Source organism: Cucumis melo, chromosome 9, assembly GCF_025177605.1.
Source record: "Cucumis melo cultivar AY chromosome 9, USDA_Cmelo_AY_1.0, whole genome shotgun sequence".
In the NCBI taxonomy this organism is placed as follows: Eukaryota; Viridiplantae; Streptophyta; class Magnoliopsida; order Cucurbitales; family Cucurbitaceae; genus Cucumis; species Cucumis melo.
Window position 1 is genome coordinate 7,895,269 of NC_066865.1, and position 72,089 is coordinate 7,967,357.

At 34.3% G+C, this 72,089-nt stretch overlaps 1 protein-coding gene, 1 non-coding gene and 1 pseudogene across 13 annotated transcripts; 1 reads left to right on the forward strand and 2 right to left on the reverse strand.

The window, feature by feature from the left end:
- Positions 1–2,673: 2,673 nt before the first annotated feature.
- On the reverse strand, positions 2,674–39,902 carry LOC103503319 (kinetochore protein NUF2 homolog). Of its 12 annotated transcripts, XR_007823778.1 has the most exons (18): positions 39,560–39,901; positions 39,392–39,459; positions 39,226–39,290; positions 36,458–36,645; positions 34,472–34,690; positions 31,771–31,861; positions 31,489–31,668; positions 22,506–22,595; positions 10,266–10,373; positions 7,854–7,907; positions 7,659–7,773; positions 7,128–7,285; positions 6,925–7,020; positions 6,503–6,612; positions 4,744–4,918; positions 4,104–4,177; positions 3,722–3,946; positions 2,674–3,092 (listed from the first exon to the last, which is right to left on the reverse strand). XR_007823778.1 is itself a non-coding variant. In XM_008467473.3 (15 exons), the coding sequence occupies exons 4-14, from the start codon at positions 36,619–36,621 to the stop codon at positions 6,547–6,549; spliced, it is 1,341 nt and encodes a 446-aa protein (XP_008465695.1). In that variant the 5' UTR covers positions 36,622–36,645; positions 39,226–39,290; positions 39,392–39,459; positions 39,560–39,901; the 3' UTR covers positions 6,162–6,333; positions 6,503–6,546. The 12 variants fall into 12 exon arrangements, 5 of the variants coding, with proteins under 5 accessions (XP_008465695.1, XP_008465694.1, XP_008465693.1 ...); XR_001764712.2 differs by lacking the exon at positions 4,104–4,177; XR_007823776.1 differs by having other exon boundaries at positions 2,674–3,946; positions 4,053–4,177.
- Positions 39,903–51,108: 11,206 nt separating this feature from the next.
- Positions 51,109–51,199, reverse strand: MIR395D (microRNA MIR395d). The gene has a single exon (NR_120760.1). It is a non-coding gene; the product is annotated as a microRNA MIR395d (primary transcript).
- Positions 51,200–56,774: 5,575 nt separating this feature from the next.
- On the forward strand, positions 56,775–63,027 carry LOC103503420 (disease resistance protein Roq1-like; annotated as a pseudogene).
- The last annotated feature ends 9,062 nt before the right edge of the window (positions 63,028–72,089 follow it).

A 72,089-nucleotide genomic window follows, 5' to 3' on the forward strand; every position in this document is an offset into this window, starting at 1 on the left:
AAAGAAGTTTTGTTATGCCAAATGAAACTTTAAAAAAATGTCATCTATCACGCACAACAATTTTGCTACGCACAGTGCCAAAACAATTTAAAGAACTTAGAGATAAATGAAGAAAACTAAAGCAAGAATCCGAATATTGGGAGATTAGTAATCGAGTTTGTTGAAATACCATCGTAGAGTTTGTTGAAATACCATCTACGATTGGAAGATGGTGCAAGGTACTCAAGAAAGATAACTTCACTCCTATAAGATGGGGAATTGGATGAAATGGTAAATTTGTGAGTTTCGAATTTTTGGCAACAAAACATGAACAATAATAAGTTTTATGGAAAATCATATGCGCACATGTCTGATATTTTCAATATGCTAGATATGACCTTCATATAGTTGGTTGGATGACTTTCTGAATACTTTGTACTTTATTCATATATATTTTGAATAGACTACCATGTTGGTTATATCTTTATAGTTCTAACTGATTTGAGAGAAATGTGGCTGATTAACGATGAATTTGAATTTTGAATTTGTAATTTTTATTAGTTTTGATTTGATTTAACATAACAAATTTAACTTAATTTGATTTCTTGAATATAGAAAAACATTTACACTGTTTTAATTTTTTTACAATCTTCAAATATATTTGTTTATGAATCGAAAATTAATTTCATTTGGTTTAACCGGAAATATTACTACCAACTTGAACATTTTTTTAAAAAAATATAAAGATATCTCATTAATAAGCTTTTACAAGAAAAAAAAAACAGTAAAGATTTGGTTTTCCAATTTAAGAAAATCTTAAAATGTTAGGTTTTTTCTATTTTTAGATTTAATTTGTTTTATTTTTTAAAATATCAAAATATCTCATTATGAACTTTTATTTGTTTGTTTTCTTCAACATTACAGAGTAATTGTATCATGTATTTAATACTCTAAACGTAATTCTCTGAAATTTTCAATAATATTAGATTGTTTTTAACAAGAATTTTTTTAATAAAGTTGTTAAGATTTGAAATATATTTTTAAATAAGGTATTTTTATATATTTATAGATTTTTCAAATCTCAACAAAGTGATGAAACTCACTCTTTCAAATGTCTTCCATCCATTGAGTGACATTTGTCTCTAATAATGGCTTACATAATAAGATTTTCATTTTTTTTTCTCTCCCATGTTTTAATTTACATTATTTTTGTGGTAATAACTCTCTCATGTTTTGTGTATATTATTTTTTATAACATTACAAAATATTTTTTAGATAGTAGGTTTGTATATCATAGGTTTAAGAAAATAGTCTTTTTTAAACCATTTGTAATTACTTTAAAAAGAAAAAAGAAAAAAGAGAACAAAAACCCTAGCTTTTAAACCATACACATAATCTAATGGCCATCAGAAGTACTTTGGAGATTCTATCATTTATTTTCAAGAGTTTGTTTCTCCTTCACGGCTTTTTATGGTTTCATGGACTTCGACCGAACGATGTTACTTTTCCTTCGTGAGGATTTCGAACAAATGGACATTTCGAAATGGACAGTAAAAAACTTCACGACTTCATGAATTTCGATCGGAGAATTTTTTTTTTCTCCAGCACAAGAATTTCTAATGAATAGGCATTGAAAACCTTCACGTCTTCAAAGATTTTCGATCTTCATGCACGATTTTTTTTTTTTTTTTTTTTTTTTTGTGTGGAATAGGTTGAAGGTGGAGAGAAGCTAAAGAGAAAAAAGAAGACACGCGAGTTGTCTATTAGGATCCTAATCTATTAATTAGGGTTGATTTGAGTCTTGACAGATACATTAATCACTTATCGTGGTATCTATTTCATTATAGTTTATTTGAGTGAGTTTTTAACTTTTGTGAAGCTTTATTTGAATGTTGGGTTTTTAGTCAAAGTGAGGTTAGTTTTATCCATTCATATTATTCGCTTTTAATTAATTCTTGAATTTTTCCATTTGTATAATTATTTATTTAATTTGCTATTTATCCAAATTAAAGTATTTAAATTTATATTTATGTACCCCATATAAGTTCAATCAAGCCCAAAATCCAATTAATTGTGCTTAGGTCCATGAACCAACAAAAGACATGTCAAGCACCGTTAGCATTACATAATCTATTCATATATGAATTTCTTAGCACGAAGTTCTAGAGAAACATCGTGGTTTGTGGAGGTTGATTTACGTAGATGTGGTTTGCGATCTCAAGTATTTGATCTCTTTATTCTCTTTTTTAAATTATATGTATGCTTGATTTAAGGTGGAACTCCTCGATATTCCTAAAGTAGAAATTTTGGAAGATGGTTTGTTTAGAGTGTTAAATTTCTAAATATTTTGAAATGAAGGAGATCTCCTCTCTACTTAAAGAGTTGGAATAGTTGCAAATATAACAATTAAATTCAAAATAATTAAGCATATAGCAATATTTTAAAACATGTGCAAATATAGTAAAATCATAAAATCTTTATAATAATTTTGTTGTATTTGCAATTTCTTAAAATATTGTTATATACTTAATTAATTCATTAAGTAGAGAGGAGATTTTCTTCCTTCAAAATATTTAAAAAATTTATACTCTAAACAAACAATCTACCAAAATTTCTATTTTGAGAGTATCAAGGAGTTCTACCTTAAATCAAGCGTACACATAATTCAAAAAAGAGAATAAGGAGATCAAATACTTGAGATCGTAAACCACATCCACATAAATCAACCTCCACAAACCACGATGTTTCTAAAACCTCGTGCTAAGAAATTCATATTCGAATAGATTATGTAATGCTAACAGAACACATTTCAAAAATTTTATAATAATTTGAGGAGAGGAATTGATGGTAGCTTCAGATGAGACCGTTCTAGTTTCCCAATGGCATTAATCCATCGCTAGAGATGGACGTTACACCACGTTGTTTACCAATCACCAATCATCAATCATCCAACCACCTGCATTAATCTCCCAGCCTATTAATCTTCTTCATCTGTTTCCTTAGTTGATTTCCCTTTGTTCTGTTTTTACATTGCTACCTTGTCTTCTTACTTTACCTTTCTCAGCCTGTCTGCTTTCGATTCCCATGACATTCTCCAAACAATTCCCACGTTACTGTCAAAACCAGATTTCTCATTAATGAATTCAGCCACCATAAGACTTACTCCATCACTGTTTATTCTGAAGAAATTGACTCGTTAGAAAAAGCCTTCTGGGCCTCTGATCAAAACCCCAAAAACAAACAGGTTCTTTCAGAAAAAAAGAGGAAACGGACACTGTTTATGGTTGAGCAAGACTCAAAACAAGAAAGGGAACCTAGCGGAAATATTCAAAGTGGATGACAGAGGTAGGAAAGGATGCACCCTTGTTTCTGAGAGTGTTTATTACACAGGTTGACATCTTTCTTGAACATGCTGTCATACAAGACAACTATAGCAAGGGTTTTCCACCCAGGGCAATCAAGCAAAGAGGCTTATTACTCTTCTACTTCAGATTCAATGTCAGATTACAAAAACAAAAGAACTTATGTTGAGGTGATTTTTTCTGATAGTTCAAGTTATGTTAGTTCTACTGAAAGTGATTCTTCGAAATTATCTTTGTTTGATGATAGTGGTAAAACTAAAAAGTCTGGGGATGAAGAAGTTTATATTGATTGGAAAAAGGTATTAGTGATTACAAGAAGATAAATGCATGATGATTGGGAAAAAATAATTGAAAAGCTTAAGGGACAGACAAAAACCCACCTCACATTCCAACCTTTTCATGTTGAGAAAACTCTGATTTTTCTCAAAGATAAGGAACAAGCAAGGCTTCTCTGCAGCAGCAACAAAGATTGGAATAGTAGGCAAGTTCTATGTAAAGTTTGAAAAATGGACTGAAGAGATCCACGCCTATCCTAAACTTGTTCCAAGTTAAGGTGGGTGGACTAGCTTTAGAGGTCTTCCTCTCCATGCTTGGAATATGAACTCCTAAAAACAGATTGGAGATGCATGTGGTGGATTAATTGAAGTATCAAAGACAACTTGGAGAAAAACGAATCTCACTGAAATCAGACTGAAAATCAAGAATAATTACATAGGGTTCATTCCAGTGCACAAGTCGTTAGAGATGATAGGCAACACATACTCTGTTCAAACAATATCTTATTCTGAAGGAAGTTGATTCAAAGAAAGGAATGCAAGTATACACGGGACATTCACCTGGCAAGCGGCAAACGAATTTGATGAGTGTAATCTATAAGCTAAACAGTACAATTTAAATGGCTTCTCGGCCATTCCACCGGAATTGAAGCCAACAAGAACGAAGAAGACGGTTAGACCTTGCCGGAACCAGAAGCCTAGACCAAAAAATTCAAATTTGGAAAGCACATAAAACAAAGCAATCATTATCTTTGACAACTCAGATGGGAGGTTGGAGCCATGATAGAAGGCTAAAATCAATCATTTTAGGGGGTATTGACAATGACAAGGGCATCATGATCTATGGGGAGAATCAACCTAGTCGACCGTTTAGTCCAAATCCTAAGAGGAAAGTGAGTTTTCCTTCCCAAAAAACAAAACTTTTTACTACAATCCCGAGAATGTCCCTGCTAAACCAATTCGGATCAAAATGCCCCATCCAAATCTAATAGCCCACTAAAACCAATTCAAATCAACCCTCCGTTGACTAAAAATCCACAAAGAAGAAAGAAGAGCCCTAAGTATGTTTACAGGGCAAAATCCAAAAGCCAACTTAATTCTGTGATTGAATCAAAAGCCCAACCTACCTTTACCACTCTGGACAACAAAGAAGGAATTGACCTCACGATTGACATTGGAAACATTTCTACTCTGTCTAATGATACGGATATTGAATACATATCAAGTCCGGAATCGATCATGACCACTCTAATGCAGCAAGCTTCCACTCAATCTGAGATCATCCGTGACAGTTTGGTGGCCCTGGTCAATAGTGAAGAAGAAAATGAAGGAAGTGAAAATTGGTTGGGAAAAAATGATATTAGTGAAGAAGACTTCAAAAAACAACTTGTGATTTGGCTGAAAATCAACAACCCGTAGCTCACTCCTTCATATGGCAACTTGGCAAGCACCTTAGGGACCCACATCAATGTAGAAAGCAAAGATGATGAGGGGATCAAATAGTCACCCATGAAAATCCTCAGTTGGAATGTAAGAAAGCTTAGCTCGACCCAGAAAAGAGCTCAAATAAAATTAGTTATTTTCTCCCATGTCCCCGATTTTGTTTATCTTGCTGAAACTAAATTAGCTCATATTAACACTTTCCATGGAGAATAATTTACTATATTCTAAAAGAATGGAGCTATAATACTTGTGTTGGGAACGAGGGTTTCTAAACTTATGTTTCTCCTTCTCTCATATAATATTTGGATTGTTAAGATGAGTTGAAGAAGCTAAACAAATACCTATTTCATGAGAGTTTAGACAAATTGGTAGAGGAAACAACATCGACTGGAAGAGCTCAAATTATAATTTATACTTATAGCATTGATCCACCATCGGCCCTTTTACTTTCACAATGAGAGCATATAGGTCATTTATTTTAATTATTCTTCTTAGAGATAGGGGAAGGTTTCTACTCAATGTTCTAAATTCTTCTTAAGAAGGCCCCACTGTTGTATTATCTCTTTGCATCTAAAGATTCGTTGGAGGAATTTGAATGCCAACCGATCGCTGATGTTCCAGTATGAGAAGAGTTGAAATACAATAGCAAAAGAAGAGAGAGGCTTTCATAAAAGGGTTGTGCGTCCTAACCGTAACAAAATATTTATTTATCAGTCCCATTACTAAATTCACGACATATTTACCTTCGATGAATGAGGAGAAATGACGAAACTGTGGCCACAGGGAATTAAAAGAAAAGCTTGAAATCCCAACAATACAACAGTTGTAATCTAATAACCAATAGTTAATAAAATAACTAAATATTATATTAATCATAATACTTTGCAACATTATATTGTTAATTAATTTCCATAACATAACATTTGTTTGCAGTGTTGCATGCTCTTCTCAATGATAGAAACCAGAAATTGTTGGTGAGAAAATGGAAGCTCAGATAGAATTTGCTAAATTCTTTGCAGACAGTGATTGTGCACGAGTATGTAGAGTGCACATCATCGACAATCCAGGCTCTGGTATTGCTCAAGTAACTACACCCAGGATGTAAGACAAAGGAGAATGACAACTTCATACAAAATGCTGTACCCTACCTTCAAGATATACAAATGCCAGAGTTCTTGGTATGGCAACTGGGGAGTTGGCTTTACATATGGTAGCAGTCCTCTCATGTATTTCATTTTGATAAAAGATTTGAGATCTTGGTTCTTGGAGAATAACTACATGAGGCCACATGACACATAGTACTTACACAAGCTGATTTACTATCGTTAAGGGTACATGCTGAACATATAAAAGATGAAAGAAGGGATTACAGATACGGATTGATGCAAAAGCTCAAATTCTAAATAAAAAATGGTAGTAGACTACATACTGCTAGAAATTCACCTTAACAATAAGCAATAAATGAACATATATCTGAAACGTGCCCGCTATTCCTCTTCTTCTTTTGTCTTCACTTCCATCAGTGCCCCAACTAAGTTTGTATACTGGTGAAACTGCAATAATTATAATATACAAGACCATTTAACTGCACATTCAACTCAGTAAATATAAAAGAAAAAATGCACAAGCAATTACTAGTAGTTATCATTTCTCTTTTTATTATTCATTGTTTTCAATTTCTGAGAAACATATACGGTTTGTAATTATTTCATATAACTTATTCCTAAGAAATAATTAGGTTCCTATATGATACATAGTTTTTCAACAAAAGAAGAAATAAAACATCTGATTTCCTGTTTTCCATTTTCTAAAAATATAAATAAGAATAGGCAGAATCATTAAACAAATGAAATTGAGGCTTTCACCTCTTTTATAATACTCTCGCATTTGTTAAGTAGTTCTTGTTGCTTCAGAACACTAGATTGTTTAATGGAATTTGTTTTTGAAGTCAGAACGTCAACCTGCCACCAACATCAACATGAAGAGAAAAACAAGCAAAAGAGAATTCTTGTCATGAGTAAGTTGACTAGACTGGATTTGTTATAAAAGCTAGGACGGAAGAAGAAACCTCCATGAACACTGCTTCAACATTTCTTTGCCTTTGCTCTAGATCATGCCTCAAAGATTCAACCTGAGACCTCACGGCAATCAAATCTTTTGTAGCTTCCTCACATGTCACATCTCTCTCCTTCTCTGTCTGTGTTACTAAATCTTTCAATTGGTGAACTGAAGCAGAATAGAAAAACAGAGAAAAGAATCAGCACATAAAAAGCGGTACAATAATGAAGTAAAAGACTCCATTCGGCACTAACAATAAATTAAAATTAGCTACTTCGATAACAATTTTTGGTTTTTTTCTAGAAATTAGATTTATTTACTTACTTTCTTCGATCTTTCCTCTACACTCTTACTATAGCCAACATGTCAGAACTAAATAATAAAATTATTTTAAAAAAATGGCGTTTCCGTAAGATTTTAAGAGTACTAAAGTGATAAAGACAAAAAATTTGTAGGTATTTGTAGATTTTATAAGCTTCATCTTTTAAAATATGGAGTCAAATGATAGTTAGATAGTTATAAACGAAATAGAGCTAACCACCTTTTGCTTGAAGTTCAACCAATTTGACCTGGAGCGATTTATCTTGGACTTCCTCATCACTTAGCTTAACTTTTAAGGCCTTGAATTCTCTTTCAACTGACTTGGCAGAGTTCACCTATTAGAAAAGGTGTCCATGTCTTAGCCATTAAAAGTTTGTAATGACACCACAATAGCATTATTGGCACATATTCAAACCTGTTCGTGTATAGTCTGCATCAGAGAAAGGTGCTTCAACATTTTCTTGGAAACCTGAAAATGTTCTGTCAATAACTCATCAAGCTATCAACTGAATTTTCTTCTAAACTACCTACGATTTCATATCAATGTTCAGACTCGTATCCCTGATCTCTAAACATGTATACAGAGTCTACAGATTTTCTACCTTGATATTAGTACAAAATGTAGAAAAAGACTTAAGTACAAAGCAAATTTAGCTTTCATAAACAGCAAAAGCACCACTGTCAGAAAAACTTGTAAGAGATTTGAGAAAATCAACAATGCCTAAATGTGCTTTAAAAAATCTAAGAAAATTAGAGAGAAATTAAACTCAGGAGTTGGGACTCATGTTTGTTTAGATCAATGGCTAAATCTTACAACAATAAGAGCTTATTCCCCTTTTTATTTTTAAGATTTAGAGTGTGAGTGTCTGGACAACTTGTGTGGACTTCAGCTATTCTTTTGAGACAATCACTTGATTCTACTACATTCAGTTGTCAGGGCCATTGTTAGGATATTAAATTCTAAGGCAAAATACACCTTTGGTCTCCAAGGTTTGAGCTTAGTGTGTAAATTCCATGAAGTTTCAAAATGACACTTTAATCCTTGAAGTTTGAAAATAACTCTAGATGGTTCTCAAGTTATAGTAGGTCATTAGTTAACTAAACAAAAATAACATGGTGAGGTGATGTGGGTAATTTTAAATAACTAGGCAATTTTTATTGATTTTATATTATTTTATCTTTTCCCCCTTTGTCCTCTCTTTTTGGTCTTCCCCTTCCATTCTCCTCCACCTCTCTCCTTTCTTCTCTGCCTCTTTTCAAATACCTACAAAAGAAACTCCAAAACCCAAAAATACAAAACAATAACAATAAAAAATAACCAATCAAACAACTTTTGATTCTCAATGAACACACACACACATAACAAAACAAGAAAAAATAAGATTTAAATGCCAAACAAATTGGTTTAATTTGAATCTATTTATCCCTTTTTTCCCTTGTTCAATCAATACTACTGGACATGTTGCAAATGTATTCTTTTTAATCTTTTTTTTATTTTTTTTATTATTAAGTTTCGAATTTTGATTAACCAAACAAAATGACAAAATTTTCTTTCAACTCTTTTAGATGTGGGTATTAAATGTAATGGGAGAGTTCTGGAGGAAGAAAAATCAAGACGAAGAAAAACAAAAACAAAAAAGGATTTTGAGAATGTTACCGAAATAGGAAGATTTAGAGGGAATGGAGGAGGAGAAAAATAAGGGTAACTACCTAGCATCGGCTTCAGAGGAGAAAAGAATGGAGAGAGAAAGAAGGAAAGAGAGAACTGATGAATGAACAGGAATAGGAAAAAAATTCATGTTGCCCAGATAGATACTAAACTCAAACCTCGGGAACCTCGGGTTTTAAAACTTTTGGGTCAATTGATGATTTAAGTACATTTTAAAACTTCAGTGACCAAATAGATACTAAACTCAAACCTCGGGAACCAAAACTGTATTTTCCATAAATTCTATGAGATGAGTTACAATGATATGATATTATTACACTAGATAACCATAAAAAGTCGTAACCAACTCTTAGTCTTTAAAAAAAAAAAAAAACTATAACTCTTGGATCTTACTGTTGAGGAATATTGAACTTAATCGATATAAAATTGGGATCTTATTTTCACAGATGAGTAATTACTAAATGCTGAAAACTGGTAGTAAATACGGTCAAATAATGCAAAAAGTTACATTTCACTATTCTGCGTTTGTTTGCAATTGGCTTTCTTGAATCTTCACTTGTTGCTTCTTCGGAGCTTCATGTTTAAGTTCTACATATTTGAAAACAGAATTGGTTTCAATTTCAGTTTTCAATGTTTCCAAGTTCACGGAGCCCCTCGTGGAGAGATGTGTGCATTTTTGATGTTGAGGTTCTTATTTAACTTGCTTAAAGGGTTGATCAATTGGTCTTTACCCAAGCCCTTTAATCATGACTTTTTTCAATCTCCTAGTTGTATTTCTATTGAATAAGATATATGTAAGGAACCGAACTGGCTGGTGGGACACTGAGTTAAGTTCTGAAGTTTGTATTCTAATAATGTAAGTTGTTCGTAACATCTATCATAATTTTTCACTTTAGCAACTGTTTTTTTTTTTTTTCATTTGTTAAATTTCATTGAGCGATGTTGTGATTTGAAATTCAATTTAACAAAAACAAGTGGTCATCAAATCCAACAATGAATTATTCATAACTAAAATCACACTTGAAAACCTCAGTTGGTGCAAGAATTGGACAAACCATGAATAGACAGAAAGTATGTTGTTTCTAGCACAAATATAATCTGTTTATATAAAAAGAAATAACACAAGGATACCAAATGAACATAATCCCGAATGGTTACCTTTGAATAAACCTCAACAATCCCGGTTTTTTCCTGACATGCTTGCATAGCCAATTTTTCAGCATTCTTGGCCTCCTCCCTAGCTAATTTTTTCTCCTCCAAAGCCCTCTTTAAGCAGAAAAGACAAGAGAACACATAATTCATTAAGAACAACTGGTGCACAATGATTAACTTGCACAAACTACCTCTAAACAATATATATATACGAGGTAATTACAAGTACACTACAGTAGTTAAGTTATAATTACAAAAGAAGGCTGTAGCTTGCTCAATGATAAAGCTAAGAGTGTGATGAAATCATGTCATGCTTCTTTTCATTGGAGATCCTTTTCTTTCTTTTGAAACGAAACAAATTTTTCATTAATATAATGAAAAGAAACTAATGTTCAGAGTACCAAGGCTTCCTTCAAATAACACGTATGAAGCTAAGTCCCAATTCACTAGGTGATTCATCTTGCCGCCTTTTTGCCCCTACCAGATGTTGCACATAATTCACTACGTGATTCATCTTGCTGCCTACTAGGCTTTTTCAGGTGGTGAATGCATCTATTAAATCAACCCATTTGGGGTGAAAACTCATAAAAGTAAGAATGCTTTCAAGAAAACTTCATCTATCAAAGGCTTCTTTTATATCCAATTTGAGGATCCAATACTTCTTTTTCTTCGCCTGATAATCCCCCACTGCCTCATTTGCAATGAGCACCAGACCTAAGATTTGTTGACATCCTATGAAGGCCCTTTGAGTGTTGGGAATCAAGGATGGCATAACCTTCTTCAATCTCTCTGCTAAGACTTTAGTAATTATTTTGTAGAAAGATGTAATGAGCCTATCGAATTAAATCTTTAACATATAATGAATCCTCCTTTGGAAAAAAGCATATGAAATTCCCCTTGATGCAAGTGTAAAGCTTCCCGTCTAAATGAAATTCAATGAACATTTTTGGAAAAAATGTCCTGCATGTTAAGCCAATATTCCAATAAAACTCCACTATAAATGGGGGATTTATTTTTACCAAGAGCTTTTACGGCTTCCAATATTTCTTCACCTCAAAATGGTGTTATTAGGAAGGAGTTTTAAGGGGTTGAAACTTGCTTCCAACTGGTGTTTGAGGGAATGAATCTTGGTCCTGAGATTCTCTTGTATAGAGAAGCAAAATAGTTCAAGATCTCATCTTCAATGACACGGAATGAATGAATAGAAGCTAGAAGCTCCATCGGGTGAAAGCAACTCAGTAATCAAATTCCCTTTTTTCTTTCTTGCTGAGAGAAATTGATAAAAGGCGGTATTCTCATCCCCTTTTAGCCAATGCAGCTTGGTTTCTCGGACTAAATTCCTTTCTAGCATAGAATATAAATTAAGAGGATCCTCTTGATTGCTAACCGAATGTCTTTCCCCAAGGGTGGAAGAGTTTCCTGCTAAACATTTAAATTGAATAACTCCAACTATATGAGATAATGTCCTCCTTTCTTTTCCTCTACCCTCCATAATTAGCAAACCAAGTTTTTAAGCTTTCCTTCACCCTGCACAGCTTTGGATTAATGGCAAACCCAACCCAACCGTTGGATTGATCATCTTCCAATGTTTTCTTAATAAGATTTGAGCAAACATCTTTTTATAATAACATATGTATTACAAAATCAACAATTAAACAATAGAAGAACGTAAAGATCGACACACAAGTATACGTGGTTCACTAATAGTGTGTTAGCTACGTCCACGGGTCAGAGTACAAATATTATTAGAGAGAATGTTATAGAATATAATACGACGTCACTAGGTAAGAGAGTTTATATATGCACTTCTCTAAGCCCTAAGGTCAAAGATCATAAATAACTACATGTGAACAATTACGAAAATCGACCCTGTACTCAGTTGTTCATAGCGCCCATTAAGAATTCAAAGGCATTCCAACAATTGAATAATTTCATTGATGGTATGAAATTACAAAAGGGGAACATATACCATGAGAGATTACAACATACTATTCCATTGTGTTATAAGAGAAGTAAGATTGTAATCACGAAAGTGTGGGTTGAATTTACTCCATGTGAAGGTTGTCTACAAAAGATGGTCGAAAAAGTGAGTGAAGTCGGATTCCTTATCTTTGAAAGTATGATGGTTGCATTCATTCCAGATGAGCCTAAAGAAAGCCTTGATGATGAAGCACCCAAAGATCTCTTTTTTATTTTTGCAAGGATGGCCAATAAGAGCACATTCACAAGAGTAAGAGGATCATTTGGGAAGACAACGTGGTAGTTGAAAAGTGATTTTCGTCGAGAAGGATTGTGCATATTTACAATAAAACAAAAGATGCATAATAGTCTCCCCACTGTGATGGCATAAGACAAATCAATTAGGAACAGACATCATCCACAGCAGTCTGTTTAATACGAACATCGACAGTGTTGATGCCACCATGACTAGATAGAAGATTCGAACTTTCTTTGGGATAGGGCCTTTCCAAAATATGTTTGTAAAGGGCAGCATTGCCATCGTCACCATGAGTGTTAATTATTTCCTTTATTGTATTATATTTTATTATATCGGTTGTATTATATTTGCCAAAATTATTTTTCCTTCTTTGTAATGTATTGTTCTTCTATTTAAGAAAACCCTTCTCTCTCTGCGAAGTACAAAGAAATATATTATTTAGGCATGTTATCAGAGAGGTTTTTTGAAAAGCCCTTAACACTTCGAAAAACCGAAAAAGCCCAAATCTCTTGCACCCCGCCATTGCCACCAACATATATCTGCCAATGGTCGCTCTACTTTGACCGATCACTGCATCCAGCAGCCGATTATTGCGTTTTTTTGCTGTAAGTTGGTGGTTCTTTGTAGGTTTTTTTTGTCTTCATCGATCGCCCTCATTTGAGACGTCCGCCGCCAATTTCACCACTGTCAGCTGTCAGTAACAAGTTTGGTTTGGTTTTTTAGATTTGTTCGATCCGTTTTCTAACCTTTGTTGCTTCAGCCATGTTAGATACTAAGACCTATGGCTAACGTGGATAGTCGTATCCATTCCAATAGCCCCACTATACAAATAATTACGATACGACTTAATAAAGACAACTTTCTTCATTGGTCATAAAGTGTTAAGTTGTATATCCGTGGACGGGAAAATTGGCTACATTACCGGGGAGGAAACTACCCCAAAACTAGGCGATTCTTTGTTTGCTACGTGGGATGCTAAAAACTCCATGGCTATTTCCTTCTGGTGAAAAGATTCCATGGTCCCATTTCGCAAATTCGACTTGGAATCCCCCAATATTTTTTCATCGATAGTAGTGATGTTATCTGCACAGTTGAGGATAGGTCAATCAACTTGAAGGGAACTGATGGTGCAAAAATCCCTGTTGTTCTGTTTGAGGACTTTTGTTAAGTCGTGCTAGTCGTCATAGAAGCATGATCTATAAGTAGTGATAACCTTCGACTGGTACAATCTCGCAAGGAAAAATCGGGATGAGTTGGTTAACAGGTCATGGTGGGTTCGTTCTGGCCGTGCAAATTTTCACACCTCGCTCCGCACACGCCCTTGCTTGGTATGCAAGACGCGGTGCAACTTGAGCATCTTTGACGTGTCTAAACGCCAAAGACACTCAGCCTTGAATTCCTTAAGCTTTGTGATAGAACACTGATATAATATTTCATCTTTATTGATATCTAAAAAGAAATTACAATATTAAATAATTAGAACAAAAGCATTGGCCTTCTGCTTCCCCTCTCTCAAGGAGTATAGCAATCCCTTGACTTCACAAAAATCTTTATGCCCTCTCTTTACTCCCCAACATCCTATTTATAACCATCTAACTGCCACCTATCTAATTACTTTTATACCCCTACTCTATACTAATCTAGGTATTTAACACTAACCGGCCCTTCAAAAACACCTTGTCCTCAAGGTGAGTTTACAACTTTCTTCTTCTTTCCTTTTTTTTTTTTTTTTTTTTGTTTACCAACAATTTTTAGTAATCTGCCCTTCAAAAAAGAAATTCCTCTATCAGCTTCTTTTTTTTTTCTTAATTATTTTTCTCCAGTGGGCTAGGCCCATAATCAATTAGTTTTGTCAAATGCCACTCCACCTACCTACTTAATGATGGGCCTACAATGTATTATTTAAGATAAGTTGTAGCCCATTTGAACAGATTTTAGGGTTTAGTGTACTTCCTCTAACCTCCTTTTCTATCCCTTTCTGTCACGTCATTGGCAACATCACGGCAACTTCTTCCTCTCCACGCAACTCTCTTGTTTTCCAAATCGCCTTCTCGAACAATCGTGGATCACCATTTGCCAGCATTTTCTTCCTCCTTCGCATCCACACGATTGATGTCGTCTCCTTTTTCCATCAGAACCAGTCAACTTTCGGCGTCTTCCTTCTCCATCGCAGCCAATCAATTTCAGCTTCTTCGAACAGTAACTTTTTCTTCACTCAGATCTTCGTTTCGGGTCTCGCCGATCTTCCATAATTTTCGGCTTGTTTGCTAAGAATCGTTCGTGGTTAAGTTCTTTCCTTACTGATCGGAAACTAAACATCAGCCTTTGTTTTAATTCCAACCAGCTCTTGAATGGATCGTGTTCTAATTCCAACCAGTTCTTGAATGGATCGTGTTCCTCCAATGATCGATAACAACCTAAAGCGATTCCAACAGAAATACTTACGCTAAACACTGACCATCCGAATTTGTTTCGATCGATCACCCTCTCTTTAATCTCTATTTTCTTTGTTCGTTCTTCATTCTCGGTTCTTTTCATCAATGTCCTTCCTCCAGTCACCTTCTCTTCAACTTCAATTTTTATTTCTTTCTTTCGTTCTTCTTTCTCGATTCTTTTCGTTTATATTCTTCCTCCTTGAACTATACTCCTCATCATTGGTATTTGATTCGCCGATGCTGTGATTTTTTCCCTCACTATCGATTTTTCCTTCACCATGGTTTCAACGCACTTTAAAAACAACTAATAATTTTACTCGACTTGAATTCTTAACCGTTGGAGGCTCTTTGTTAAGGATCTCAGATTTTCTTTCATTACTGGAATTTTGCTTAATTCTTTCTTGATCACAATCACTTCTTGTTCAAAGGCTTCCAGTTTTTCTTCAATCTACGTTTGCTCCATTGTTGATTTCCTTCCCAAGATTCACCGCTCTGATACCAATTTGATAGAACACTAATATAATATTTCTTCTTTATTGATATTTAAAAGGAAATTACAATATGAAATAACTAGAACAAAAGCACTGGCCTTCTACTTCCCCTCTCTCTCAAGGAGTATAGCAGTCCCTTGATTTCACTAAAATCTTTTTGCCCTCTCTCAAATACCCAACTTCCTATTTATAACCATCGAATTACCTTTATACCCCTACCCTATACTAATCTAGGTATCTAACACTTTGCTTAGTCGCCTCATGACCTTTCTTAATCTTAACTTATACCTTAATAAAAACCTTTAGGCGATATGCAAACATAACACAAAGAAGTAACCAAACTAAACTTCATTAAGTGTTTTACAATAACTTTACAACAAATACGTACACACAGCTCTTAAATCTTTAAAGGGTAAAACGCTTGGCAGCCTTCTTGCCCACCAACCACTCCAAACTCCTCTTACTTAGCCTTAATGCCTGACTCCTAAAAGATGAGTTTTAAAAACGTAAGTCTAAAAGACTCAGTGAGGTTTTAAGGAATACCTTTTCGCAATACCTTTGCAAATGTCCTTTCGTCAAACATCAAAACATTTTACGTAAACAACTTTTCTATAATAACATATAAAAACACATTTTAAGCATAAACATATCTTTCCACAGTAATAAATCATTTCGCATAAAGTCAATATTTCACATATCACATATTAGTCAAGTCATTCCTTTCGCCAAGAATACCTAATCATTCTCTATGCAAGGACTCATCCTCCCGTATTTAGACTACTGAGATGGCCTTTACATCATCAGCATCCGAGAATATCCCGATTCATTCTTGTTTCTCAGGCTGATAAACACAATGCAATCCTTTTCTATATTGGCTAGTTTCACTCCACCATGTAGTCCTTATGGCTGTCTTTACTCCTTATGTGCACATAACAGTTAGTTCATTGAAAGGAAATAGACTAATGGTTTAAACGTCATTTCATAATCATTGAAATCGTATAAAACATGCTTTCAACATAACATAAACTTTTCATGGAAATATCTTTAAAACATACATATTGAAATCATTATTTCAAATCAGTAAATACTTCATAAAGAAAGCTTCAAATCATTTAAATACTTTGAAAAAAACACTCACACCACTTAGCTACTTAAACTTCAAATGCTTCTCTTCTCCTTCTTGCATAGTCTTCTCGCGTAGACACTTCGGCAGCAATTCAACACTTAAACTTTTCCCTTCAACACTCAGTCTAACGTTGGCGTCTATACTTGTTGGGGACAAATTTGTGGTAAAAAACAGATCAGAAGTCACTCAAGTTTCTCTTGGAACAGAGAACAATTCAACCACAATACCAGAAGTGGGTGGCCAAGTTGCTTGGATATTCTTTTGAAGCGGTCTACAAGTCGGGTCTGGAAAATAAGGCAGTTGATGCCTTGTCAAGGAAACCAATGGAGGTGTTGAATTTTGGGATATCTGCTCCCATCTTAGTAGATCTCACTACTATTAAGGAAGAGGTTGAGAAGGATGAGAAGCTGCAGAAAGTGATCGCTGAAGAAAAAGCAGATGGTAGTGGGAAGAGAACTAAATTCACAGAGAAAAATGGCATGTGGAATTATAAGAATCGGCAAGTTTTGTCCAAGACTTCAACATTAATTCCAGCCATGTTATCCACCTATCATGACTCAGTGGTGGGAGGACATTCGAGATTTTTGCGTACGTACAAAAGGTTGGCGAGCGAATTATATTGGCCAGGGATGAAAACGGATGTCAAGAAACATTGTGAAGAGTGTGTAGTTTGTCAGCGAAATAAAACCTTGGCATTGTCTCCGACTGGATTGTTGACTCCTTTGGAAATTCCGCAGCAAGTTTGGAACGACATTTCTATGGACTTTATTGAAGGTCTGCCAAAGGCAAAGGGGTTCGAAGTGGTGTTTGTAGTAGTTGATCGACTGAGTAAATACAGTCATTTTATACCACTTAAACATCCCTATATAGCCAAATCAATGGCGGATGTGTTTGTTAAAGAGGTAGTTCGTCTACACGGGTTCCCTTCATCCATTGTATCTAATAGAGATAAAGTTTTTCTCAATAATTTTTGGAAGGAATTGTTCCGATTAGCTGGCACGAAGTTGAATAAGAGTACAGCCTATCATCCGCGATCTGAAGGCCAAACAGAAGTAGTTAACAAGGGGCTAGAGACCTACCTACGTTGTTTTTGCGGTGAGCGACCGAAGGAGTGGGTGTCGTGGCTACTGTGGGTAGAATATTGGTACAACACCACTATTCATTGGCACTAGGTGTTTCGTCTTTCCAGGTGCTGTATGGCAGGAAACCTCCATCGTTGATATCGTATGGGGAGGGTACCACAACTAATTCCACGTTGGCAGAACAGTTGAGTGAAAGAGATACAGTCTTGGCTGCTCTTCGGAATCAGCTGTTACTGGCACAACAGCAAATGAAACAATATGCTAATAAGAAGAGGAGACATGTTGAATATGACATTGGTGAATGGGTCTTTTTGAATATTAGGCCTTATCGACAGCTTTCGTTAAGGAAGAAACGAAATGAGAAATTATCCCCCAAATATTTTGGGCCTTGTGAGACTTTGGAGAAGGTGGGTCTAGTGGCATATAAGTTAGACTTACCAGCCACTACATCTATTCATCCAGTTTTTCATGTTTCCCAGTTGAAAAAGTTTGTTGGGGATCAAACTAGAGTACAACCGACTATTCAATTTGTCAATGAGAACTTAGAATGGCAAGCTCAGCCGGAAGAAGCTTTGAAGTATCAAAAGAACAGTGCTGGTGGTTGGAAGGTTTTAATCCGTTGGAAAGATTTGCTAGAACATGAAGCTTCGTGGGAATGTTATAACGAAATCCAGCGGTTGTGCCCCACTTTTCACCTTGAGGACAAGGTGAATTTAGAAGGGGAAGGTAATGTTAGATCTCCTCCTATTAAGTTTGTATATAGAAGAAGAAATAAGTCACACGCCTTGCATGTGTGAAATGGGAGGGAGTAAGCCGGTTAGTAGGTACTATAAATACGGGTAGTTAGGCGGGAAAGGGAATTATGAATTTCCATTGTAATAGATAGGCAGTTGAATCTTGAGAGGAGATCAACAGAAGGTTGTAATACCGATTGATTTGTTTACTATGTTCATATTGAAATAAAGAGAGATTTCATACCAAAGGTGGAGTTCCGACACAACCACCATTGTTTTCTAACTTTGCAATCTCTACACAATGTCCTCTATTGTTCAATATCTTCTTAACCCATAAAGCCTGGCCATCTGTTCATTCTTTCTTCAAAAACTTATGGTTGAATGGTGATTCAATAAGTTGTCAAATGGTCGAGGTTAGCCATTTAAGGGTATGGGGTAGAATGGTGAAGGAGAAAGAACGATCCCACTGAAGTTTTGTAATACGCAATGCACATCTTTGTGTTCGATTGTCAGATACTATGGTGAAGGTTTTCCAATCAACGGTGAAGAACGGTTTTTTTACAACCATCAGTGAATAGAGAAAGTCGTGGGTTCATGGTGTGGTTAGGAGGGTAAAGGGACTAGTGAGAAAGCATAGAGAGACATTTTGAGCAAAAAACATTCAAGAGCCATCTATTACAGAACTTGAATGGACTTTCGGCCCCATAACATTGTTCCTTCCTCCATGAGCAAGGAGAAGGGTTTGAAAAAACCCTTGCTTTCCTTCTGAAAACTGGAATTATTAAACAGCTCATCCAATTTCTTGCTGACTAGGAACTGATCTACGAAGGAGTATGATCTTGTATTTCCTTCCCTTGACCATGTTTAGTTGCCATTTATTTTTTCAAAAGGAAACAAGCATCTCTATTAATGCAATGAAATGAGTGTTGGTCAAAGTACAAGAGAATTATACAAAGATCAAATAAGTCTAAGAAGCAAGAGGCACACCTAGACATCTCAATTAGGTTGACACACTTTAACGCCATCAGCATCTTCTTGTGTTCCTATCCTTTCTCCCCTGTTCGTAACACGTGTGAGTGATTTCCAGTAGACTAACTTCTCAATGAATACATTAAATTTCCTCATCCCTTCTTGTAATCTTCCAACAGGAAATCTCCTGTGAAGTGTGAACCCATCTGGTAATGTTTAAGCCTCCCCTAAACACCAAGGCTCCAAAGCAATAACGACATAAAGAAGTGACCTCCAGCAAATTTTGAATATTGCATCTCTGTAAATATTGGTCACTCAACAATCATTACTGCACTCAATTTTAAATTTTACGGAAAGGAGCATAGAGAGACCTTGCTTTCATCCCACATTGATTCTTGAATGAAGACTATCTGGATAATGTGATTGTAGGAAATGCTTTAAAGTCATCTTCTTAGTTTTTATCATCGAGGCCCCTCATATTCCAAGACAATTTTTTGCAATTGAAAACCAACAAAATTTGGAAGGGATCTGAGGAGACAGGGAAGGAGCTTTCACAAGAGGTTGTTGTTGAAGAAATGATGCTTTATAAGCTTCCCCTGATGAATCAATGTTTGTCTATTCTTCAGCTTGTGCAGGAATGGACTGATCTAGTTCTTCACTACTGACACTGACAATTGAATGGACATTTGAGTCTTCATACTGTGGTTTCATGTAGTCTCAAGTAAGCGTGCCTTGAATGAAGGGAAATAGACGAGCCTAGCATGGTAAAATCCTACTGAACAATACCTGGTGAAAAGTAGCATTTTCTCAAGGGGCTACTTCTTTATGGAATTAGAATCTGAACACCACTGTCCTCAAAAAGTCCAATTTTGTTTTTTTAAAAGAAGACAAGCCTCTTAAATTATTATTAATAAAAGAGCCTTTAGCTCAAAGTACAAGAATATTATACTAAGAGCAAGAGAAAAGAGAAAATTCAGACTACCTCTACAAAAAAGCTACAAAACAAATTCAAGCTAAACATAGAAGAGATCAAGCTAAACAAAACCATATCCAAATAAATCTAATTACAAAGCATAATGCAAAATCCTCTCATAAAGAACTAAATTTAAACTAAAAACTCTCGAGAAGATGCAACCCGCTGCCTCGAAACTGCCTAACCAAAATAATCCATAATCTGGAGGAAGCTCGAAGAAGTCTTCCACTATTTAGCATCGGCGTGAAGGATTTACTTGCCACCGATATGAAGGAAAATCCAAGAATGACCAATGTTGGTCTTACATTGAGGAAAAATACAATAAACTGCTGAAAAATCAAATTAGAATAATTCCACAATCAGCTACTATTGATTTTAAATGATTATGTATTTCGCAAGATCGAGGACAAAAACGAGTAGCAAACAGAAACTTTGCAGATCCTGGCTCTTCCTCGCATTGAAACAGAGCATTGAGATCAGTTTCTAAAGGCTCAAAATGTTTCTGACTTTCAAGTTCGGTTGACCTATCCAAATGCTCCAATTCCTCGCTACTAACGCTGAAAGGAAAAAAGGCTCACCCTTCTTGTTGGATTGATTGAGAGGGGTCTTGCTTGGAGAGCCCTTCAAAAATTTTACCTTAGAGTTAGGCAAAGAGAACTCAAAGTACTTAAACTGGGTAGAGTGGGGATGATGAGAAAATGATTTAGAAGAACGGGCTGGGGCTAGAATTTGGGTACAACAGACTTTCAATAAATCAGGATTAGCCTCTCCAAATAGCTTGGAGCTGCTGGAAAAAGTTGATGAAAGAGAATGGACAGTATTTTTCTTAAGCAAAACGAGTACTTGATCATCTAAAATCTAGGCTTTTAAGGACTGTTTGCCATGATCTTCTTTGATTTCTTCTTGCGAATAAAATACTTTGAAATGGGTTGAGGTAATGAGGGAAGATCTTGGAATAATTCTTTCTTTTCAAATTTCTTCGGGAGCCTTTTGATGAGGAAAAAAGAGAAGAGGAGATGGTAGCTGAAGCTAAAGGGTTAGTAGGGGCAGCAGCCGTTGGTTTCTTTTGGAAAATAGCAGCTGAAATAATTTCAGCTTTTAGCTTTTTGTTCATAGGATTAGAGGAAAGAGGATCACAAAAAAGAGGGCTGCTAGCTGGTTGAGGGGGCTTTCCAGCTGTAAAAGTTAACACAGCTGGATTTTTCTCTTTCTTCATTAAAAGAGACTTTACAACAGCTTTTTTCTTGTTCCTTTCAAAACAAAATTTATTATTCTCTCCTTAAGTGTGGCTCTTCGAATCCAACCGAGTTCACACTACTTTCCTTGGAGTCTAAATTTAAAACCACCGTCACTTCAAGCGAGGTAATCGGCGAGGCTAAAAACCGGTGAGTTCCCTGTTTCAAAGCTTCAAAAGGATTCCTCGTATATGAAGGAATTTTTTGGATTGATCTTAGATATTCCACCCCCTCCTGGAAGAATGAATCATCAACAACTCCTTCATCTTTTAAAGCCTGATTTAATCTCTGCAATTGTTGCCACGAAGCTTCTTTTGTGGGGGAGATAATTCTGTCGTAAATTTAATTCATCTTTATTTTCAAAGTGAATCGAAAAATTGGCCAGATTTGCAACCTCAATGGTTTTAAAGATGCTGGAATAAAGCCACACAAAGTCTCTTCCACCTTAATTATTGTTGATGACTAGTAAAAAATTTAAGATGTGGTAAGAAATTTGAACAAGGCCTCCCAAATAATAGCCAGTGGCCTCAAAACTGATTCTTTTTCCAAAAAGGCAAAGGCAGATTTTTTATAGAAACCCAACCTCCAAAACTGCTAATGACCTTTGGTAAAGAGTGTTCTAGCTTTGACCTATACGTTAAGATGAAATTTTCCATACTCATTGGCCGTTCGCAATGGAATCAGTTTCCTATTACACTAAATCAAAGCTTTATCATCCAAAAATGGATTAATTGTAATGAAGACATGAAAGAAGTTTTCAAGAGTGATCTTAATGTCAGCCCAAAAGTAATATCCTATCAGTCTTCTTCCCATTGAAAATGTTAGTTCCTGTATATATTATGTTTCCTTGCTAATTTTGTAACTTCATCTCAATAATGAAATCAAAGGATGGTCTTCTCTGAAAACTCATAACAGGAGAATACGAACATAACTTCTAGTTAAAAAAAAATGGGGAAAAGAACATAGAGACAAGGAGAAAAGACCTGCAACTTATCTGGTGATTGAACAATTTTTGAACGCAAATTAGCATTTTCTTGGACACTTTGTACTAAGAGAAATTCTGCATTAGAGATCTGAAAATACACAAAAGAAACAGTGAGAACTTAGCAAGACTTTTAAAAACCGGTAGATAGAGCATATTCATATTTAATTGGTTCCATAAGTAAACCCAAAACTATCTCTGACAAACAAAACATTCAAAAATAAACATTTAGTCTGAAATGTACAAAAAAATATAACAATCATAAAAGATAGGACATCCTATATATGGTTCATGGACAATGTAGAATAGAACAGAATTATAAATAAAAGATGCAATAAAACCTACATCTGAGGTGTTCCGTGAGTTTTTTAAAAACAGAATTATAAATAAAAGATGTAAAGAAACTATTGAACCACCAATTCAACCAAAAGCTTAAGCTGGCGGTTGAAGTCAAATTTAATTATATATCACTAACACTCCCCCTCACTTATGGGCTTGAAATATTTGAAAAGCACAACAAGTGGAAATCAATTTTAATTGGAGAGAAAACGACAATGCAAGGGCTTGAACACAGAACTTCCCTGAACCACCTGCTCTGATACCATATTAAACCATCAATTCAACTAAAAACTTAAGTTGTGGTTGAAGGAAACTTTAATTATATATCACTAACAGAAACCAACATCTATTTGATCCCTAAAAAGAAGAAGACTACAAGGTTCAATGAGTTTAGACCCATTGTTTGGTGACTTCTTTGTATAAACTTATTTTGAAGGTCCTTACCAAGATGCTGAAAAGGTCGGTCCTTCATTCATGATTCCCAAATGGTGTTTGTGGAAGGAAGAAAAATTCTAGATGCCATTCTAACAGCTTCAGAGTCATTAGAAGAATGGAGGGCGAATGAGAAGAAGAGTGCTCTGTTAAAGCTTGATCTTGAAAAAGCTTACAATAAAGTTGACTAGGCTTTCGGCTGCGATCCTTAAGCTTAAAGGGTTTGAAAAAGGATGGAGGAAGTGAATTTGGGGTTATCTCACCTCTACCAACTTCTCTATCATTATTAAAGGGAGACCGCAAGAGAAGATTATGGCTCAAAGAGGTTTTTGTCGGGGGATCCTCTCTCCTTTTTTATTCACTACAGTTGGTGATACTTTTCAGTAATATCGTTCAGTATTGTAATGAAAGAAGAATGATGAAAGACTTTTCCTTTAGCAATCCATCGACGGAGATTATGCACCTATAGTATGCGGATGACACTTTGATCTTTTTTCTTTTAAAACGAAAACGAGCCTCTTTATTAATATTAATAAAAGAGAATTATGCTCAAAGTACAAGAGAAATATACCAAAGGAAAAAAGGACTAAAAGAACAAATACAGCATAGACCGAGATAAGAGAGAACATAATAAAATCACAACGAGTTGGACAAGATCCTCTAAAACTGAGCAAAACAAGAACCAAATACAAAAAATAAATGAAAACTCTTTCAACAAGGAGCCACAAATCAGTTTAAATCTTGATCAAAAACTGCTTCAATAATGAATGGAAAGGAAAACACCAAGAAAAGGCAACCAGCCATGCTACTTCAAGCTTGACTCAAAAATACAATCCAGTACCCTATAAGACTTGCTGAAATCTTTCATCTCACCAATAAAAACTGTGCGTGTACTACTGAAGAAGCCCATCAAAGCTCCAATTCATCGAACCAACTTCTCCAAACTCTTCCCACTGGAAAGTTCTCTCAACTTTTCTTTCTTCTTTAGTTTTAATAATTTTGATCTCTACATCTTATAGCTCTTCTTGATCTTCTTTCTTTTAGACACTTTGATCTTTTGTTCTTGGTGCGATGGGAATATGAGGGCTTGGTGGTCTATTGTTAACCTTTTCTTACTTGGGTCAGGCCTCTCCCCAACGCCTCCAACACTTCTCTCATTGGCATCGACCTTAGTTATGAAGAGGTTGAATCTAGTGCTTTTTTGTTGGAATGCAAAGCTGATAAATTACCTTTTATTTACTTTGGTTTTCTCTTAGGTGGGAACCTTGTGGCTAAGGTGGAGTGGGTTGTACTTGAGGAGAGATTTAAAACAAAAATTGACAAATGGCGAGGTTTGGTCCTTTCTAAAGGGGGTAGGCTAACTCCTGCTCAGTCAATTCTTCAAAGCTTACCTTGATACTTCTTTTCCTTCCTGAAGGCCCCGAAGTGTTACATTTCTTGATTGGAGAAGCTTGTCTGTGACTTTGTTAGGGGTAGGGAACTGGTAATCCGACTACCCATCTTGTTAATTGGAACTAGACTTCTCTCTCTACGATCTATGGGGGCTTAAAACTGATTCTCTTAGCTTGAAAAATAGTGCTCTTTTGACGAAATAGCTCTAAAGGTTCTGCCATGAAGAAAGCACCCTTTGGAGGAAGTGATTAGTGTTATTTATGGTGTGGAAAGGCACTAGTGGAGCTCCTTTTAAGTCGAGAGACAAAAGACGCTTCAAATTATAAAGTGATATTTTGAAGCAAAAAGGTCTTTTTTTTTCTTTTTTTGCCTTTGTTTACTTCGTGGTGGGTGATGGGAGAATCATAAGGTTTTGGGATGATCGTTGGTTTGCTACCCAACCTCTTGCCAACCTTGTTATGTGACATCTATGTTATTTCCTTTAAAAGGATGTTGTGGTGGTGGATTGTTGGATTGATTCAAGTCAGGCATGAGAATTGGGGTTGAGAAGAAGACTGTTTGATAAAGAAGTTGGCAGAGCTATGTTGTCCTCGCTCAATTGTTGACCAATTGGGTTGTGAATAGAACCGAGGATGGGTTACGGTGGAGGTTGAAGGCAGCAATTTTCCACCAAGTCTACTTTCCTTAAATTGATTACAGAGGCCCCAAAAGCTAATTTCTCTATGATCAATCTTATTTGGAAATTAAAAATTCCTTTGGTCTCTTGCTTATAGAAGCCTAAATACTCAAGACAAGCTCCAAAGGAAGTTTCCTAATTGGTTTCTCTCCCCTTCCATGTGTATCTTTTGTCAGGAGGTTGAGACCATAGACCATTTATTCTAACACTATGAGTTCGTTTCCAAAGGGTGGAGTAGGATTTTTTATACTTTTGGGTAGGATGGTTGTCTCCCCAACAAGATTGATGATTGGATGATGGATGGCTTGAGTGGTGGCAGCTTTTGAAGGAAAAATCTAGTGGAGATGTACTACTCAAGCAAGAATAGTAGGGTGTTTGAAGTTAAGTTCATTTATTATGATACTTTTCGGGCTCTTGTGCAGCATACAGCCTCTTAGATGTGCACAAATTATACAAAATTCTTTTGTAATTATAGCCTTCCATGATTATTAACAATTGGAGGGCTCTTCTTGTTTAATTTTGTTGGGGTTTCTCAACCCCTCACTCTAAGGTTGTTCTCTCTTTTTTGTTCTATTACAAATCTATGTTTCTTATTTTATATATATATATATATATATATATATATATATATATATATATATTTTTTTTTTTTTTTTTTTTTTTTTTTTTTTTTTTTTTTGAAACGGAGACAAGCCTCTTTATTAATAATAATAATAATAATAAGAGAGACTAATACTCAAAGTACAAGAGAGTTATACAGAGAGCAAAAGAACTAAAACAGATACAAACAATAGCTAAGTCAAACTCAACAATAGCTAAACAAAATCCTCTATCCTACAAGCACAGATAAAAATTAAAATGTAAAACTAGGTACAAAGTAGTTAATTAAAACAGAAGTCAAAAGAAACCCAAAGTAACCTAACAAAATGCCCACAATAAGCTTCAACATGAGTGAAGAGGGAACTAATCAATGAAGGAAACTAATTCTAATTCTAAAAAATAAAAGAAACTAATTTTAATCCTAATCAATCAAGAAAACTAATTTTAATCCTAATAAATTAGAAACATTAAAGGACTACATCATAAGCCCTAGATCACTCCAGAAAAAAAGTACCTTCCTCCACTAACTCACCCTCAATCTATTCATAACAAGATACATTAACTTCCTATCTAAATACCCATATACCTCTTACTAACATCATACTAGTATTCTTATCTAGGTACCTTGCAATTTGTCTTGCTCTTTGTGAGGAAACTTGCAATTCAGACTCAGAGATAATGCCGGAATTAGCTTAAAAGAAGGTACCAAAAGCATTCTTTTAACATGAGATTAAAGGAAAGTCGGAATACAATCCCAAATTTGTGGTCAACTAAGAAGCACAGACACTCCTAAAATAGCCAAGTGTCAATGTCGAACTTTTGTTCGACACCAACACGTCTCTAACACACCAGCTGGAGTGTCCATTATTTAATTATAATATGTTTTATTTCCAACACACCCCAACAAGGCAAGACACGTGAGGACATGCAAACATCCTAACCTGAAAATTCGAAAGAGAAAGACCTCATTAAAACAGGGCATTTTAACTGCAGTGTTATCAAGGCATCCCCAAGCACATACATGACACATCTAACCCTTCTTTTCTTCTCTAGCTTCCTCAACTTTTTAGACATCTCGTTTGAGAAGAAAAGGTAGAAAAGAAAATAGAAATAAGTTGGAAAAAGAGAAGAATATGAAAAGTGAGTCAGGAGGAGAAGAAAAAATGAAAAGTAGAAGAGTAAAGAAAATTTTGAAGAAGAAGAAAGGATATATGAAAAGAAGACGGTTTATAGAAGTAAAGAAAAAATTGAAGAATGTATGAATAGAAGGAAACGTTAAGAAGAATTAAAAGGAAGAAAAAGATGTTGAAAAACAACGGTATTTCCAGACTGCATGCAAACTGTCATGCCATCATACAAAATGAAAAAGAACTGTTATTTTTGTATAACTGTAATTAACTATGAACATTATTTTGTATAGTTGGAGTCCCTTCTTGTAGAGGAATTCCCTCCTTTTTGTGGGTTTAGTTTTTTGTAAGCCCGTGTATTCTTTCCTTCTTTCTCAATGAAAGTCATGATTTTAAAAAATACATTAAAAAAAAAAAAAAGGCCTGCCGTGCCATCAAAATCTGGCAGCCAAGTGACAGTATTCTTCCCCCTGTTTTGAAAGGATTGTTTAATACTCAATCTGCTATTTTTAACATATCTACTTCTATTTTCAGTGGCATACAAATGGAAAGGAGTTCTTGAGTCTAAAAAGCTCGTGTATTAGCTTCTCTAGACAATGGCGCAAAGTTGATGCATTGGCTGTCTTTGAAGTTGCAAATGGCAGTAGAATACTCTCTTGGACAGACCCGTGGTTGGATGTTATCCCTTTAAACAGCAAGTTTCCAAGTCTATTCTGAATTGCACTCAAACCAAAAGGGTCAATTGCTGATCATTGGGACAACCAAACCAGCTTTTGGTCTCTTTATTTCAGAAGATTGTTGAACGATGAAGAAGTCCCCAAATTTCTGACTTTTTTGAGTTCACTTGGAAAAATGATAAATACCTCCCCGGATAAAAGTGTTTGGCCCCTCAAGACAAGCAGCTCTTTCACTATTAAATCCCTGGTCAATCATCTATCCACGGCTTCACCAATTGACAAAACACTGTAAAGAAGTCTTTGGAAAACTAAAAGTCTGAAGAGAGTTAATATTTCAGTGTGGATCATGCTGTATGGTAGTCTGCACTGTGCTTCAGTATTGCAGAAAAAGCTCCCATCCCATTATCTTTCACCCACATGTGCCCCCTCAGTCTCAAATACTAGGAAAACCTTCGGCACCTCTTTATTGACTGTCCTTATGCTGTAAACTGTTGGAACTGGCTTCTGCAAATTTTAATATATGTTGGGCTTTTGACAATAATATCAGAAATAATGTGCTTCAAATTTTGACAGGTCCAGTCATGAAGAAAAATGCTCTCCTACTATGGTGCAACTTGGTCAAGGCATTACTAGTAGAGTTATGGTTCGAAAGAAATGTTGTCTACCATGACAAGTCTTCAAGTTAGAACGATCATCTCGAGTATGCCCGCTAAATGCCTCATCATGGTGTTCTTTATCCAAAGCTTTCCAAGATTGTTCCCTTCAAGAGATACTATTGAATTGGCAAGCCTTCATCTTTTCTATGATATAAAGAGACGTTTTCATCCGATATGTGTTTTCCTTTAAATTTTCAAGCTCTAGAAAGTTGTATCTTTTTGCTATTATTAGAATGTATCTTTTTAGCTCATGGGAAAAAGGCTCGCTTTGACCTTGTGAATTTGATGTAATCTGTTTTTCTAATTTGTAGTTGGACATGATGAGGATGCTAAGGGGGTGTCAACCTAGATGAGATGTCTTGGTACACCTATTGATACCTAGGATATTTGCTCATTGTATAACCCTCGTGTACTTTGAGTTTTGTCTCTTATTATTATTAATTATTTAATAAAGAGATCCGTTCCTTTTTATAAAAAAGAAGTAACATATCTAAATTGTTCATTTTTGTATAAACTATTCAAAAGTTGTTAATATTTTCATTTAATTTATTATTCAAGAGTTTTCCTCTTCGGACCAGCAACTTTTGTTTCTCTCTCCCATTTCTATTTTTTTCTTTAGTTTCTAATTCTTTTTTTTTCTTTTGTATTAATTGTATGGCTGTTATTGTGATGTTTTTAAATGTAATATTGCACGAGATGTGCACAACATATTTATTTTCTAAGAAAAGAATAATGTGTTCCGATGTGTCGTCTCCTACTTTTTTGGAAATTGGCACGTCACCGTGTCATTGCCATGTCATATTCGTGTCACATGTCAATGTTTAGCTTTCTATTGATGTATCGTCTTTAGTGGCTACGATTAGCTCATTATTTTTCTGTTTGAATCCGTTTTTAGGTTGCCATCATTTTTGTGTTGCCTAAGTTTAGTTTTTGTTTTAGTCTCAACTCCTATTCTCCCTTAGTTCTTTTTGCTCTTGATATAGTACTCTTGTACTTTGAGCTTTAGTCTCATTTATTATCATTAATAAAGAGCCTTGACCATGCTTGAAGTAGACAAAGTTGGGCTTGACCATGATGATAGTGCATGACAAGACTATCTTTACTTTAGAACTTAAGGATACAATTGTACGACCTATAGACATATACTGTTCAAGTAAGGTCATGACAAGACTACCTTTATTTGAAAGACTCGAAAACACAAACTTATGATTAGGTTGAACTACAAGTTTACTGTGTTCTATTGTTGGTGGGAACACATTGCTTTGAGAAGAAACAACCAAACACATAATTTAGCATATGCCAACTATCATCCCTGATCCGAAATTCTGAAAACTACAAGATTTTGTAAGGAATTTAGTTTCACAATTCAAGTCCTTATTCAACTTGCTTGCAAACAACAAATTATACTCCAGTTATGGCACAAACAAAAACTTATTCAAGAGTTATGGAGCTTGAAATTTGGATAATTCTGATCACAATTACCTTAGGGAGTAAATCATCAGAAATTCGAGCAAAGAGGTCACTCGTATGAAGAGAAAAATATGAGAATAATGATCTATCATCTGTCGTATGATCTAATGCTCCATAGTCCACTGTCCCGTAGTAGCTTTCATTTCCTTATTATCCTCTTTCTAGTCATCTACAAAGAAATATTCAGAGTTCAGTTCGAATGCCCTGGAGGACTCTTGTACACGTCTTCTACTAGCACATTGCATAGACAACCACATCCTTTGCCTCAGTTCAAATTTCAGCCACTCAATCCTTAATATCCTAGATCAAATGTTTCTTTTAAACAATCTTTTGAAGCTGATGGTGCCCCGCTAGTCAATGCCCCTTGGTCCTCCCCAACTAAATCCTCAGATTTTCCGAAGGACTTGGGGTCCATAGTCAAAGATTGCAGTATTATTCTGGTCTGAGCAATTTAGGAAGTATTTCCGTCACTGCAATTTTGTTACTGCCACATAGAAGGAATCTAAAATGGAAAGATTTATTATTGCTTTCTTAAAACACTTCAGAGCTCTAAGGTCATTGGCTAGTTCTTTGTGGATTCGGTAGGATTTTCTGGAGGTTGCTTACCATGTGGGTTAGATGCAGGATCTTTTTGGTGCTAGTCTGGAATTTAATGATTACTCCTTTCAAGTTCTATGGTTTAAACTGGGCTGTCTTCCTCCAAATTTTATGATTATTCTGCTGCTGATCCTCCTGTATCTTCCACATTCCCAAGTTCTGCCAGTCCGCTGGTTTTGGAAAACCAGTTTTTTCTGGTTTTGGTTCATTTCTTATATTGTTTTTTTTTTTTTTCCTTTACTTTTTGGCTGTTTTGCACTGTTGTAATTGCTGTACTAGGATTTTCTTTTGGTCTTTGGATTTTCCTTGGTTTAAGATGTTGGCACTAGTACAGATACGCCTCTTGATCCCCTCCCCCCACCCCTTTTTTGGTTTTTCTATCATTCTCACTGTATAATTCTCTTGTACTTTGAGTTTTACGCTAATAAAGAAGCTTGTCTCCATTTCAAAAAAAAGTTCATAGTCATCCTATTTAGTGATATGTAATTATATTTACCTTCACTTACTAGCTTAAGTTTTAGGGTCAATTGGTGATTTAAGATGGTAACAAAGCAAGTGGTCCAAGAACATCTTACGTTCAAGTCCCTAAATGTTATTTTCTCCCCAATTAAAATTGATTTCCACTTGGGCCTTTCAAATATTTCAAGCTCATATCTAAGGAGAGTGTTAGTGATATATAATTAAACTTACAGATCCAATAGTTTAAGCTTTTTGGGCCAATTGGTATTTAAGACATCCCCTCCTAGGGACGATCTTTCTAGTTACAAATTTAACGAAGATTCAGCTGTTAGTACAAGCAGTTAGGATATTATAAACTCTAGCACAAGGTGATTTTGTTGAGGAGAATTCAAAGGTTTACTTTGCTTATGGTTTTGATACCATGTTTCATCTCCTTTTTTCTTTGTATATCTTGTTGGTATAAACATACAAGTCTTTGTTTCCTATAAAGAAAATGTTATCTAACCTTCTCATCCGTTTCTACAAGTCTTTGTTTCCTACAAAGAAAATGTTACCTAACCTTCTCATCCATTTCGCCAGCTTTCTCTTTCAACTTACGGATTGCAGCACGTAATGACACCTGTTGATTGTTAAGTCCACCAATAGTTTGATGTAGTTCTTTCACTTTAGCATCAATCTCTTGAACAAAAGGCATTTCCCTTTCTCTTGCTTCATTGTACTCCGTGATCTCTGCATTCAACTATAACACACAATTTCATACAAATGAGAGGAAGAAATAAATATATCCACCGTTTTTCAAACTTCAAAGAAAATAAACAAAGAATGGCTGAAATTCAAATACCTGAGAAATTTTAACCTCCCATTCCCTTTGCTGGTCAGCAAAAGTATCTAGCTCATTCATAACTGGAGCATGGAAATTCATTTTGGCATCTCTTCAAATGGAAATGTAACAGTCATAACTGAGGATTAGCATATATCTATCTATCTATCCATGAAAGGATGTACTTAAAGATATATATCATGCTACATCTTACAGATTCCAATAGATGGAACTTATTTAAAAGACACTGAAATATGCATCCTCTGCCTGCCTATTGAATAAGAAAATGAAGCGTACGGAATGACCAACAACAAAACAAAGCTGTGGGATGTAACAGACAACAAGCATGTAAACCATAAATTATAACAAATTGAAATGATAATTTTTGTTACTTCATCCATCCATTCATCCAATCAGCATGAAGGAAACAAACCTAAGTTAGCTCATAAACCCATTAGAGCGACTGGACCAAACCAATACTCTTGCATTTTTCTTTTTATTTTTAAAAGAGGAACTACATAACCTCTATGAGTATTGTCAAATATCTTCTATTCTTTAATTCTCTTATTTCTCAGTCGAAAAATGCTCTCTCTTTCCTCTCTCCTCTCCCCTCCCTTCCTTCCTTTCATCCCTAAGCACACTCTAGCCCCCTTTTTCTCTGATGTTTCTCATCCTTCTTCTCTGATAAGTCCCCTAGAGCTTGTTCTTCTTGTCCATCCCTATTAAGTGGCCGTATGGTTTTGGTGATAATGGAAGTAGAAAGATGCAAAATAGCGAACGCCCTTTAATATATTTGGTTCGACAAAGAATACTTCCATATAGACGATGTGGAAGCTCGGAAGATCGTGACATTATTAGACACTTAACTCACATGGTTCTAGAAGGAGATCTCATCATTCTTGCTCGACCCTAAGAATGGTTTTCTTCTTCAAAACGGTTTTGATGACTTTGGAAGTACAAAGTTATAGGAGATCATTTTGGAGGTCTGAAAAATATCACTTCTGAAACGCTTAACCTACTAAATGTTTTCAAAGAAAAGATTCAAGTAAAAAGAAACCAATGGTTTTGTATAAGCACATTAGAAATAACAAACTTCAACCGAGGGAATTTTTTCTTACACTTTGGTGATTTTGAACAGATCGACCCTCCTCCATTAACCAAGGGTCGTTTATCATTTGAGCATTTTTCAAACCCATTTGACTTGCAAAGGTTAAACCAGGCTTTGAAAGATGAAGGAGTTGTTGATGATTCATTCTTCCCGGAGGAGGTGGCACATCTAAGATCAATCCAAAAAATTCCTTCATGTATAAGAAATCCTTTTGAAGCTTTGGAATAGGGAGCTCGCCAGAATTTGGCGCCTTGTCAGCATCAAATACCTTGAAGCGACAATGAATTTAAATTTGGACTCCAAGGAAAGCAGTGTGAACACGACTGGATTTCAAGAGCCACACTATCGAGAGAAAACCACGATATTGTCAATTTTATTATCTTCTAATGAATGAATACAATAGGTACAAAGAGGTAGAATGTACCAAGGAATAAAAAAGAAAAAGATTTAGGAAATAGAGTAAATCTTCCCATAATCTTTCCATAAATACTCTAAGGGCCAAGCCCACTAATTCTAACAAATATATACATTTATTTATATTTTTATTTATTTATATTCATATTTATATTTATTTATATTTATTTATCAAAACAAAAAAAAACAAAAGCAGGGAACCCGATCCCCGCAAAATCCCCAGGGGGAATCCCCGCCCCGTTCCCCATGGGGAAATTTGTGGGATAGAGAATGGGATAGGGGGCGGGGACGAGGACGAGGAGTGGCATCCCCGTCCCCACCCCGCCCTGTGGACATCTCTAGCCTCTAAACCATATCTCAAATCTCAATACCATGTTTCAATGCAAGAAAGAGCCAAGATCCGCAAATTTGCCTTATGCAACTCATTTTTATCCTTAGTCTTGCGAAATACCAAATCATTTAAAATCAATAGTTGCTGATTGTGGAATTATTCTAATTTGATTCTTCAGTCGTTTAATGTATTCCTCCTTGATGTTAGTCCAACTTCAGTCTTTCTTGGATTTCCTTTCATGTGGTTGGCAAGTAAAGCCTTCACGCCGACGCTGAAATAGTGGAAGACTTTTTCGAGCTTCCTCATGATTCTAGAATATTATGCCAAGGCAGCTTCAAGGCAGCCGGTTGCATCTTCTTGCAAGCTTTTACTTTTGAATGGGTTCTTTATGAGAGAAATTTTTATTATGCTTTGTATTTAGATTTCTACGATTATGGTTTTGTTTACCTTGATCTCTTCTGTTTGTAATTTGTTTTTTAGCTTTTGTTGTAGCTGTAGACAGAATCTTGCTCTTTTCTCTTGCTCCTTTGAGCTTAAGTCTCTTTTATTAATAATAAATTAAGAGGCTTGTCTTCGTTTCAAAAAAAAGGAACCAAAACTTCTCATTCATAAAATGATGATCAAAGTACAAGGAAATCAATATAAAATATCAAAATATATACACTAAAAATAGAACAGAGAATGACTAAGCCTAAGAAAAAAAATCAATCCAGATCAGACGTGAAGAGGCTTAAACCCGAATTGAAACAAAGCGTGCAATCCAAGGAACAGATTTATCTTGAATAAACAGTTGAACAATTCAAAATAAAGCTTTAATAGAACTTAAGTGCAAGAGACAATAAAGAGAAATAAGAAGATAGAAGCCATACTTGTGAATGCCAAAGTTCAGTATTGCGCTAAGGAAAATTTCTGTCCTATCTGCTTCAGGTTTAATCAAATCCTTCAACGTAAACTTTTTTGGACAGTCAAGAGAGGCAATGAAATGCTTTATTTTGTTGTGTAACTTCATTGTCGGGACTGAAACCATATGCAGATCAGGGTTCTCGAGCTGATCCAGGGCAGCAAACTCAATTTGTCCTTGGTCTTCCCTACATAAATAACCAACAACAGAGAAATGCAACCATTCAATAAAAAGGGTCCGAACATAGGGAAACAAAAAAGTTCATAGTTATAGCACTTCATGGACCCAGAACGAAAAAGGAGAAAGATAACTTCATGAATACATAGATGATATTTGATCATTCATTATATCAATGAATAGGGATACATAAATAACTTGCTTTGTACCTTTACCATTAGTCTCGTTCTCTCCTTTTTTTTTTTTTTTTTTGAAAAAGAAACGAGTCAATTCATAGTGAAATGAGACAAAGCTCAAAGTACAACAAGAGGGATCAGGAGTCTATTCATTCAATTTTGCTTTGTACTTTGAGCATTAGTTTCATTCATTATATCAATGAAGAGACTGGTTTCCTTTTCTAAAAGGAATACATAGATGGTGAAACTCCACATTGATACTATATAATTTCTTAAAGAAAAGGCCCTCAAATAGTTCAATAACCTCAAGTTTGAACTAGAGTAAATGAAAAAAGTTACAAAATATTAACAATCAAGGATTAATATCCCACGGTCAATCTACACAAGTTCACCCTATTACGTATGAATATCTTGATTCGGCATTTCCATTTGATTCATGCATGTGGGAATAACAAGTAGTGTTGGCCTTGTCAAATAAGACATGCCACAGACTTCTACCAAAAGAATTGAGAGTTTATCATTTGTATCCATTGCGACGAACCCAAGAATACCATGAATTGTGCGCAGTTCACTAAAACAACATATTAGGAATATCTATAGCACCTAACCGTCTAACACCAAAACCAAATGATCAGCTAATAAGGAATAAAATATGATTGTCACCTAAAAAGCTCTGCCACTACAGAGATCCATTGTACATAACGAGTTTTTGGTAGCCCAACTATGTTACAACATGGACAAGTCATCAAAAGAAAAGACATGGACAAGTCATCTATACTTGGGCTGTTGATGGCAAAAAAAGCCAGTATGGCAGTAACTACAACTGACCTTTACATTTCAGCTTTAAAAAAAAAAGAAAAAAGAAAAGAAACAAATCTCTTCATTGAATAGATTCGAACATTTTGAATTAGCTCGTTAGAGTACTTGGTGTTCCAAATTATCTGGGTGGTTTTCAGTTAAAGTCAAGGCATTTCCCGTAATGGGTATGCTTAATTTTTGTCTTTAATGTTTTAGAATTCTTTATGCTTTCTTCCCATAAAAGAACGTCATAGAGATACCAACACTTTTTAATTTCTCAACACTGAAATCTCTATTCAATTCCAATAATTTGAATTCTCTAAGGATGTAAGGAGTTTAGGAGTAGGAATAGAGATGTAGGTAGTTGTGAACTCCACTTGTTTGGTCCTAGGAGTTTGTGGGTTCCACCACTGAAAACTATCAATTTAATACCTTATCAACTTCTTGCACTGTGAGCCCCAAAAGTTCACGAATTCCTAAACTTCATAACTTCTTGCTCCCCACTATTCCACACCTTACCCCAAACAACCCTAAGAAACCAAGCATGAATTATGGATTACCTCAGTTTCTATTATAAACTAACGAAGGAAAGATAAGATTACCATATTCATATAAATTTTCTTAAAAGCAAGGAAGAAAAAGTTGACCAAGTTATTAGACACCAAATTCACACCATAAAAATAGTGGATATCAACATGCTGAAAGGAGTGAAGTGAATACATGCAAATAAATTTTATTCTTTCCTCCTTTCATAAATTAGTTCAAGTACTTTTTGAAATAATGGGTATCAGCAGAGAAAATACTCATGGAGAAGGTCGAGGTAGATCATTAAATGTGTGTAGAGATCTGAAACCAAATCAGGTGAGGGTTGAAGGAGGTCCCGCTCTGTTACAGCAGCAATTTGATTATCTGCTAGTAGCAATGCAATATCCGCCCGTGGAAGCCTTGGAAATTCATACTTCGACATTGCCAACTATGTCTTTTCAATACCCTAAAAATTCAAAATTCAAAAGTAAAATAAGAATATATTTGCAAGGATACATAAAATGGCAAGGTAGACAAAATGGACACTGGCCTCCACAAAATTAAAAATTTGAGCATGGATCAAGGATGGATCCTCTCTGCTAGGAATTTTTGCGAGATTCCAAGGGGAAATCTCCTTACCCATTTCATTAACAATATTAGTTACAAAACTTGTGTCGTCCAAAGAAGGTTTGGGATTATAAATCATAAAAAAGAAAAAAATGATGATATTAGGTCCACTTTAGTCATTACATTTAAAAAATGATAATTTAATTTTTTTTTTTAAATAAACAAGTGTGCAGATCGAATCTCCCACCCATGAGATGGAAGGCCAAGTCAATTACCGTTGAGCTAAATTAAATGTGGCAATTTAATATTTATTTACCAAACACTAATATACTTCTTTTAACATCGAACTTTGTTTTCCAATCTTGATATTCATGCTCTCAATTTTTGTCAAGATTGGTACTAACTATCTGAGACCCATCAATAGTCCAATGAAGATCTAAAGTTACATTCTTATGTCCGCTTAAAACCATAAAGTTCTTGCAATCCCCAAAGTACGTTCTATTGAAAGTAGAGACAAAGAACACACAAATGTACGTGGAAACCTTAGTACAAGGAGAAAAACCATGGTGCTAAAGATCTTATTATTTTCTAATGATTCATAAAGGTACAAAAGGGGGCAAATTTATAGGCAACACGAGCCTAATTAAAAGAATAAAAAATTAGGGCAAAGTAAATCTTAACTATCCATGGGCTTTCATCATGACCTAAGCTCATTATTTCTAACACGTTCTATAGAGAAATTTCCTTGTCGTTAGACTCATATCAGTCAAGTTTCTAACTAGACTAAACTTTACCGTATATATGACAATCTGATGGCTTGACAATAACATGATTGGTGATTTCAAAAACATGTCCTAAAGTGTGACCCTCACTACTTCTAACTACCCTTATGATGCACTCAAAACGAATATATACATAAAAAGCAAAGATGTCCACGACAAACGGCTAGGCGCTCAATAGGCACTTGGAATTGACCGCTACCTACGGGGGAAAGAAACATTGAAAACGTGAGCTAAGGCTCAATGGGTGATACATTTTTAAAAGTAAAACTTGTAAAACATTTTTTCAATCATACACATTTAAACATACTTTCGATAACAAAACCATAACTCAGATTCCATGATCACATTTTATAAAATGGTTTCAAATTTAATTAAAAACATGTCAACTTATCAATATCCAAGTCAACACAAAAGATTAGGTTAAATATGCCGTCGAGCATAGCTCGTGTTCAATGCGAATAATGAAGCATATGGCCATACCCAACTCACACCCATTTATCATCAACCTAGTACCATATCCCAATCTACCACACCAGAACACATGGAATATATTTCTAAGAATAGCTCACACATTATTCAAAAGGAAACTTGCCGCCAAACTAAGCTCACGCATATTCACAATCAAACATGTACATATCTCGGTCTACCATGGTAGAATGCACTGGATATATAGTCAAGAATAGCTCACACATATTCCATATCCACAAGGAAACATGTGACCATACTGATCTCACACACATTGATCTTATCTCAATATTCACATCCTCAGTAACTATGCTCCTATGTGCACATAGAGCTACTCTCCAAATGTAGGCCTAAAGCCAATCCCACATTCTCCATCCATGCCCTCACCTATGCTTAGGTTCTCAAATCTCCGTTTACGGCCTTTTTCATCCCCAAAATCCCCTGACAGCCATAGATGGTTCTATGGAAACACACATTCACGTAACCAACGGCAATCACCCTTTTTTCTCATAAGAATCACATAATTCAAGTTTAAATGGCAAACATATTCATAAAAACATTTTTATGAAATTATTTTCAATCCTTAGCTACCAGAACACATAATTTAAACAACATTTTAGTCAAACCGTCCAAATTCACATAACACGTATTCAAGAACAAATTAAAGAATATTTTTTAAATTACTAATCATGTAAATCAAAATAAACCATTCACAGTCAACAGCTCGATGTCCTAAAACTATAAGCTCTCCCCACTTCAGTTTTACCTGAAAAATGGTTATATGAACAATAAGTTATTCCATATGTCCAAATGATTCAATTGTCCTTAACACATTTCGTAGGGTCAACTCAAGCTACTTTATTCTTCAAATGACGCTAATTACTCACTTCCTATATTTAAATTTAATTAGTCCCAAATGCCTTAATTTAGTCAAAGAAAATACCCATATGGTACCTTGTTCCAAAACCACTTCAAAATCCCAAACAATCAACCCAATCCATGTAAAATTTAATAATGATAGTTAGAACTTCTTTCGACAACCATAATTTACTCAATTGATTCCACATTTATACACTTATCAAAACATGCCAATGCATTTTAAATAACGCCGGACAGCAGCTTAATAACCTCAAATTCCCAACCCTAACATCGAAAGGTTATGGATAAATTAAATAGCAACACCATACTTAATCGGTATTATAAAATTAATGAGAATAAGCATTGAAACTTACCGAACGACACCTAAATGATACCAAAATTTGCTGGAAATTTCTTCAAAATCCTCCAAGTCTACAATCTTTCACCCAAAACATTATGGGTAACATTAATTTCATGTCAAAACCAAAAGGGGTATTCAAGGACTCTGAGAAAATGCACAAAATTTACCAAAAACCTTACCGAAAACTTGCCACAATCGCCTTAACTCCACTGGAAAAAAGCACAATAACGATCTTCTAAACTCAAATCTAACATTCCAAAATCATGGGTAACTTAGTTTTGCACCAAACACTTAATGGATATTCGAAAATCTTCAAAAAAAAACCCAACTAAAACAATGAAACTTACCACTAATCTATTAGATTCGAGGTGTAATGATCAGAAAATAGCAAGGCTAACGGCGATGCGGCTCCCAAACAGCGACGAACGGTGACTGGGTGTTAGAGTGACTCGACTGGCGGCAAAATCGGTGATGGATGGCACAGACTGAAAGGCTGAAGGGCGTACTCCTACCTTGCGCAGTTGGTGCCGCAAACGGTGAGAAATGCACGGTGGAGAGGGGCGGGGATCGACGTGTGAGAGAGAGAGAGAGTGACGGTGTAAAGAGAGAGGGAGAGGTAGTGAGAAAGGGGAAGGGAAAATGAGGTGAATCAGGTGGCATTTTGGAGGGACGTTTTATTTGAATGTCGTAGCCGAAGGAACTTTACCTTTTTGAGAAGGTCGAGAATTTCACCCTCCACAAATTGATAAAAGAAAGAGAGGGTCAACCTTTCAACTCTCGATAACGGAGGTAGAAATTAAAAAGAAAAATATGAGATATCGACCATTATATATAAAAGCTCTATAAATTTTGTAAGTACGCTTTTTTTTTATATTTTTTATATCCTAAAGGTGTGTTTGGGAAGGCAAAGAGTTATGGAAGAAAATGATTATGATATTCTTAATGTTTGAAGGAAGATTTATTATTGATAGTGTTATTATATTATATGTTTGGGGAAGGAGTATGAAAGGTACTGTTAACATAATATGTGTTTGAACGAGGGATTATTGTAGTAGTGTTATAAGATCATATGTTTTGGAGGAAGAGTTATGAGTGCAGTATTATCATAATACTTGTTTGGGACAAGAATTACGTTAATTGGATTTAGGATATTTTTTTAATAAAGAATATTAATATAAGAATAAAAAATATATAGTTTAATTTTTTTTTTTTTTTGTAAATTATCAATATTTGGAGTAACAAAATATTTGTTTTCTAAATAGTTATCATTGAGTTCCATTTAATATTTTTGTTTCTTCTCTTATGTTATGTCGTGCAAAATTAATACGTAAATCCCTAATTTCATTAGCATATTTAAATTATTTCCACGAAAATAGTACATTCATACAATAGTACAACAATATGATACCATTACATAGGAAAACGAAATGAAAATACAAACCATAAAGCTTGAACAGAAAGAGAAATTCGTGAGATAATAAGACAAAACACGTAATAAGAAGAACATATAGTCGAAGTCAGAAAAGCCACTGATACAAATACAACAAACAGACTGATCATCGGTTTTCTTCAAGAATGATGCTGCAGTTCGGGTACTTCATATTTTCAGGAACGTCAAGGAAATCTTTCATGTTGTCCACGTTACGCATCAGTATACGCATTAAACGACAATTATCCATCAATGTCAGCTCAGGGATGGCCTCCAACTGTCAGACAACCTCTTAACGTGTTTGGCTTGCGTCTTGATGTTGTAGGATAGGTCATTTAGCAATGCGGTTAAATGAAGGTTAAACATTCAAAGCATCAATATAAAGGTATTAATGACAATATATTTGTATCGAGTTACAGATGAAGTGTGACACATTTAAAGTAATAATATAAGGGTATTAATGACAATATGTTGGCGTCTAGTATAGATAAAAGTAACACATTTAAAGCATCAATATAAAGGTATTAATGACAGTATATTGGTGTCAAGTTATAAATAACAATAACACATTTAAAGCGTCAATTTAAGGGTATTAATGATAGTATATTGGTGTCAAGCATATTTAACGACACTTTTTCCAAAGTATCGTTAAATAGCCTATCTTCACAAGGGCTTCAATGACTTTTTGCTTTGTTGAAACTCTTTATGATGCAAATTTTAAATAGTTTAAGCAAACTAACATAAGGGAATTTGAGGCTACTAAATTTCTTATAAGCAAGATTAAGGTACATGAGATTTTGGGCTTTCTTCAAAATGTTGAAAATGTCTCCACTAGTCTGACTTTGAGACAAGTCTAGCAATATACAACAAATGAGACCAATTGTAACTAGAATTGAGCTGTACCTAAGAAATGTCACCCTGAAATTGATTTCTCCTTACGTCTAACGCCTTTAACTACTCTTTGAACAAGGCCATAATCGAACCCTAAAACAAGTTTGGGCCAACTAGATAAATAGCAAAAGTTCAAATTTACACTACAAGAAATTAGGGTTCTCCCAACATAGAGAAAGATATCAATAGAAAAATCATCGAAAATGACAGGATCTTTCGACGCCCCGTGTAAAACGTCAAGATAAAACGCTATTCCTGACGCTGTACAATGAACATCGGGAATAGCATCAAAAATTATATGTTTTCCCGATGCCATGCATCATGCGTCGGGAAACAAGCGTCGAAAAACAGATGACATAAATTATGGCAGACATGTATTCTCGACGCCATGCATCATGCGTCAAGGACGGCGTCGAGAATAAGGAGCATTCTTGACGCTATTATTGTACATCGAGGACGACATCAGGAATAAGAAGCATTCCCGACGCCGTTAGTGGGATTTCCTGACGTTTTCGATCTACGTCGGGAGATCCCCTATAAATTTCATTTCAGTTCTGTAAAACACAGAACCGAAATGAGGTAAAAAAAAGAGAGAGAAGCGAAACGAAGAAGGATTCGTCGTTGTGCCCTCGCCGCCGTCGTCCTTTGCCGTTGTCTGCCGTCGTACATTGAGGTAAGTTTAAAATCGTTAATTTTTAGGTTTATTTAGATAGTTTAGGGTTTTTTTTATAAAAATTTGTTTTAGGATTTTAATGATAAATTAGTTATAGGATATTGTTTAGGAATAGATTTTGGTTTTTAAAATGGGAATTTTGAATGTGGGTTGAGGAGGGTATTTGGGGAGGAATTTGGAGTTGAGAGGTCAATTTTAAAGTTGTATTTTTAAAATTCTGTAAAATTTGTACACAAAATGTTGTATTTTTTCTTTCCCTTTTGGGAAAATGAACAAGTTTGGAATGCTCTTACTCTTCATTTGGGAATGTAAAATCTAATTTGAACTTGTGTTGGAAAGGGAAAATATGAGAACTTGTGTTCAATTTGTACAACCAATTCTTAGAACGTTGTTGAGTAGAGACCTGATTGAAACATTTTGAAAAGATTAAGAATGAGATTGAAGCTCCATAGTTTTAGATTAGTTAATGTGTATTGTCTTTGCCATTTTACCTTTAGGCTCTTGTATTGGATTCATTTTAGTTTAGCATGTTTTGCACCAAGAAAAACCTTGTTGTTAGTAGAGAAAGAAGGCTATTTGAAAACAACAATAATATTTCGAAGTTTTGTACCGTTTAGCTTGTCATTTTTAGAGTGTTTTGAGATGAATCATGTTGTGCATATATAAATGTATAAATAGAGGATTAGAAGAAGATGCTAGACATATCAAAGCCTAAGAATTTATAAAAATGGAGAGGTTGATGATGACGAAGAAGAGATGTGTGTTTGTTATGAGGATTAAATTTAACTAAATTATCACACTTAAGCTTTAAATTTTTTTTAATAACATAATTTGAAACCAAAACCTAGACTTCGTTTATATATTGAAACAATCTTGTTTGTCCATGAAGTTGACTTTTCCAAATGTAAGTGAACTTTACCCAACATTATTTGCTCTGTCTCAAACTTTTCCTTGCTTTAGTTTTGCTAGCTATTACTTGAGGTAAATTAGTTGCTACACTACTGACTTTTCGATTGCTTTCCATTGTTGATTATTGTACATTGTAGATTTGATGTTGTAGATTCTTGGCTTTTCTCAGGTGCTCAATTTATGCTCACTCATTCATATGGGTTTAATTTTTAAATTTGAATTGCGCTCTTCAGTTCTGTAGGAGAAGAATTGCGATATATGTGGTGTGAAGATCACTGACAACGTTGTGGCTGTTAATCATCATCATTTCAAGCGGAGCAATGTTTTTCAATGTAAATTTTTCTTTACAATTGATGATCATTGTAACTTGTTGATAGAAACTTCTTGCTTTCTTTGTTAGTGGAGTCAAGTTATAGTATATTTGTAAAAGACAAATATTATAAGTTTCATTTTGTGTATATTTGTAAAAGACAAATATTATAAATGTGAACATTAAATTTTTTGTTGAATTTGTGTTTGTATTTCATAATTTACTAATTTATTTTGAATTTTCTTTAATTTAATTGAAAACGAATGTGAATATTTTAGGAAATAGAGACTCGATTGGAAAACATTATAGAAAAAGAAAAAAAAAAATAAAAATTACATAATTAAAATAAAAAGTTACATATTAAAAATATTTCCCGACTTAATACAAAGGTCAGAAATGGGGTTATTCCCGATGCATCGACAACGTCGGAAAAGATGATGTCGGGAGAAGGATATCTGTAACGCCTTGTTGGTGACGCGTCGGGAAAAGGTCTTCCGATGCATTTCTTCAGACGGTCTTCCCGACGCATGATTTTGCATTGGGAATTGTGTTCCCGACGTATTTTCCACTATTCTTGACGTTTTTGTTCGTCGGGAATAGCTTCATTTCTTGTAGTGTTACGGTGTAAAAGTAGCAAAATTTTATGTTAACTATACAAGTAGCAAAAACGAAAAAATGAAATAATAAATTACAACAAATAGGACTCAAATGCCCCTACCCTAATACATATTAGTACAAATGATAAATTGTAAAATTCAGTAATTGTGAAAAAGAAAAGTGCACCATAATTAAAACCCACATCTCAGAACAACATCAAATCAAACATTGAACTCAAAAACATTGAACATGATCACCATGGCAATTCAACCCACCTTCATCCATGGCAGTTCTTCTCTGATCCACACTTGGTTTATCGACCTAACTAATAGGAATAAATCTTCATCATCGACTACCCTTCACCGTCGAAAAACCCGTTGACGACAATTTTTCACCGTTGAAAACGGCCCTTCAACCTTCCGTCAAAAAACCAGTGGCCAACATCTTCTCCATTGACCGCCCTTCACTAGTGGCCAAAATCTTCTTCGTCAAACACCTTGTCGACCGCCACTCACCGTCCTTCCAAAACTTCAAACAATTCCATCGAAACATTAGTGGTCAAAATCTTCTCCATCCATCATCCCGACTTAATTTCTTTTACATAATGCATGAGATATTTAAAACTAACTTATTTTACACAATGCAATGAGATATTTAAAAGTAACTAAATGAAAGATATTTGATTATTATATAAATGAATACAAATTGTAAATAAATATTCAATTATTTTAGAGTAACAAATATTAATAGATTTTCACCTTATTTATAGGAAGAATAATTATGTAACTAATTAATATTTAAAAAGGATTATCTATCTAATAAATTCAAATAAATATTAAGGATATGAAAAAACAGACAAATAAGGAAGAAAAAACAGACATATAGATAAACGCTGCTTGTGGAAAAACACACCCAGAAATTACAAACGATGAGAATTCTCCTCCAACATTGCCTTCGTTTGACTTGCATCTTAACAATTTTTGGGCCAAATTTGTCCCGAGATGTATTGAGCTTGAGTCGACAATCTAGCTACTCTCACTCGTACAAATCAAAGGACAATCCCTCACGAACAAAAGCTCATAATACACTCAAGATTAAGACTAAGTTACCTATGTCATTGTAATGAAATAGAAACCTAACTAGTTAACAAAATTACATCTAGTGGTTACTATTTTGTGGTTCGGTCTTATGCAAACTCATTATATAGGATATCCTTACTCGTATGTCACCTACACGAATGCATTGGATTATTGCGTTTGTATGAAATACATGAGTCATATCCATGGTGTTACGAGGATAAGGATCCTTTGAGCTATATCTCGAACATTGATCCCTGTATGTCTCTACATATTTTTCAAAACTCATCAAACAACTTAGGATGTTAGTTTATTGGATTTAGGTTATAATTAAGATAAAAATAATAAAATAATTAATAACAATTTATTGAAATTATAATAATAACACTTTATTAATAATGGTCAACGTATTCTAAAAGACTTAAATTGTGCCATTTCTATGGTACCCCTATACATAAAGAAATACACTGTATGTGTAAAATACCATACTTAAATACAAGTGTTCCTTTAGATGAAATACATTGTAATATAATTATGGTTGCATATCACAGAAAAGGAATCTTGTCATTAAATATGATAACACAAGTCATCAAATTCTAATTATAGAAATCAATGAACATCACTATATATACAAAAATAGAGTGTATTCTAATATATTTAAATTGTAAGTCATTTCGAAGGTACCGCTATATATGAAGAAATACAATGCACGTGAAATATACATAATTGAAGACTTCAATTTTCATGGTGGAAATATACTGTAAGGCAACTGTGATTACATGTAACACAAAATGAATCCTGTCCTAAAATGACAACATAAGTCATTAAATTTCAATTATGGAAACATATAAGAATTTAATTGCAAACTAAAGAGAGTTGAATTTAACAAATACCAATAAACTACAATAAATGTGAAAGTGAATATAATATAACAACAAAATATTTAGGGTATTAAGTTTATTAATGAAATATTTTGAGAACTCTTAATTTTGTTTTTCTCAGAATCAATCTCGATCAAGATCGACTTCGAGATTCTTCACAAATTTTAAAAAGCTCTTTGAAGGAAATTTCTTGATCTCTCTCGGCCGAGTTTGTTACCTAGATAGTGTGTTGTTAAAAATTTGAAGTTTATTAACACTTCTCGAGTCAAATATGCCACGAGAGTATTTCATTCTTGAAATAGAGATTAATTCTTGCATAAATTCTTAACCACCCTACCTAAAAGACTCTATTCAGAAAGCTAGAATTAGAATTATTCAGTGACTAGGCATTTCGATTCTAATGACATTTGTCTATTTAGCTTAGGATTGAATTCACATCAAACATTCAATAGACAATTTCTACTTTTTTTTTTCATTGACTTAGTTTTTATCTCAAGTCTTAATGCTTATCAATTTACATGTTTAGGATGCCTCATCTAGGCACAAAAATTGATTCGAATCATAGGACTTCACTCTAGCTTCTCTAGACGTAGTTGGTTAAGAAATTGTTTATAATTTTCTAAAGGTATGATATGGAAGATGAACCAATGATTGTGTGTTAATTAAAAGTGAATCAAAATAAATTGGGGAGCTAGATATGTTGGTTTCATTGATAACTATCATCGCTAACATCTTTAGATTTGTGTTCTTGCATTTCCCTTTGATTTAATTTCAATTAGTTCATATTCAACAACCCTCCCTTTGGTTACTGCGCAACAGATGGTTCTTTAAGAAAATTCGATTGGTTTTCTATGGTTTGATCCATTACTATGCTAGTACTAATGAATTGGTGTGAGAAGGAAACTATTATTTGGTTCAATTGAACGGCTCGACAACTTTCGGTCGATCATCTTTACTTTCCATAACTTTGAACCATCAATGCTTTAATTGAAATAAAAAAAAAAAGATAAGAGAATCATTTGAAGAGTATGTATAAATAAGACATTCATTTTGTTTAATTTGTGCTATACTGAATACCTAATCCAATCGAGGATTGAATAAGTATCAATAATTAACTGTTTGAGAGAGTAAGTAACTTAGAACGCATTAAACAAAGAAAGAAAATTAGCATTAAGAAATAAAGTTAAGTCTTTGATTTGAACTTTAACATGTATATCCAAAAATGAAAATGCATGTGACATTAAAGCGTTGAGAGGTAATCTGTTTTAATTAAATGGTTGAAACATGAACACATTATTCATACATTACTAAGAGAAAAGAATACTTTAAGTTCAACATATATATCCAAAGATGTAAGTATGTGTGGCATAGGCACCAAGAAGTTATTTATCTTGATTAGAAGTTAAGTATGAAACTTATTATCGTTTCAAAGAATTCCTAAGTCTTTTTAGTTCAAACTTTCATCTAATGAAATTATTTCTTCGTTTATTCTCAAGTTTGTATACATGTTGATTGTTAGTTCAAATTCATTCAAACTCACCCATCTCTCATGTCACCATTGCATTCCACCATAACTTGTGCATAGTAGGTGGAGTTATTAGAATAGTTTAGATGCATACTATGAATATGATTATATTGTATGGAATCACCGCGCAAAAGATAAAAATATAGCATTCAATTTGATAATTACTAGGTCTCTGAGTTTCACTTTGGCTTGCTCAAAAAACCTTTCTCAATACTTATATACTTAGGCGTAAGAAAGGAAAACTTCTATGCAATTGACATATCATTAGAAGTTTGACATATCATTAGAAGTTTTCAGTAACAGATGTGAGTAGCATTATTGCCATATTTTTAGCGCATAGTGTTAGCTCATCGCCAAATATAGTTGCATACTTAGAGCTATAATGAATTTTCCACAAATGAAACCATAAACAAAATTCTTATTCATGACATATTATAGAGAACATGCTCGCATATGAATCAAACTTAGAATGTATAGTAGTCGTCACATACATTACTAGTGCATCTCTATATGTTGCGTTCAATTTTTGGAGTCGTTGTTGAGGAGTTCAATTTTTGGAGTCGTTGAGGAGTTAGCAATGAAACTATTGAATGGACTTTCTATTTTTGACGTCTTTTGCAGAAAGTGCACTTTTCGATGCATTGTACACTTACTTGAAAAATGTGTAAACAATTTATGAGTGAGGGCTCACAATCGAAACTCATATTTGACCCAAAAATGGAATCAACCTTTTGGTGTAGAAATAGAGAGAGGAGACAAAGGAGAACTAAAGCTCAACCAATGGTTGATAAAGTTGAGCAGAATGCAAACAATAAATGAAACGATCATTTTGATGACCAATGATAATCACAACATCAAAAGTGCAGCCAATAACGAAAATAACAACGCAAAGGTCCAAGCTCACCTTATCTTAATAGTTCATGACCGTAATCGCCCCATCAGAAAATATGCGTCACCCAACTTGTAATACTTTAGCTTGTAAGTCATGCATCCAATTTTTGTTGGTGCATGATCCAAATGATCCAAACTGTGGGTTAGTATGGTTGTTACCAGACGAATACTCCCATGAACACTTCAAGAGAGTTCCCTGAAAATCTGTAGAACGTTCTCTCTCCCAAACATTACATACGAGGAAATTTCTCGTTTTCTATTTCTATTTCCACCATTTTGTTACAACGCTGGTTAAGGTTCCGTTTGGTAAATTATTTCATTATTTTATTTTTTATTTTTAAAAATTAAGTCTATAAACACTTCTTCTATTCAAAATCTCTTGCTTTGATATCTACTTTGGTATTCTAAAAACCAAGCCGAAATCCAAAAGTAAAGAAAAAAATTATCTTTAGTATTTATTAAACTAAGCTAAGAATGCAACTCTTCTGTTCAGGATCGATATAAACCATACTACAAAAATGAAAGAAAATATATATAATTTTAAAAAAATAAAAAACATAAGACGAAATGTTACCAAAGGAAGCATAAGTCGTTGTTTGTTGTTTTAAAAGATGATTCGATGTATTTTGGATTTTGAATTTTAATCTTGGGATGTTTGTGTGGTCCTTATTTTCAAGTTATCCCTTTTGGTGAATCTTTTCGATTTTCACCATTTCCATTTCTTCTCCTCATTCGTTCCTCTATTCTTGAATCTCGACTCAGGTTAAGAAAAAACCTTATTTTCCTGCGGCATCTTTTCAGTTCTTTTAAGGCTAAGAGAGAATGTGCCTTCTTGTGTATGAATTATATCACTATCTTAGCTTTGCCTTCGTTCATTCTCATAGCTTTTATTTTTACGAAGATTTATTGCTACAAGAAAAAAAAAAAAAAAAAGAACAATTCAATTCTTTAACGAAGATTATCCGCTTGTCTTAATTAATTAAAACTGTTTGTTTTTCTTTTCTTTTAAAAAATGATATAATAGATTTTTGGGTCTCTACAACAATAAATAATTTCAAAATCGAAATAAGTCTACGTACCCACAATATAAAATACAAAAAATGTCCCGTCAACCACATCATTCACGTAATATATTTGGTACACGATCATTTGGCTACTGTTTGGTACACGATCGCTAAACAATTTAGTTTTTCAATCCTATCATTTAATTTCATTACCCGATTGTTTAATTTAGTTACACGATAATTTCGAGTTGGTTACACGATCGTTTATATTCATTTAGATTTTGTATGATTTTTTTTAAATTTAATACACAATCGTTTAAATTTGGCTAAATGAACTTGTTCAAGATTATTTTGGTACACGATTGTCTATTTTTTTTAAAATTCTTTGGTACACGATCATTTGTTCAAGATTATTTTGGTACACGATTGTCTATTTTTTTTAAAATTCTTTGGTACACGATCATTTAGATTTGTTTACATGATCATTTATTTCTTTTACAATAGTTTAGATTTGGCTACAACATAAAAAAAGAGAATGAAAAGAAGAAAGACAATGGAAAAAAATCGCAGTGGAAAAAAAGAGAGGAAAAAAAATCGAATTAAGCAAATTAGTAGTTTGTTATATTTATGAAAATTTATGTAGATTTTTTACAAAGTGCATTTTCGTTAAATATTAAAACTATTTACAAAATATAACAATATTCATGGAATTTTTTTAGTTAATTTAAAATTTTTACTATATTTTATAAATAGTTATTATTAATATTATTTTTTTTTTTTGCTATCTATGACCATTCCCCAACATTGTTTAATCTTTTGTTGGATGTTCAAACGCTACTTGTTTCCAATTAATATATAACGAAAAATTAATTTATTATTTTACTGAAATTCTTAATTTTCAATATTTGTTCGATCACAAAGAAAATGACAAGCCTTATATATATATATATATATATATATATATATATATATATATATATATATATTTTAATTTCTTTTTGAAGAAACATACAACTTATATTTGTTAAATTAAACAAGAGTTCTATGATTTTTATAATCATTATATCTAACTGAGAGGTTGGTTGAGACAAAGACTTTCTAAGATTATAATTACCTCCATGTTGCTGTGATAGATACTATTTAAAAGTCTCCAATTAGCTAGTACTGAACACTATTTTAAAATCCTTTCATTTGCTACAATATTTACTATTTATTATAGTTTTTACTACTCTATGTTCGTTATTATTTCTATTCTTTAACTCCAATATTTAGTATTTCTTTACTAAACTAAAATGTATTTGGCAAAAATCTATTATATTATTTTTTTTTTAAAAAAAACAAAGTTGAGTAACTGTTTGAACCAAACAACCAAAAAAAACCAAACAACCAACTTCTTGCTTTAGACGCGCCCCCAAAAAGTTGAATAACACATGTGTGGAGATTTGAACTAACTGTTGACCGTGGATCAAGGATGCGATAGGTTCACAAGCCAAATATTTATTTTATTTTTTCTTTAGAAAACCCAAAAAAAAAAAAAAAAAAAAAGAAAAAAGAAAAAGAAAAATGAAAGAAGAAAAGCTAGGTATGAAAGAAACCTAAAAAAATGAATATGAAAATTAAACTTACCAAAAAGGATAATTTGAACATTCCCACTTGTGTGTTTTGCAAAGTTTGAAAGGAAAGTAGGAATTAATATTAAATAGGACCAAGTTACGCCGAGAGTTCCCCCAAACACTTCAGTAAAGAAACATCAATAATTTCTTGACATTTTCAGCTGAAGTGCTTGGAAGGGAACTCTAGGAGATGCCGGATCAAACATTTTCTAACTCTTTTTTTTTTTTTTTTTTATTATTATTATTTTTAAAACAATGTTCCTTCAAGACCAATCTCTCTCTATATATATCATAGGGTTATTGGGTTTCCACATGCATCCCTTTATTGTTTTGCATGGTAACGAAAATATAATGTAGATACATATCAAGAGTCCTTAGGGTTTGAACCAAGACACATACTTGGATATATGCAATAATATTTATTGTGTAAAATAGAATCTTGCTTTTCTCTCCCATTTTCCTTTCTGTCCTTTTCACAATCTCAAAAAGCAAGTTCCATTCTAAAATCAAAATCTGTATTTCGTTTCATTATTAGGCAATATACTCAAATTCATAGCTTCTTCTTTCTAATAATTGTGTGTTTAATTTATGTGTGAAGAATATGAGTGGGAATTCAAACCTCGTTTTCTTTCTCTGGAGTGATATTATATATGAAATACAACAATACTATTCTAGTTAAAAATTATATTGAGCGTATCTAAATACATCGACAAGCTATCATACACCAAACAACAAACACATAAAAATTTTAAGTGCACACCAACAAACTATCATATATCAATCAACAAATATGTTAAATTTTCAAGCACATCTCATTACACTTTTAAACATCAAATATACCTACTACAAAGTAGGAGAATCAGAAATAGAAAGAAAACTTGAAAACAAGTCCAACTATAGGAAGGGTATGTATCAACTGTACATCAGTAGTGTATCAAATGTACTAAGGGGCATCAAGTATATGATCAAGTTCAAAAATATTTTCATTCCAGCTTGGTAGATGAAAAATAATACATTCTTATCTTTTTTTTTTTAGCATCTCTTAACTCATTGAGTTGTGGGGAAAGACCATTTTCACTTTCTAGCTCCAAATATCCTTTGTCAACAATAATATCCCTAAGATCTTGAGATCCATAAAGAACCTTCATTTGTTGGCTCCACCGTCTATAGTTTTCCCCTCAAAGCGAAGAAACACTACAAGAATTTTGGGCTCTACCGACATTTCTTTCTGGCAATGGGTAAAAAAATGTGGGCAAAGATATGATGAGCCGACGAAATTTCATTACGTGGACACATCCTCATTTTTGTCGTTAAAAATATATACGTGGGTAAAAGGTTGTGTATTGCGTGGGCAAATCATCGTTTTTGCTGACGGAAATATATACGTGGGCAAAAAATTGTGTGGTTCAAAGGGGAAATATTTGAATTTTTGCCGACGTTTATTCTAGTTTATGGTCACATATCATGTGTGGGCAGAAAATATATAAATATTTGACGAGCCCACTCTAAATTCACTCTAAATCTCACAAACTTTTTAGAGAAGAAACTTGTTCTCTTAGAAAACTAAAGGACATACAAGAGAAGAATACAGTACTCAAGAGACTATCTAAAAGACACAAAATAAATGAAGTGCATTATACACACCATTCTTGTACTTAAACAATTACATGTATCTAGAAATGCATGTATCTTAAATTAGAAATGTATCTAGGAATGCGTTGTCCCTAATGTATCTAACTTATTAATTTCTAACAGAAGATTCCTATCTATTTTCTTCGACTTCTCTACAGTATTATGCTTGCCCAACATCCTTCTGTTTTGACTGTCCAAGATTCTCTCCTAGACCTGGTCCTCAGACCATCAGTTTTAGCTATCGACTATTTCAGGTTGTACTGAGACTAGTCGTCCAGCAGGTGTGCGTATGCCTAATAATGGTCCAATTCTTCCCTCTGGCTTGGCATCTCAAATTCTCCACATGCTCACTATTGAGTCTCGATCCTTGAGTGGTTTGATTTAGACACTCTCTGAACGATGCACCGTACGTGGTTGATTCTCTTGTCTACTCTCTTACTATGTTGATGCCTTCTAGTAATGAGCCTTCTTCCTCTTAGCCTTCGTCCATAGGCTGATTATTTTTAATTTTTTTTGGCAAGCAGGAGGTTTTTTGTGTTTTAAATGGGCTGATTTAGTGTTGCGTTGAAATTGTTTTGTGTGCTTGTTAGGTTGTATGGAGTTTTTTTTTGCTTTTGGAATGTTATCTAAGAGATTCACTGTCGTCAAAAGGGGGAGTTTGATGTGGTGTTTGACTTGCAAATTTCTTCACTTTTCTTTTATTATCTTCAATTATCTTAGAATATACGTTTTTGCTCAAGGAGTAGCGTCTCTTCTGTTGAGAGATTCATGGGGATTCAATCTTTTTTGGGTATTTGGTGTTTTGGTTGTTTCATTGGATTTTATCCTCGATTACAACTTAAGATTTTATGTCCTATATGATCTCTTGTTCTTTGTTGTCGTGGGGATTTTTTGATCAAAGGTTGTGTCATCTTGTGAGTGGTGCTTCTAGGCGAACCATTATTGAGTGCTTTAGTGAGAAGTATCTTAGAGTTTTTGTTGTGGAGTTGTATCACATGCCATAAGCTGTTGATTGCACTAGAGTACGGAGATCACAGGAGGTTGGAGGAACCGAGGAACCTAACTGACGAGTAAATTCAGGAGGATCTCATTGAGGGGGAGCTTGTTTTGTCGGTTGAAGCATACAATCAAGGAGTTGTCAATTCATGGGGAGTTTCCATAATAGTTTTAGATTCTCGTTCTACTCTAAACAAATATCTAGAAGATGATATTGTTGATAAACACTGTACCTATAAAGTATCTTGAATTTGATATATGATTTCCTCACTCGAGCCTAAAGCCCCTCAAATGTAGTTGATGTTACACTACATTGGGTTATCAATATGACTGTATTATTCTCTTCCATCCTTATTGGTCCTTTGGCTGTTTGTGCAGTTATTATCATTTTTATTAGCAATGTGTCTACATACTCCGATTAATCTCATACGTGCTTTTTAATACCCAACAAGTTAATTGCCTTCCTTCTGTTCTTCACCCCTAAAACGTAAAGAGCACTAGAGCACATGTACTCCAAATATATCATTTCCACGTTTCAAAAAGTTACAGAAGGCATATAGGAGTTCCAATATTCAATATTGATTGTATAAATACCAAAGCGAAGAATAGCTTTTGGAAGAATGCGAAAAAAAAAAAAAATAGAGAAAACAAACAGAAACAAAGAACTGAAACCAATTTCTTTGTTTAAAAAAAGTCAAACTAAGGAAAGGTTGTGCACACGATCCGAATTTGCATATTATAGAGACCCAAATTTTTAATGTCACCTAAATATTCAAGACACGTCACTTTTATTATAAAAGTGCAGTGTAAGTCCACCCATTTATTTAAATAATAGAAAAAGAATAATGGTAAATATAATAACTAGATTTAAATTATTAATATATATAGTAATATTTTAAAAAATTATAAAAATTGCAAATATTGATCTATCATTGATCGATTGACTAGAGAATGTTTGGGGTAGGTATTAAGGAGGATTGGAGTAGGTTATCAAGTTTGGGGCCCATGTTATGAAAATATAGTTTTAGAATTATTAGGGTTTCCATAACACCCGATTTACCCATAATTCCTCAAATACCCGATTTATCCATACAAACTCCTTACCATAATCCCTAAACTCCTTCCCATGAAAAATAAAAAATTAAAAAAACCTTTAATTCATCACTCTTTTTTTTTTCTTTTTCAATTAAATTAATCTATAATAAGGGAGTTTTTTTTTAAAAAAATATTTGTAAAAAATAATAAATTAAAATTACATACTATTTTAATATATTCTTCTTTTAGTTCAACTTCAACAATTTTGGGATATGAAAGAAACCGTTCAAGAAATTTCAATATTGAATTATGTCTAATTAAGTAGTTTTTTTTTTCTTATTAAATTATTCCATTGAGTTTAAACCTAAAATCAACCTACCAAACTTTGAGTTCCTATCAATCTTATCCAAAAATTTTAATTTTAGTTAATAAAGATCTTGTTTTCTAACTAAATTATAGAACATTAATCTTGGATTTTATTGTTTTTTATAAAAGTTAATACTTACAGTATTTGTTTAAAAATATTTTTTAAGTTACATTAATACTCATAAAGCTTTTTAAAAGTTTAAAAATACTTATGGGTAGTAAGTGGTAAAAAGGAAAAAAATGTTTATATGTAAGGTTGATTTTGCTATAAACTTGGTTATTAACCTTAAAATTGCTATTCATTGCAATTATAAAAAAAAAATTAAAAAAATAACTTCATAGGTGGTATCAGATCCCAGGGTGAGACATTCTTGATCTTTTTGTTTTAAATGTGTATCATTTTACTTTGAAATTTTCTAATATTTAGATTTAAATATTTATTTTACTTTTTAATAGGGGCTCATGTTATTACCTCCATTTCTCTCTGGTTTCGAAACCTGAAGCAACAACATTTGTCCAGAGCTGAAGACTTCACTGAGAAGGATACTGAAGGCAACTAACCACACTTTTTTCTTTTGCTGCCAAACAATGTCCTTTGTTATAATGATGTGGTCTTGCTTCATTTATTATATTGATTTATTAATTATATATTTATATATGATGGTTGAGAATTTTTGACTTGTTGTTACGATATCCTACCTTTCTTGGACAATTTGGTTCTTTATTCTTTCAGATTAATTGAAAGTTAGTTTTATGTAGAGAATTGATTGGTAAAGAAGTCTTTGCCTTTCTGCCTTGGTTGGAATATATATTCTAACAAGTGGTATGGGATGTACATTTTAGTACCAATGTGTGATGCGACAACATTCTGAAGATAAGAGATGGATCGACTATTCAAGGATGCTCGAAGCTAGGATGCAAGTGGTCATTGATTAAGGAGATGTGATCCTATTAATGTTATGATTATTGTTTTTGTACAATATAGTTCTGATTATTGAGTCGGTCCATGATCAGTATGTTGGTTCATGTTTAGAGTGTTATACTCTCAGTCATAACATTGTAATGATCAATTACTGCATGAGCAATAAAAAATCTCTTATCATGGATCTAAGACCCCTAGATGTAGATGTTGTGTCATCGAACTGGGTTACCAAAGTTTGCTGTGTTTTTTGTGATTTTATGTGATTCCAGTTGTTCTTTCTGTTATTAAATCCCAACACAACAAGAACTAAGTGTTTGTTTTCTTAATTGGTATCAGAGCGGGTTGACACTAGTTCATTGAGTTTTCAATGGCGTCAATCAGGGACAGTAGGCTAACAACTCGAAGTTAAGGTGTCATGAATGCGAAGTATCCTCTGATAGCGAGTTCGAGGAATTTGAGAGCCCTTACCAATATTATTGCTGCAAATGAATCTACTGAAGATGGTTGTTCCAGTGGGTAGACAAAATCCGGTGCATACGCCGAGCATCAAGGATCATTATCTTTTGTTATTCCAAATGGCGACAGTCTCTTCAGAAAATGGGAGGAAGACCAAATAATGCTGAAACAACAAAGTGAAAAAATCCAGATTTTGATGGATGAAAATCATCGTTATTTATCATCTATTACAACTCTCAAAACTGAATTGAAAGAAGCTCGTCATGAGTTTGAATCTCTGTCCAAGTATGTCAAAATGCTCACATCAGGGATGCAAAGCCTCGAGAATATTTTGAATGATGAAAAATCAAGTTGAAATGGGACTTAGAGTTTTTGAAGGTACCTCTGCTAGTACATCTACTATTGTGTTTGTCAAAGCCTTCGGTAATATAGGTCATGGTATCACAATCAAAGAAGAACAATATGTGATTAAAGTAAAAGGAGAGATAGGTTTGTCACTAGTATGGAAGACCTAGTCACATACGACCATTCTATTATTGTCTACATGGTTTTCCAACGTATGGAAAATCTGCTCACACTAATAGTTCTTGAAAAATTCCCAGAACTGAATGGAGACCTAAACGAAGAAATGATCTTAACAGGTGTAATGTTGCCTTACCTTGGATCATTCCTCAAGAGCTACAGATTGGTATTTCAACATTCGATGTTCTCGACACATGGCTGGTAATGCTGCCAGCTTCTTCACAAATTTTAAGGAATACAATGCATGACATGTTATGTTCGAAGATAGAGTTAGAGGAAAGATTCTTGGCAAATGATCTACTAATCAATCTGGTCTTCCATGTCTTCAAGATGTGAGTTTAGTCAAAGGTCTATCTACAAATTTGATTAGCATCAACCAACTGTATGATCAAGGTTTCAATGTTAAATTCTTAAAAAGCAGATGTTTTGTGAAAGATAGGGATGAGCCTCTCATCATGATAGGTACACAATCTTATGGCAATTGTTACTTGTGGACTCCTAATGTTTTTAAATTTGGTTGTAGAATCCCTAAGCACTATGAGTTTGTGCCCTATTCTAAAAAATGCAAAAATGTCTTAGAGCTACTAAAGTTTTCTTATCTAGGAAAGCAGAAATTTGTTAAGTTTTCTTTTGAAAACAAGATATTTGTTGAACTTCATGTGATGTGTGATGACATTATTGTTAAGGTTGCTTTTATTGAAACTTTGGCTTATATTGATTTTGTTGATAAGTTTTTTGAATTTGAAGTGGTGTTGCGACATGTGGATACGTTTGGCATCAATATCCCAATTTGCTTTCCACGTCTACTTTTTGCTTTTATATTGTCTCAACATCCTACCATTCTATCTGCTATTGATGTGGTTGACCCCGAACCAAAGACCATGCCTTAAGTTTTCGCCTGTTTCAAGGATCATTAAAGACTGGTGGCTTCAGTTACTGACCATGCTTTTGTGCCTCCCTCATTTGTTTGTTTTAGATCTAGGTATATATATATATTTTGTGACTATGTATTTTGTTCTGCCCATGGCTTTACTGGTTTACACCTCATTATATAATTTTTGGTTGTTTCTGGAATATAGAGTTCTTGTTGTTTCTAGTTCTCTGTCTGTGTTTCTGCCGATGATTGGTTGTTGATTTTGGTTGTTTTTGTAAGATAAACCAAAGGGGGAGAATGAATATGGTTATGGGTATCGGGTTGCTCTTGATGTGGTTATGGCTATCGGTTTGCTCTTGTTTGTTTAGATTGTTCCTATGGTCAAAATTGTCAAAGCTCATTGGATTAACTACACCAGATTAGCCTTTCATTAACATTTTTTAATAACATCTATTATAAAATGTAATAAAAAAAAAGAAAAGAAAAGCCGACGGGCGGGCGAAAAATTAAAAAGAAAAAAAAGAAGAAGAAAAGCATAACTAAAATGTTATTAAAAAGAAAAGCGGGAAAGATTTGTGCGGAAACGTAATTTGGAGCCGAAACCTAAAAGGCAGTCGATCGTCTTATCGTCTTCTCCATTGGCTTTCTTCTCCATCGTCTCTTCTTCTTTTCTCTTCTCTTCTTGACAACTCAAATCTCCTACTTCATATTCTTTGTTCTCTTCAGTCCATCACCTTCATTTCCAAGCTCCATCTATTTCTCTAAGTCACCTTCAATCTCATATCCTTCAAATTCCATACAGGTTTTGAAGGCGTCTATGGAATCCATCTCTACAGAAAACATTCTGTGATCCTTTGTTTGCTCTTCTAGTAATTCATCTAATTAGGTTGTGTTGGCCATCCTGCAGTTATGGTAGCCTCTGTAGTTTGGAGGGATTTGTAGGATGTCAAGATTTTGAAGCATTTTGTTGCTAATAATTAGGTTGTGTTGGCTATCCTGCAGTTATGCTCGCAGGACGACGAGTATGAGCAGTTCCTCGACATCTTGTCCGTAGTCCATACAAAAAGAGATTGAATTACAAGCTAAACTTAATGAAGCTTTGGAACGGATTGAAGTGCAAGATAAAAATCACCAAGCGTTAGCTTCACAAGTGGAACGAATGCAAAAGCTGATAGAAGACTTCACTCGTGCACAACAGGGACCACCACATGATCCCTAGCTCTGCGGTACGTATATACGTCTCCATTATTCTTACAATGATAGTATACAGTGAACATATGGATATATGTACTAAACTTAGTTACTTTTATATCATTGTAGGACCGAAGGTGTAGAATGACGCGTATGTGCCTCATTGGGAGACTTTTTGATATGTTTGCGTTTTTTTGTATTATGAGAACTACATTTTTTGTATTAAACTTACTAATATTTTTTAAACTTATCCGTATTATTAATTTTAAATCTTTTTTTAATTTGTGTTTGTATTTCTTAATTTATTAATTTATATTGAATTTGTTTTAATTTAATCCAAAACATCGGAAAAAATATTTGAGCAATCTGAATGTCGTTGTGAATGTTTGAGCAAAATATTTTAGGGAAAAAAAATTAGAAATTACATATTTAAAAAAATATAAAAAGAAATGTCCATCTCAATGAAACGTCAGGATTAGAAGCATAAGACATGTCAGGGAAGGGTTTTCCGACGCACAAAAGACGTCGAGAAAAAACGTTGAAAGAGGCATTCTCGATGCCACGTCATGCGTCGGCATAAGATCCGTTGGGAGAGAAACTCTCGACACCACTTTGGCCGACGCAAGTCACGGCGTCGGGAGAGGCATTCCCGACGTCGTACCAACACGGTGTCGGGAATGCCTCTCTCGACTCATTTCTCCCGACATTATTCCCGACGTCGTGAAAAACGTCGACATTTTCTTTCCCGACGTTTGTTCACTTTTTTCGACGTTTTTGTGCGTCGGGAGTACTCCCATCTCTTGTAGTGGTTGGAGTTGACATGCAAGCTATGAATTTACTCTCATGTTACGTCTCCTGAAATTACTATGATTGGATTATATGGAATTGGAGGTACAGGCAAGACAACTTTAGCCAAAGCATTATATAGGAGAATTGCTGATAGCTTGGAAGGTTGTTGCTTTCTAGCAAATATTAGAGTCGAAGCTTCAAATCAATATCGTTGTCTTGTTCAACTCCACGAGAAGCTACTTTTGTGAGATTTTAATGGATGACTTTATTAAAGTTAACAACGTTCATAGAGGAACTACCATCGTAAGGGATCGACTATGTTAAAAAAAGATTCTTTTAATTCTTATGATGATATAGATATGAGTGAACAATCACAAGTATTGGTAGGAGGGACATGATTGGTTTGGACCTGGAAGTAAGGTCGTCGTGACAATAAGAAACATTTACTTGCTATTCATGGATTCAATATATTACAAAATGTTATTAGATTGAATGATGATGAAGCTCTTGAGCTTTTCAGCAACATGCTTTTAGAAATAGTCACCCCTCAAGTGATTATTTAGAACTTTCAAAACGAGTTGTACACTATTGTAAAGGTCTTCCGTTGGCTCTTCAAGTGTTAGGTTCATTTCTTTATTCTGCAGATCAATCCAGTTTGAAAAAATATTATATGGTTATGAAAACTCCTACCTTTGACAGAGATATTATAAAAGTTCTTCAAATAAGGAACTTGAAGATGATGTAAAAATAATTTTCCTTTACATTTCTTGTTGTTTCGTACGAGAACATGTAGAAAATGTTAAAATGATGTTAAGGAAATTTGGTAGTTTATGTTTGGATAAGAGAATGACAAAACCCATGAATCTATCACTTCTTACCCATTAGTGAATTCAACAAGATTGAAATGCACATCTTAATACAACAAATGGGTCATACAATTGCTTTTTCGGAGACTTATAAATCTCATAAAAGAAAAAGTTTACTGATCGAAGATTATGCTATGGATGTCTTAAATGACAATAAAGTGAAGAAATTTTGCACAAAAGTTTGTTTATACTTATTTATCATGAGATTGAGAACATCTTTTATTACTTTTAAATTACTTGGAATGTTTGGTTTTGAATCTTTGTAGGAAGTAAAAGCAGTTAAAGCCATTGCATTAACCTTTTCCTCAACCTAGACATTGATTCAAGTGGTTTTAAAAATGTGAAAAACTTGGTAGTTCTGAAAAGTTTAGAATGTCACATCTTCAAAAGGTAATCTTGAGTATCTACCTAGTAGCTTAAGGTGGATTAATTGGTTTGGATTTACTTTTTCATCTTTGCCTTCAAGCTACACAATGGAGAACCTTATTCAACTCAATTTTCCATACAGCTCCATCAAACATTTCGGAAAAAGATTTATGGTATTTATGTCTAACGCTACTTATCATAAATTTGATGATTTAATATTAATGCGAATTTCATTGTTTGAAACTTGATTATGTCTCTTCTTATACTCCTTGTAGAAAAGTGAATGTTTGATGAATATTGATCGCCTAAGAAGATTTATTATTTCAATTCCTATGAGTTGCTCTAAGTTTCCAGAGGAAATTTCTGACTTATTTGCTGCAATAAATCTTGAAAGGTTGAATCTTCTCGGGTGTAAAAATTTAGTAAACATTTACAACTTAGTTGGTTCTCTCAGTAGACTTCTTAGTTTGCAACTATCAACTCATGTTAATGTCTTTGAGCAGTTTCCACGACACCACAAGTTAAAGTCCCTTAAAACTTTGGGAGTAGACGAATGCAAGCTAGTTGAACACTATCCTCATTTTAGTGAAGAAATGAAGTTCTTAAGATTATTATATTTTTCATCTAGTACTCTAACAGAGCTATGTCCAATAATCCGATGTCTTGCTGAGCTTCAAGATTTGGTGATCATTAACGGCAAAGAGCTCATAAGTCTTCCAAGTACAATTTATCGTTTAAGCAACCTTATTTCTTTAATTTTAAATCCTTGAGATTTCTCGTCATAAGGGGGTGTGATAATTGCTTGAAGAAATTCCAAATGTTCCAAAAGGCTTGATTTGTATCAATGGTCAAGGCTCCATATCATTGACAAAAGTTCCAGACAACATAGCAGATTTCATAAATTATGATTCGGTGCATATTCACATCTCGCTTTCACCTAATTAACTTTCTAGTCTGACCTTGTATTTTGTTGTTCATATAATAATTAAGATCATTTCACTCCCATTGATGTAGGAACATATAGATGGACAATTCAAACAACTCTTGTTAATGAATTGCGAGATACCAGAATGGTACATTTACCAGTGTTTGGAGAGCCCGATAATATTTGTTTTGCCATTTGTATATCCAGGTTCGAGATTGAAAGTTTTCTCTATTTGCGTCAAATTTCAAGTTGATTGTGCTACTGTTAATGGCCACGGTTGGTTTGGGCTTGAATTTAAAGTGTCCATCAACGACTTTCCAATATGGAGTTCTGAAGCTGTACCATTGGTTGAGGGATCGAGAAGGATAACCGTAGAAGTATTACCATATGAGTATATCTGGTTGATAGTACTTCATCCTTATAAAGATTTCTCCCCAAACTGGAATGAGATTTTGGAGGTACATATGGAACAGACTGTCTCTTCTATGAAGATGGACTGTAATGATGAAGATTATGATTGGGATTTGCTTTGTGGAAGTATTTGGATTCGATTTACGGTGTCGTTTGAGGTTAACCACAAGTCAAAAAATAACATTATAATAAATATAAAAAGGTGTGGTCTTCAAGCTTACACCAAGTAGAAATGATTTGAAAATTATTATTTTTACTTGGATTGTGCTCTTATTACTCCTAGACACCCTTGCAGTTGTATCACATAACCCATCGCCAACAACTTTGATGCATCCAATTTGTAGGAACTAAAACAACATATAGAAGACATAAATTTTACCTTTCTATAAGTTATGTACCTCGATTAAGTGTGTTTATAAAAACTGTGTGTATGATTCGGTTGTCAATCTAGTACGAAATAGCGAGTAATGAAGTTCAAACTTCCTTACTAACTCATAACTCTGCATCACAAAGTACAGATTTATTAAATCCACAAACAAATTATGACTAGCTCCACAAACATTATTTTTTTCCAACTGAAGCTTATTGGGATTTTGGAAAAGTTATTGGAATCGAAGAATGCCACATCGGTTAAACCGAAGAATGAGGATGAACTCCAAGCCTAGAGAAGAAGCATAACATAAAGATAGGGGAGACATTACAACTCCAATAGCATATGTTTATCTAGATGTACATCAATGACAATTTCCATGAACATAGTTCTTAGTTTTCATGAAACATACAAATTTGAAAAAGCAACGGAGTTGAGTAGAGTAACAATAATGTTGATTCTAATGTTATAACAATTCAATTAACAAAGAAAAGTGAGAGAAAAGAAAATACACAAAGCACTTGGTAACCTAGTTTGGTGTGATACACCTACGTCTAGGGGCAACTTTCAATTGAGAAGATATGTTCACTAGAGTATATATGAAACTATAAATATATATGCAACTTATCTTCTCTAGTAGACAATCTTGGGATACAACAATATTATACTAGACAATTACTTATGCTCTACCTAACTAGTTGATATTTGACTGAATGTCTTTGCAAAAACCGAGCTTAGCTTGAATTGTTTAAATTTAATAATATAGTTTCATTAGACTCCCCCTAAACACTATATTTCCACTTCTCAATCAATGTTGATGTCACCGCTCCAAATGCTCTATGTGATGTAGTAGAAATGTGACTGCCTAGACATTCTACGTGAGATTCTTTGCGAAGCAATGCACAGAATGTCAAGTAAGTGGAATTGAAACAACCGTAAAATCTTAATGCACAGTGTAGACTTAGATGGAATGCGGAAAATTCATTGATATTTCAAATAATAAGGTACATGCAGTACTTTGTAAAACATTCTTTGCAAAACCAATAAGCACAATTTTAAACCACTTAGATTCTCCTCGTCTAGCTGCTATATACTATGCGAGTTGACATTGACCACTGCCAAATTGATGCGTTTTCAAAAGGCACAATAGGCAATCAAGGCTGTAAGTTCAACATTAAATGCCTTTGCTACTGGGGGGGGGGGGGCGATAAAACAAAATAAAACATTTGAAAGGTCAGACAAAAACGTCTAGTGAGTGGGATCTTTTATAAACATTTTCAATAATCTGAGTTCGCCTTAACTCAATATACACATTTTATAAAATCAAGCGATGTAAATAATATGTAAGTCAATCATTATATCTTTAAGTTTAAAACAATCATTCAAGGCATTAGGTGTCTTTCAACCTCTCAATTTTATCAATAATTTGTAAATCACAAGGAAATTCACTTCTTTCATTATTCATTAAATCGCACAGTATGCATTTCGCATAACACAGTCTTTTTCGCAGAATAATTTCTTCCTGTTCAATTACATCTTTGTATCCTTTCCTGAGCTTAAGCGTTTACCACACTTTTTTGCCAAGTTGCAGCTATGCGGAGTAATCTCAACACATTTGGCAAATTCCATCAATTCCACTACACAATATGCATATCTTGTAAACCCAACATTTTCTTTACTATTGTCTTACATTATAGGAAGTTGAATAAGTTGTTGAAGAAAAATGACAAAACTTTTGGTTCAAGTTGTGTTAATTATTTTGGAATTTGTTTTATAAATAAAATAAAGGAAAAAGAAAAAGATGGAATTGAGTTTATATTATACTATATATATATATTTAGGATTAAAAAAATGGAAAAAGATAAGTTTATTTAAAAAGATAATAAAGAAAGAGGAAGAGAAGGAGCTGTGAAAGAAGTTTCGGTGCTTTATATATATATATATATATATATATATATATATATATATATATATATATATATATATATATATATATAGACTTCTCCACCGCCAAGCAAGTTCTTCATCAATTTTTACCAAAATTTTAGAGGGATCTTGATGTAGAATCTGAGGAAGAAGAAGAAGAGAAAGGGTTGTGAATTAAGGTGAAAGAGATGAAGAAAAACACGGAGGGATAGACAGCCATGGCAGAAGCTTTTATGTTCCCAGATATCCTCTGGTTTTCTAGTCGGTTTGAATTACACAGAAGGAATTAAAAGGTGAGATTTTTTTTTGTTTGAAAGTTTATACAATTTTTGTTTTGTTTGAATGTATATTCAATTTCTAACAAGTTTTGTGAAGAATGCTTGAGTAAAATATGATTTTAGATTAATGATTTTCAAAGAGGCAATCAGGTCACAGTTTTGTGTACAAATTCGTGAAGCCTATTGTTTTTTAAGTTTTTCGGATTGTACAAAGGGAGTTAGAAGCTCTATTAGGTATTATTGAAGAGGTTATTGAATTTCCTACGATTTATATGAGAAATCATGAGCAAAAAATTATTGGAAATAAGTTTAATTTCAGGAACAAGTCATAGGTTACCAGAAGACCTAAACTTGGATTATCTCTGTTTCGAGCGATTTTTGTGGCAATCTGTTGAAAATCTCATTTTCATTCCTCAAGTAAGTTGTAGAGGATTTCAAGTAAAGGGCATTAATTTTTGTGGATTATTGAGAAAGCTATGATTGTTTGAAGTTAGGTTGTTCAATTTGGAAAATTCTGGGAAAAATTGTGAAATGTTCTTTTATGTCTAAGTTTAGAATTGATGAGTGTCATCTTTTGTCCGTCATCTTAAGTTAAGTATAAAGGTACAAGACTATATAAGGTTCTGATGTTTGGTTTTGGTTTGTTTGACAAGCCAAGAGGAAATACGCAGAGTCTACACACCAAGGAACTAGCCCAAGGCCATGAGTGACAAACAAAATTTCAAAACTTATTTCTAATTAAATTGTTATTTATAATTATGTTCTATGTTTGAATCTGATTATCTGGATAATATATGATTTCAAACATAAGTTTTAAGCTTTGGTTTTATCATGAAATTTATATATGAGCACGTTATCATGACTTCCCGAAAAGTATTTGAAATAAATTCATTTTCAACAAGTTGTTTTAATGTTTTCATATGCCTTTATGAGATTTCTATTTTGAGCCTAAGGCTATATGGTATCATGTACCATATGACCAACAAGATTCACATTTCTGTTTTCATATGACATTCATTTTGAGCAAGTATTGTTTATAGATTTTTAGTTTGAACAAGCTGAGTAAGTTTAAGTTTTACAAAAGATAAAGATAAACAGATATGTTTTAATGTTTTCTTATGATTTTTTGAGATTTCTATTAACTACATGATTGAGATGTTGAGCCTGAGGCTATATGGTATCATCACATGTTAGATTCCGTTGTTGACGTTGAGTGTACTCCATAACAATGATGTTGGTGAGTGTTGGACGGGCCCCACTTCGATAAAGACGATGGGAGTGCTGGGCGAACCCTACTACATCATAGAGCTAGTAAACGGTTGTTATACTGGACGTGCCCTACACAACGTAGATTTGTCATGTTAGTTAAAATGTCTAATATACTCAATATGCCTTCTAGATTTCAATGATGTATGCGCTGAGTATTTGAGAAAATTGTTATTATTACATGTTTATATTTAATGTTTTGATTAAACATATTCATATATATCTGCAAGGTTTTCCATGTGCTATGATCCCTAGATTTACAGTTTCAAATTTAGTCGCTTACTAGGCTTTATAACTTATCCTTTTAAAATGTTTTTCCCACTTTCCAGGTAGAGATCGAGCTCCAATGCCTAATTAGGCTACCTTAGTCTACTGAAAGCTCCCACATCGTTAGCCAATAAGTGGGTGGAGTTATACATAAAGCCTATTTTATTATGTGGTATATGTCTTTGTAAGATTTAGATAAGTAACAGTTTGTGTAAGCTCCAAGTATTGTGGTTGGGTATGTAACAACCCAACTCCTTATACTAAGTCGAAGCCATTACTAATTTAAAAGATAAATGAAATTTGTAAAATTAAGATAAAAATAAAACAAAACCTCAAAATTTTCATTTAAAAGCATCAACAAATGTGATTAGAGATAAGTATAAAAATAAAATCCTAACTCGGGCCTTATCTAATTTTAAAGAAATAAAATAAAAAATAAAGAATAAAATAAAATGCAAACATTAAAATCTGAACTATGACATAAAGCGGAAGCAACGTATCCCTATGGCTCGCCATGGTCACTTCTGGTCATTTGCCAGCTTGCCTTTGCTCTTACCTCTGCCTCTGCCTGAAAAATAGAAATGGAAAGAGTGAGTATAAAATACTCAGTAAGGGACCCACTACTAGTCCTGCTAGGTGCCTGTTAACTTCTATTAGAATCCTAAAAAGTGATACCCAAGAACTGGCTCGTTCCCAAACAAGTACAACATGTGATCCCGGAGGAACAAAACTGGTCTTCGGTGATCCCAAAGGAACACTTAGGACAAACTGGTCTGTAGTGTACCCGGAGGAAACACTAAGACAATCGGGCTGCAAGCGATCCCGTCGAATCACTCGAATCATGTCTATATCAATGCCAGACTGGCGGTCCCGTCGAACTATGCATTCCTAAAAAGGTGGTGATCCCGAAAGACACCCATGCAGGTACGGCTCTAATAGGATAAGCTTACACCCTAACCATAGCATGTACGTAACATATCGCCATCACATCATCATGTCATATCATATCATCATGTCATATCATATCATCATATCATATCATATCGTTATTAATTGCCATGTCGTTATGCAATCTAGTTATCAATATGCACAACTCAAAATATATGCGATCTCTTAATTCCACTCGTAGGTCTAGTAGTAGAATCTCTTACCTGGAGATTTGCTCAAACGAGTTCTAACAGCAAAATCACGCTTTCCAAGCAGCGAAGTCCTAAATGGTTAGAAAACACCAATTTTCGTAACTTAACCATCAAACGACCAAGGACCCAAGAATTCAGTTGAAATAACTTACCCGACGTCGACGTTGTAACGAATAAACTTTTAACTCGAGAAATCCCACGCTCCAAAATCACTTGGTCTAAACTGTCCTTTAAGAAAAATAATTTAATTTAACCCAAAATTAAATTATTTAAGATCCAAAAATTTAATCTTAATTGGGTATTCCAAAACCCAATCGACTTACCAAAACAGGTGAAAAAACCCAAAATAGGCTTGTGACTCAAAATAGGCTTGGATGGTAGATGCGGCTCGCGACTGGAGGCAGGCATGGCTCGGTTGGGAGTAGACGCGGGCGCGACTCGGCACGGACTTGCGCACGTGGACGGCTCGGCTGATGGATGCAGGCGCGGCTCGATGCGGTCTTGCGCATGCGAATGGCTCAACTGATGGATGCGGGCGCGGACGCGGCTGTTCAGGTCGGATGCACGTGCAGCTCGGGCTGCGGTGATCTCCGACAGACGACGACAGACGAAGCGGCAGTGCTTTGGGCGACGGTAAAATGGCTCGCGTTGAAGGAAATTCGACGAAAGGGCGTGACGACCAGCGTGGCTTGGGTAAGGCAACCAGACGATGAACGAAGGGGATCAACGGCAGCTGACGGTTAGGGCTACGACGGGGCAAAAACGGACGATGGAAAGCTCGACTACCTACGACGGTCCTGTTGCTCGACGGAAGGGCGAATAGAGAAGACTGAACGCAACGTCCGGTGGCTGAAGGCGAACAGCTCCGCTGCTAGGGCTGCGGGTTGCGGTGGAGCTAGGCTGAGGCGCGGCGGCTAGGGTTTAAAAGGAGAAATTAGGGTTTCTCTTTTTTTTTTTCCTTTTGTGCACGGATCCCTATGCCTATTTAAACACCATTAATAAACCAATATTAATTTCTCTTTCCTTTTCCTTATTTTAAACCAACAAAACAAATCTTATATCTCCTCAATTAAAACCCACCAAATCTCCCTTTTTAAATTCAAAATCAACCAAACACATAAACCTTTTTTCCAATAAAATATCACCATTATCTTTAACCAAATAAATCAATTTTCTCTCTCCTCAACCCAAACATCTTTATCTTCAAACAAATATCTCTACCAATTTTATTATCCAAATAAAATAATCATATTATCCTCAAAACTAAATTAATTACACAACCAAAAATATAATTAATCAAGTTTTCTTAATTACATCCAATTAAAACACAACTCCCAAACACTACCACCACTAGATATTTTCTTAATATCTAATAAAAATCAAATCTTCAAAAAATTAATTAATTCAAAACATCCAAAATTTCAATAATTACACTTAAGATAATTAAAACTAAATCATCCCAAATTTTTGGAGTGTTACAGGGTAAACCTTTGTTGGATATCTTTTTGGTTATGATGTCTCTATCAGGTTTATTTGCTAAATCAGTTATTTCATAGCTGCACTTCATGTATGTCTATGGGTTGTCTAGGTTCAGCTGTGTTGTGTTTCATATAAAGTATTTTATATATAAGATTAGCATGTTTATCAAGTTCAAGAGTTCAATAGAGTTGACAGGTATCGTTAGAGGAGAATGATGTTAATAGGCTTCACGTCGTCTTTCGGGAGAAGTTAGCAGGTAATTTGGGAGGAGGTGTGACACATCTTCCCCTGCCAGATCACATAGCAAGCAAATGGCATCTCATACCAAATCACACAACAAGTATGAGGCATCCTACTCAAGATCACACCGCATGAATAAGAAATTTTATTCTAGATCACACAATAAGAATAAAGCATTTTATTCCAAATCACATAACAAGGATAAGGCATCCCATATCAGATCACGCAGCAAGTATAAGGCGTTCCCATCGCTTAGGTTATAAAAGATCATTTCAATTTATCATTACAAGTTTATATCAAATCTTTAGGCATTTCTCGATTACGCATCCTCTTGTCACATCATTCTAGTTCATGTGTTAGTCCAATTCATTTATAAATCATACGAAATTTAAGATTCAGAAAGTATGAGAGAAATCATGTCATTCATAGTTTCAGTAAAAATATAGTAAGAATTTAAACACATTTTATAAATATTTTTTGTTTCAGAAAACATTTCGTAAGAAGAACCACTCACAGTTATAATCGGCTATCTTCTAGACCTCGAGCTTCCTTGCTCTTTTCGATCGAGTTTAGGCTTGATTAGAATCTCTGGGAGACCTTGGAAGTTCTCGCTAATTTCTCTTAAGTAAGTTTAGGGTAAAAGCAGCATTAAAAAGGATAAGAATTTATCTATTTATAAACTTTTCCAGTGAGGTTTCCTATGTCGGAATGATTACTTCTGTCAGTAGTGAAAATTGATTCAATGTTAGGACGTCATGTATCTTTGCCATATCTTTTTCTTGGATTTGGACGGCAAGGCCAAATTAATCACAGACCTCTCTATGCGAGGTTAACACATCATTACTTCATGGTGAATTAAGCTTATAACGCAGCAAGAATCCCCCACATAGTCTTTTCTTGTTGCACAGTAGTTCTTACCGCATAGGATATCTTCGCCGCATGGAGTCTTATCACATAAAGGCATATTGCGATCAGGGCCCCACAGTTGAACAACATGTCAATAGCAAACAATCTTCATGGAACAGAACATTGAACTTTCTTAAGAGTACAAAAACTTTGTTCATGAACATCAAATGTATACAACTTCACCAACTTGCTAGGTTAACATCGTTATTTTCCATAATCAAAAGAGAAAAACTTACGATCACTAAGTATACCACACAAATAAGGGAAGAAATTGATGGGCCACAAAAGACCTCCCACGACATAGCAACTAATACAAAAGGAAAGAAATAAACAAGGTACCACAATAAAAGAAGATTTTGACGGCCAACATAACATAAAGACATTAATAAACTCCCCTTTTGACTGAAACAAAATTTCTTTTATGGCCCAGCACATAACACATGACCAACAAGTTTAAACACATATCTCCTTCTTGATGGCCAAAAAAGAATTTTAGGTAGATGTGGAGGGATTAGCCGTTGAGGTGGAAGTATCACCGAAACCTGATAGAATTAGACTGAAAGTGTGCACAAGATAGTTAATGGCTTGACGATGAACAATGAGCTCTTGAATAATGCCACTCAAAGAACAAGATTCAGTGGTCAAAACATGAAAAATTATATTCCATAAGGATAGAGGAATTAGTAGACCACCATCTGAAGTACAAAGTTCATTTAAAAGGGGAAAATCATCAACAGGAGGAGGTCTAATCTGATGAGTAATATTAGGAACATGACTACCTTGGAATAAATTGTAGCTAAGATATAAAGTTTGAGGAGAAGAACTAGAAGCTTCTCCATTAGACTGAATGACAAGGTGCTGAGACAACATAAGAGCAAGCAACAATTGGGGAAGACCAATAGGAAGCTTTAGAGCATACGGTAGTTGTTGTGTTTTGCTTTATGCGATATGCATTATGCAAGACTCGTTCGTGGATATGTTATACAAAGCTCTAATAATGCAACTGGCATGGCGTTAAGGTTAGGCTTATGCGATAAAAGGTGCAAAACCTACCTATGGGTTACTACATGCATGATATATTATTGAATGTTAGTACAAGTTTTCCTCTTTCTTGTTAGTGCAAGCGGCAAAAGAGGATTTTTCTAAGTAAGTCCAGGGTCAAACACAGAGAATTGACTTCCTAAAAGAATCTATCTCACGTCTTAAATCTTATGCAGTGTAAGTATACAGTACAAAAGGATTCACAGTATGAGTTTTCTTAAGTTTTTACACTAATGGTACGGAAAAGAGTAATGAAGTGAATATGGCGATGAAGTGTGATGAAACATGAACTCACACTACAAGAAAAGTGACTTTCCATGACATTTCTAAAGAAAGAAATTGAGAGGAGAGGAGAAACAATTGTCATAATATGTGAAAATGCGCTTTTTTAGTGGGAAAAGACGTTGTTTTCGGATATTGTTTTCTGTGACAGTTATTTGGTGTCATAAAAGGGTATATGATTTTTTAACATAATTTATTAAAATAAAAAAAACCCAATTTTATTGAAAAAAACACCTAAAATCTCTAATTTTTCTTCCTTTCATTTTTCCCCTTCCACGTCTCCTCCCCCTTCCAAAATGAAACCAAATCGCACGACAGCCAAATATTCTTCCGACTGCCGACTAGTCGTGCTTCCTCCGACGCCCGACCAGCCTATCTTCAGCCGACGCCCGACGTACCCAGCCGACGCCCGACGCACATTGCCGAATCTGCACCGCACCCAGCCGGTAATCCTTCACCTTACGCAGCCTCAATTTCTGTCAGCCATCAGCGCAGCCTGTAACCCTCTTCCGTCCGTCATTCGCGCAGCCCCA

Coding starts and splice junctions, on each gene's coding strand:
- LOC103503319 (XM_051090412.1), bottom strand. CDS start 36,621: ATGTCGAAGTATGAATTTCCAAGGCTTCCACGGGCGGATATTGCATTG. Junction 7,908..10,265: donor TTGTTGAGGTTTATTCAAAG/GTAACCATTCGG, acceptor GAACATTTTCAG/GTTTCCAAGAAAATGTTGAA. Junction 7,021..7,127: donor TTGAAGCAGTGTTCATGGAG/GTTTCTTCTTCC, acceptor TGTTGGTGGCAG/GTTGACGTTCTGACTTCAAA.